The sequence below is a fragment of the Marmota flaviventris genome, chromosome 11, assembly GCF_047511675.1.
Source record: "Marmota flaviventris isolate mMarFla1 chromosome 11, mMarFla1.hap1, whole genome shotgun sequence".
Lineage (NCBI taxonomy): Eukaryota > Metazoa > Chordata > Mammalia > Rodentia > Sciuridae > Marmota > Marmota flaviventris.
The window spans coordinates 96,971,133-97,043,221 of NC_092508.1; the positions used below are offsets into that span (position 1 = coordinate 96,971,133).

Genomic DNA, 72,089 nt, shown 5'->3' on the forward strand with positions numbered 1-72,089 from the left:
ATTGTTGAATGTTTTCTTCACTTCAATTTCTCCGTTCTCCAAACCACCAGAAAAGTTAGTTATGTCAAAATTCCTCTTTTTCCTCTTGCAATTGCATTGGCTATAACCCAATCACTTTCCTGTCTTTTAGTCTTATATCTCTAGTGAAACTCAAAGGTCTTAAGGCAGAATTTGTGTTGGATTCCCTGCCACGAAGTCTCCTCTTGATCTTCTTATTTCTCCTGCTCTATTTATGTAGGTACAATCTTGCCCTCTCTTTAGAAGAGAGCTCAGAGCCTGGATCTCTTCTATCAAAGAGAAAGAGGCAAATATTTTAATTTTGTATCTCTGATTCTAGACCTTGTTAATTCTTTGCTCTTCTGATTCTCATGACAGCCTCAGAAAATGTCATTACCACAGCAGAAGGTGCAAAACTTGGATTTCAAGGCTTTTTCCCCCAGAAACAACCCTCCCCCTTTCTTCCTTTTCAAGCCTGGAACTGGGTGCTGCCAGCATACTCTGACTGGCTATCAAAGGGGTAGTATCTCTAGTAGTAAGAAAAGGCCCCATTCTGCAAGTCTACATCTTCTTGCTCATACCCACCATGGACCCTCCTCCAATCAAGAGGCAAAGTGCTCTTACTGGGCTAAGACAATAATGAACAAGATAATGGACTTTACTCAGGTTATTGCTATAAGGGGAAACCCCACATATGTATGGTCTTGGTAGGGTGTAAAAGGAAAGCAAGGAACCGGGCAAGCAAAAAATAAAAGATGGAGATCAGGCAGAAATACACACAAGAGTTTATTTGTCACAGCTGACAAAGGCTCATCTGTCCACAGAGAGAGAGAGGCAATACTGGCTTGGGTTCCGGGACTTTTATGGGCAGGCTCAGGGATTAGAGCTGGATGGGTCCTAATGCAGGGTGGGGTTGGTATGAGGGAGTGGTGAGCCTTTCACAAAAAAGGGCTTGGGTGAGAAAGAGAAATTTTTCTTAAAATGACAGATGTCACTTAAGATGGCCCATCCAGGACCTTACAGGATGGTTTAGCCTTAGACAGTTTTAATTCGGTGATGGGGGGTGGGAGGATGATGGAATAGCTGGGATTATTTGGTTATAGGGAAAAGTTTGTTGGTAGAATGAACAGAAAACGTTTTGTGTAGCTAGTTTCAGGGTACAGAGTTCAAATCTCAGCTAATCAGTCTTGAGACCATGAAAAGGAACTTAGAAGAGGGTCTGTCCCTGGCCTTATAGGGCTTGTCACAGGTGAACAGGGGATCATCTGTAGGTCTTTTTAACTAAGTCATATGGAGAAGGGTGGTTCGTTACAATGAGCTGTTTCAGGAACAAACAGATGAAGAGGACATTTCTTAACCATCCTGTTTTCAGGAGCTTAGGTGCAACATGACCCTCCTCAGGTTTCATCAGGTGATCTTTCTGCAGGCAAAGATCTGTACTTCTTATTGTTGATCAAATGGGTCCTTAAGGTGGAAATTAAATAGTTATTTTATAAAGAAAGGAAGTAAAAATGCCTCGAAGGAGGTCTTGGTCACTTCAGTTAGTAATGCATCAACACTGCCTAGACTTGGAACTACAAGTCCCAGAGAACAGTGCGCCACCCCTTCGCCACACCGAGGGCGGGAGTCTTTCGCCTAGCTGCAGGACTGAGAGTTATCTGGCCTAAAGATACAAAACGTAATTTTCGGGGTCTTCATTTTTCTCAAGAGTAATTCTGATGCTCCTCCAAGAAGAGGCCGACACACTCAAGAGAGAAACCTCGCTCCCACGCAGGACAAACCAGACTCCTCCGGAGGGGCGTATTTAACTAAAGCTCCCGCTCATTTTTCCCAGTAGTCTCCTTTCCGGCGGTGCGTTGCGTCGTTACTATTACGTCTTCTCATTGGCCGGTTTGACGCATGATAGCGCCTGCGCACTGCATTCCTTTGAGGGTCGTGGGCAGACGCCATTTTGGTCTCAGAGGTGCTTCTGGGAAGTAGAGCGCCTACCCGCACGCTTGCTGGCTTTCCCGGTACGGCCTTTTCTGCTGGGGCTCCCAGGTCGAAGCGTTCGTCTCTGCTGCTGCGGTTTTCATATTCTCCGAGCTCTCCGGTTAGGCCGGAGCCTCAGCACCGGGTAGCGCCATCGGAGGTCACACCACCAGGAAGGAGGTGACGGGGGCGGCGCGGGGCGCGGACACTCCCCGCTAAGAGCCCGCCTGCCATGGACTCGGAATATTACAGTGGCGACCAGTCAGGTGGGTTCGGGTTGGGGACCGAGCGATTCCTCGGCGGGCCTTGGCCTCGCGCTCTCGCGGGAGCGGGGAGAAAAACCCCAGAGACGAGCCTGCCGATCAGCGAGCCGCCGGCTCCAAGTTAGAACCTTGGAGAGAGGGGATCTTTGAGGGAAAGACGTCTTCCGAATAGGTGAAGGTTTTTGCTGAAATCGGGAAGTCACTACCTATATCAAGCACCTGCCGTATGCAGAGTGTTGGGAAAGAAGAGGCTTTTCCTGTTAAGGATCTTTCAGAAGTTACGGGGTTTTTTTGAGAACCCAAGGAAATTGTTCAGTAGGAGGCTGGGGACCCTTCCTAGACTTTTCATTCCAAGTTAGGGCTCATTTAATTCGCCTGCCACACTGGCTTCCCAGGATGTAAGTGCAGGACCTTTGTCTGAGTTGTAAGGAGTGCTTCTCTGGCTGTTATTGATGACTTTTTGCCTTTCCTTTACCTTAAGAGCTTTCCTTTTTCCTCACCCAAGTTTGGTCTGCTTTCCTTCTTATTCATGTACACTTATCCCCGTTGGGCAAGCCCTGGCACCCGGGATGTAAAGTTGAGTAAGGTAGGACCTAGTGGGCTCCTTTGCCATTTGTACGTTCTGTATCAAAAGTGCTTAGTTGTTAGGACATAAAGCTCTCTCCTGTTTTGGTTTCCCTTTAATTCCTTACTTGTGACAGCAAAAACAGTGATTGTAAGTGCTTTTCAGGCATGCACTTCTGTTTTGCTTAAAACGTTTTCTGATGTTTTCAAAAGAGTTTTTCAATTCATTTGTGTTTTAAAGTTGCTTTTTAAAAAAAGGTAGTTGTATGTATTATAGTAGGTAGGTTGTGTTTAAAGAGGTAACAAGTTGAGGTAATAGATAGCAGTTCCCTGACACCCCCTCCTCCTAATTTCTAAACTTTTAATATTTACCTCTCTTCCAAAAAAAAAAAATATTTACCTCTCTTCCTAACTTAGGCTGTTTCTTCTTGCATCATTTTTAGTCGTTCTGTAATGCTTTCCTATTATGCCAGGACAGTATTTTAGCCTTTTAACGCCCTCTTCTCATCTATCCTTCCACTGATGCTGTGTAATTGTTAAACTTCAAAACTATTCTTTTTTTCCCCCCAAAACTATTCTTTTTATTGTGACTTCTTAACTTTACTCTAGCTAAGTATAGTAGCTCATTTATATGAGAGTGATTTCATCACTTTTTGGATTTTTAAAATATTGCTTAAAGTTAGGTACCAATTCATAATTATGGTTGATTTTTTTTTTTTTTTTTTTTTTTTTACTATTGTAATATATGCTTTAATGAGTTTTGACTATTTTTGGACTGGAGTTCCTTGTGCTTTTCATTCATAAACAGATACTTTATATCATGTACCAGGCAGTGTTCTGGGTTCCAGGGATTCAGCAGTGAACTGAAAGCAGAATAACTTGAAAAAAATCTCATAGTACATTAGAAGTTGGTGGTAAGTGCTCTGGAGAGAAAGACAGTTTTTAACATAAATTTGAAATAAATAGCACTTTACTTACAAGTTACTGACATGGTATTTAATGATGTTTTTTAAGCTTTACATTCCTTTTATGAGTATTTTTGCTACCACGTGCGCCATATGTTAATGATGTTGGTATTTGTATGACTCTTGTATTGCTTTGCTCAAAATATTACCATCATTAGTTTTGCTTTGTCCATAGTAACTTTTGCTTTGGATAGTCTTAAATCATTGTGTTTGTTTCAGCTACAGGTGTCATCCATGTTAACTGTAAGTGGATTTTTGTTTTATTTTTAAGCAGATGATGGTGGTGCTACCCCAGTGCAGGATGAACGGGATTCTGGATCTGATGGTGAGGATGATGTAAATGAGCAACACTCTGGATCAGATACTGGAAGCATAGAACGACATTCAGAGGTATTGGCTAAATATCTTTGGGGAAGATTTTTCCTTGTACTTTTGTGAGACCTGTTTAGAAGTTGTAGAGACCCTGCCATAGGACTTGGGGTTAATCTCTGAGAGTAAAGTATGAAGTAATAGAAAACTGCTTTAAAAATAAATAGGGATGGTCTGGTTACTGATGTAATAACAGGGAAATAAGTTCTGACTGTGTTGAATTTCAAGTATTTAGGCAGTTTTAACTGAGTATATGAAATCAGATAATGAGCCAGGCCTTTAATATTTGACTTGGCTTCCCTAATCCCCAGATATCATCTTGTTGGGGCTACGAGCATTTGCAGCCTGAAAAAAAGTTTAAATAAAAAGTTAGGAAATTTTCACTTAATAAAACTTGTATCAGGAATTGACCTTTTGTTTTGAATTGTTGAGATTCATATGATTAAAAAAAACAAGTGTAGTTTTAAAAACTACTTTTGTAAAATAATACAGTATTGGATTCTCTATACATTTTAACATTCGTTCTAATACATAAATATTATTAAAACAACTTAATCTGCCTCCTTGGTTATATAGTCTGTCTTATACAGTGTTAACAAAATAAATTTGGGACATTTTTCAATGAATCAGTGTGTCTTAGACATAAACAAATAGGAATGATAAAAATGGAGAGATGTTTTTCACTAATTTGCTGAGAGGCTGGCTTTGAACTTGTGATCCTCCTGCTTCAGCTTGACAGGTGGCTGGGATTACAGGCATGTACCACCATGCTCCAGAACTCTTCTCAATCACTCCATCATTCTTATTTTTGTTTTGTTTTGTTTGTTTGCAGTGCTGGGGATTGAACCTGGGGACTTGTGCATGCTAGGAAAACACTCTACCACTTAGCCCCACATCCCAGCTCCAAGATAGACAGATTTTTCTAAGAACTTTTGTGCCATAGATTTGCTTAATTAAACACATAAAAAATTACCAAATTTTACATACAAGATATTCTTGCAAATTGTATTGACCATCATTATAGAGTCATGTCATTTTTTATATGTTTGTGTCATTAGTATATTCATACATTTCTCATTTATTGAGCACTTTATATATGTGTTAGTTGTTTGGGTTTTTTTCCTTAAGGTGTTTTGGACATATCAGTGACTAAAAGCCAGAATCCTTTTCTTGGATTTATTTTTCAGTGAGAGAAGAAAGACATTAAAACAACGTACTGTTTTTTAAAACTGTAGTTTGTTAGAAGGTGACAAATGTTGTGGATCTGGGGAAAATTAGAATGTAATGAAGGATATCAGTATGGAGGGCAAATTTCTGTGTTAAATTAAGAAATAATGCCAGGTGTGGTGTGCATGCTTACAATCCTAGCTACTCGGGAGGCTGAGGCAGGAGAATCATAAATTCAAGGCCAGCCTGGACAACTTAGCAATATCCTGTCTCAGAATAAAATTAAAAAGGAATCTGTGTATGGGGTGAAGGTGGGAGTTCATAACCCTCTTGAATCAAAGTGTGGAATATGATATGTCAAGAAATTTGTAATGTTTTGAACAACCCACAATAAAAAATTTAAAAAAAAAAGGAATGAGGATGGAGCTCAGAGGTAGCTCACTAACCTAGCATGTGGGAGGCCCAGCGTTCAACCCCCACCACCACAAAAAAAGAAAAGATAAAGTGACATTTGAGCCAAGGCAGGAAGGGAGCTGAGGGAATAGCGACACATTTATGTGTCTGAAGCAAAAAAACATTCCCATGAAGAACCCCAAAGTGAGAGTGCTTAAAGTTTTCAAGGAGCCAATGTGAGTAGTAAGGATGAGTGTAATGTAGGATGAGTGTAATGTAGGATGAGTGGAGTAGTAAGAGTCAGGGAGCTAAATACAGGTATGGGAGTGGCTCATCATTTAATTATTTCAATGTCACTCTTGTTTTTTTTTTTGTAGGCCCTTAAATATTTAGGCTAAATTCCAGTAAATTAATAGGTAGGGGCTAAGTGATAATGTCAGCATTATTATAGTACATTTAGAGTGTAGTATTTTAAGTTTCCACCTTGAAAACAATGTTAGGAGATTGACCCTAGGTGTCAGCTTTGATTATCTCAGGGCCTCTTGATTTAGTTATAAACATGATAAAGGTTCTTGTTAAGGCATTTGCAGCTACTTCTTTATAATAATATGGATTCTAAATATATAAATGGATATGTTAAAAATTTGGAAATTATATCAGTAAATTTAAAGAAGATTAAAATTAGTATACGTAATCCCATTAATAGCTATTAACTTTTTGACATTGTATTTCCTACATTTTAATTCTCTCCCATGCATATAAAGTATGTGTATATTTTAAACTACTTGAAATTTTACTATGTATATTTTGTATCTATTATCTCTTCACTTAAGATTATGCCTTAAGTATTTACTGATATTGTTAAAGAGCCCCACTAAGTGTAATTTTAATCGTTTCATAGTATTGGTGCAACATTACACTCATCCTTCCATGTCCAGGGGGATTGGTTCCAGGTGTCTTTTCCACCCTGGTGGATACCAAACCCAGAGGATGCCCAGATCCCTTATATAAAATGAAATGAAGGCTGGGAGTATAGTCCGGTAGTATATCATGTACTTATTGAACAGAAAGGTTGGGCTGGGTCTTCAGTACATGCATGTGCAAATTTTAAATGGCATGATATTTGCGTATAACCTATACACATCCTCCTGTATAAATCATCTCTAGATTATTTATAATACCTAATATAACAAAAATGCTATGTAAATAGTTATGACACTGTATTGTTAGGGAATATTGACAAGAAAAAAATGGTCTGTTCTAGGCCTAACTGCATATTTTTTTTTTTTTTGGTACCAGGGATCAAACCCTGGGTATTCAACCACTGAGCCACATCCTCAGCACCCATTTTTTTGAGACAAATTCTTGTCAAGTTGCTTAGAGCCTCGCTAAATTGCTGAGGCTGTCTTTGAATTTGCAGTCCTCCTGCCCTAGTGTCCCTAGCTGCCAAGATGATAGGCATGCACCACCATGCCTGCCCATTTCTTCAAATGTTTTCAATTGGTGGTCTGACATTGGTTGAGTGCTTATTTGGTGAGTCCCTAATTGTTGACATTTAGACGATCAGGACTGTTTCCTTTTTCTAACTGTAACTGGCTACTAAATTCCCTTGTTGCCCCTTGATTGTGCTATTGTGTTTGAACATGCCCTGGAACATCAATTGCTCTTCAGACTAATACCATCAAATTATGGCTCCTTTAAAGGATTTCTGAGAACAGTGTTTGAGAGTATTTTAACCCCAGTGTGTTTCCTCCCAGCTGTCCCTGGTTCTGTTCTGCAAACTAGATATCCTACAGTTTAGACTGTACCTTGAATCTCAGTCCCAGGTGCCTTCCAACCACAACTTTCCCAAATCATATTGCCAATGAAGTAAGTTTCTTTGGGGAATGATTGGGAGCTATCTGATTGGGAATCAGGTCTGTAGAGCTCGTCACACCCACCTCTAGAAACTGACCTGTTTAGTGGGAGGTGGGAGTGAAACAGCAGCTCTTCTCCTAGTGCAGTCTCACAAGCCAGAGCCAGGGTGAGGAGAGCACTTGTATTTTCAAAGTGCTTCACCCAAGGCGGAACCTTCTTCATTAAAATTAAGTAATGGTGGGGCAGAAAATGAGGTTCTCCACCTCACAGGTGCACTCTGCTAGGCCTTATCCTTAGCAGTGGGCATCCAAGAGAATGCCCTGCTTTAGGAAGGAATCCTCTGACTGGGAGAAAGAAGAGAGAGCCCTGTGTTATTGTCTAGAGAAGGTTCTCTGTCTTGTAGAGCTGTGAGGTTGAAAGGAAGGAATGATCTGTTTTTCAAATACCAGATACTCTTGCTGAATTTTTATGGATTTTTTTAAAATTTGCTTTTTGCTCTTAGGACTATTTCCAGAGGCTTTAAATGATTACTTTTGAAAGATTTCCTGTCGGTTTCACTGGGGAGCAGGTCAACAGAACTTCTCATGCTATTATGCCAGAAGTCCTCATTTGGCTTCATTTTTATCTCTTACTGGTTGGCCAAACCTTTCCATTTTCCCCCATTCAATTGCTTGTCTGTTACTACAGTTTTCATTGGGCCCTTTGAGCTTTCTCATCTCGTTTTGTGTGTGTGGATCAGGTTCCCAGGTCCTGTCAGTTGCCAGCCCTGCACAGAGAGCAGCCTTGGGTTGCTTTTCTGGTCAAGAGATTCTACTAAACCTGCTGTGGGCCTGTAAGCACATGCCTAGGCATTACAGGATATTTAACATCTTGGTTCCCCATGAAATACTAGTGACATATACATGATCACCCCTCAATTACCAACCTTGTACTTGACAACCAAAATGATCCCTTGAATCCCCAAATACCACTTGGATGAGGAGCTAGAACTGACCTTGGGCTGAGAACACTGAAATGGAATAATTAGGTGTGTGATCATAAGAAAGGAAACCATGAATATTTGACAGTGTAGAAAATGAGGAATTCAGTGCAATCTTAAAATTGTTTTCAAAGAATTTTGAATGATATGGGAGAATTCAACATGTTACTTGAAAGATATAGGCTATAAAATTGTAACTCTAGATCCTAATTTAATTTTTTAAATTGAAAATACATGAAAAGATTACTTGTACCAAAGTGATGGTAATCTTTGGGTGGTATGAGTCACATTTCGTTTTTTATTCTATAGTGCACATTAATCTTTAAAATTGAAGAGAAAATAAGTAGAATAACTGCCATCATTTTGACACCCTTTTCTATGAGCATGCATGCAGTGATTGAAAATGTACTAAAATTTTAGAAGAACCTTGTAACGAACCCTTTCAAAACTGGAAAGATAAACCTTTTTCTACTGGCAGTTTTTTTTTTACTTTGTTGTTTTTTCCATTTTTAATTGTCTTTAATATAATTTGGATATCAAATTATATTTTCTTAATAGATCATATGGAAGGACAGAGAGAAGAGTAGGAGAAAATGTACTAAAATTTGCACTTCCCTATTTTTTTTGAAGACTATGCATTTCCAATTGCTCTGGTATCTCTGCACCAGGAGACTGTAGGCATTTTTCTGTTCTGACTTTTGTCTTATAATTTCTAAACCAAGAATTAAACTTTTAAATTGAAATACTTTTAAAAAAAATATTTTTTTTAGTTGTCAATGGATCTTTTATTTATATGTGGTGCTGAGGATCGAACCCAGGGCCTCACACATGCCAGGCAAGTGCTCTACCACTGAGCCCTAGATTGAAATACTTTTGAAATACACTATATTTAGGTTTGTGTAATGTGTGATTTATTATCTATGTCTTTCAAGACTTGTTTTTAAAATTCTTTCAAGACTTGTTTTTAAAATGTTTGCTGTTTACTTGGCATAACAATGCAAACTTGAAACTACAGGGTTCTTACAGAACTATAGTCCTTTATAGATGAGTGTAGCAGACCTGCAAACAGGCTACTTGTACAACTCATAGCTGTATGAAGGACACATACAAAGTTCTGTGGGAGGAAGGGAGGATATCATATCATCAGTAGATATGATGTTTCAACTGAATAAGGAATAAGTATAATATTTCCAGCTGGAGAAAAAGGTTACAGGTGGCAATGGTAGTAATCCTAGCTAGAGGAGCAGCAGGTACAGTAGGCCTAGAATTTGGAAGGACTTGGTGTATTTTAGGAGTGATTGTTGTGGATGGAAAATGGAGTAGCTTAATGAGAGGTGATGCTGAAGAATTAAGTATGGACCAGATGATGTAATACCAAATCTCTCTGGAATGATGATGAAATGTTCTGTATTTGCATAACTTTTTATAGTGAAGGACAGTATGGCCAGAATTTGATTTCAAATTTTAGCTTTGCCACTTAATCATTCCCAGCCCCTGGAAAAATTATTTCATTTTTGTGAGCTACCACTTCACCGTCTTGATAGTGAACTAAAAAAAAGGTTGTAATGAAGATTAAATTAAAACTTAATGTAATAGCTTTGAAAACTATAATACCCTTCTTATTATTCTATACAATAAATAGGGTAGATATTTCTGTTAGTCGGGTTTTCATCCCTGTGACCAAAAACATGATAAGAACAACTTAGAGGAGGAAAAATTTAATATGGGCTCACAGTTTCAGAGGTCTTAGTCCAGGAGCAGCTGACCTCATTGCTTTGGGCTCAAGGCAGAGCATTATCACAGAAGGGCATAGTAGAGGAAAGCTCAGCTCATGGCAGTCAGAAAGCAGGGAGAGAGAGAGGAGCTAGGGATAAAATATATATTCCCAAAGGGCACACTCCCAGTGATCTTCCTTCCTCCAGTAATGCCCCACCTGCATATAGTTACCACCCAGTTAGCCTATTCAAATTATTAATCTATCAGGTGGATTAAAACACTGATGAGTTTATAGCTGTCATAATCTACCAGAACATTTCTGCATGAAAAAAGGAGCTTTTGGGGTGCACCCCGTATTAAACCATAACAATATTACTTCTTAGAGGGTCAGGACATAGCTGATCTTTATAAGGTTGTGACCATACTTCATAAAGCAACATAGATCTGCCATATGACATAAAATTTCAAAGTAATGTTCTTAAACTTTGCCTTGTTTTTATTAAAATCCTTGTTTTTATTAAATCAGTTGTAGAAAAGTTGGTTATGTATTTGTTTATTTTTAGACTACTAAGTCTTTTTGCTTAGGTTAAAAGGGATATAAACATCAGTAAGGTTTTTAAAAAGTATGTATTTGCTGTAGAGCATTTTGAGAACTCAGAATTTTCCTATATTTTCTGGTAGGTCAGATGAGGGGAAAAGGAAAAAACTTTATAAAAACCTTTTTGAATAGTTATCACTGGGTGTAAAACTTTTTAATAAAGCATTTTGAGCACCACATGGAGAGGTAGTCCTTTTTTGTGATCTAGTTATAACTAGTTGCCAGTTCTGATTTTCATTGTTTCACTTTAATGTTTTCTTGGACAGTGTGAAATTAGCTGTGTGGGTTTTGGGCAGGTGGTGTCTTTCCTGGGAACTATATTGAAGGAAATAACGGGTTTGTTGTTATTGTTTTGCTTTTTAATTCAAGAAGCCTGTACATTTCATCTACATAGAAAAGTAGAGCTTTCCCCTGCTGAGGATCCCACAGAAAAAAACTATGTGGGACTATTGAGGAAGAGGTTGTTTGGAAATGGAACCTGGCGTCTTACTGTTTTCTAAGAGCAAATCAAGCAACAGTGGGCCCCATCATCCATCTGCTGTTGAAGTTAGACGGCCTCCCTTAATTCCAGCCTCGCTTTGAATTGAGTAAAGATGGTAGTCTGCTTTTGTTTGGATATTTCTACCAAGCTGGGGAATAACATCAGAGTAGCTGGAAAGTTTCTTGGCCATTGCTGTCCTTGTTTACCTTATTTCTTACTAGTTCTTTTCATTCCATCTACACCTTCCGTGTGTTAGGAATTGGACATTGTTGCTTATGTGATTTCTTTTTCATTTCGTTTGAGTCTCTTTATTCTTCAGGTGAAAGATACATTTTTAAAAAATGGTTTCTTAAGGTCAGTGTATGACGAAAATAAATGTGTAAACTGTCACTTTTCAGTGAAATAGAAGTACAAGATGCTACAGGGATAGGAAGAAGGAATGGCTGACCAGCTGGGTCTTCACAGAGAATACATTTGGGTTGTCTCTGGAAGGGTGAATATTTTGTAGTTAATAATTAGTAGGATTTAGTTCTTAATTTGTTTACATGCATTTAACCCCAGAATAGCCCTCTAAGGTACAGATAATTATTCCTGAGTCCATTAAATTGAGGACATAGTGGCTTTGAGGATTAAGGACATTTCCTCATTTCAAACAATATAAAGTGGCAGAACTAAGGTTTAGACCCCAGGCCTTTTTGACCATGTTCTTAACTAATACATTATATTGTACAAAGTTCATTTTATCGAGAGAGAAAGAGATGGAAGAGACTTCAGGAGAGGAGTATTTTTGTCAAGTTTTGGGTTATGAAAAGTACAAGCAAACAAAGATAATCTAGGCAAAGGGAACCGAATTTGTAAAGGCATAGAGGTAAGTTAGTAAATAGTTCCTTGTCTGGAAAAGGATTTTTTCAATGTGATTTGTCATGTGGATCACATGTTAAAATACAAATTATTTGGCACCTTTTTTCCAGACCTGCTAGATTAATATGTGGAGGTGAGAAGTACAAAAGTCTCTATGGTTTTCAGTAAAGATCCCCAAATGATTTCCTGTGCACACTAAAGTTTGGTAACTGCTAGTGTGGCACACATGGTTGATGTTAGTGAGAGGGCAGAAATGAGTCTGGAAGTAGGCAGGAGTTAGCTTTGTTATCATAAAAACCTTGAGCTTTGTGCAGAATCTTTTTTTACCAGTACTCTTCAATGAGCTTTTATTTTTTACTCTAATATCAGCCAGACAAGGGACACTCATTAGTAGCTTCATTTTATTATGTGTGTGCTAATGGCAAAATTGGGAGTTTTCAGAGCATTGCATCTCATTAGAAATTAACTGGATTGACAGCATTGTATTGTTTTAGTAGCTGGTTCCTCAGGTCAGTGAATCCTTCCTTCCTCCCTTCCTTCCTTCCTTCCTTCCTTCCTTCCTTCCTCTCCAAGCCAGTAAGTATTTCACATGTGCTACACTCTCAGTCCCTCCAATTCTTTATATACTAATTGAAACTAATATAACATGAGGATTTAGTTATATTTTTTGGAACTGGGGTCCACTGAAATGTGTTTTTGAAAATACTCCTATAGTTTTTTCTTCATGGAATTTACAGTGTGATTACTATGGAGTGTTTTGCCAGTTTATAATGATAAATTTTTGCAAGTTTGCAAGTTCAACTGTTTTGAGTTTGACACTTCTGATGGGTTCTTTGGTTCTTTATAAGGGTTTCTGTTTGACAGTGTACTATGAAATTTACATATTAGTATTTGCTTTACAGCAGCTTACTTGCTTTTCAGTTTAAGAGAGTCAGTTACTGGGGTGTGTGTATCTGTTCCTTATGATTGAACACCAGTGTAAATGATTGTGTGAAGACATTTCTGAAGCCTCCCACTACCTCATGTGCTCAATATCTCTGATAGTTCCAACTAGGGAATTTCTTGCATTATTAAGAAAATGCCATTTCAAGAGCACTTTTTACTGTTAATTGCATTTTGAGTTTACAATTTAATTGCTAAAGTCAGTCTGAAAAATTTGAATATTGTTGTGATAGTTTTTAAGCTTAATTGCATAATTTCTAATATGATCTGGCTAAATTCTATGATATCATTGCTTATGTTTATTCTCTAGCTTGAGTCTATTGACCAGCACTTTCTTACTGCAGTGATTTCTGTCCTTTTTTTCCTATGTGGCCACATAGAATGGATACCCAAGTTTTATGAAACTCCTTTAAAATTGATGAGACTCTGTAAATTTTATAATCATTATCATATGTAATATACTTAATGGTTGCTTGTTTTGCTGTGCCTACCTAATATATCAGGAAACCCACGGTAGAGTGTAGCACATAAGTGCTGGGATGACTCCCAGTTTATGATGTCTCCCTCCTTTGGGAGTGTCTCCCAGTGTTGTGCCTCTCTTCCAGAGGATTGAGTCAAATCTGATATTGCCAATTACACAGTCTCTCCTGTGGATTTAAAATTTAGGTTCTAGACAGTGAAATATAGCATAGTTGGAGCTGAGTCATATTATTAATAGTGCTGTAGTGAAAAGATCCGAGAGTCCCTTTTTCTAAATTGAAGTGCCTTGGTTCTTACCTGTATTGGTCTGTTAGTCATTCATCTTACTGATTCTGGGATGATTCTTCTTTTTTTGAACCTAGACAGGAATTATTTCTATTTTCAGCTGAAATAAATTGAATCACACATAAACGGAATATTTGAGTTATGTGATGGGTGTGTCATAGAAAACATTTTAAACAGCCTCCTACTGGTTCCTGTTTACCCCTCCCTATCATACTAGTTAACTTCTTTACTCAGTCATCACAAACTAAGTGCACAAATACCTGTCATCTACATACCTTTTGCAGCTTGGTTTCATATAGCTGTATTTCCTGTAGAGTTTCAAAATATTGTTAGGATTTGTTTGTTTGGCTCTTCATTAGGCAACGACTTTTAGAGTTGGGCATTGAGAAACATGTTCAGCTTTGATTGCTAGTACCTTGCACATAGTAGGCATTAAATAAATGCTTGTTGAATTAATATTAAATATTATTAAAACTCCTTTTGATGTTATTCCCACTTAACTCCTTTATTATTTATTCAACAAATGCTGTGTGTGTGTGTGTGTGTGCGCGCGCGCGCGCGCTGGAGACCATTCTATGCTCTAGGGATACCTCTGTGAAGAAAAGAAACCAAAAGAGTTGGGTGCACTGGTGCTCGCCTGTAATCCCTGTGGCTCAGGAGGCTGAAATAGGAGGATCGCAAGTTAACGGTGAGGTGCTAAGCAACTCAGTGAGAGCCTGTCTCTAAATAAAATACAGAATAGGGCTGGGGATGTGACTCAGTGGTTAAGTGTCCTGAGTTCAATCCCACTCGTCCTGCCACCCCCTGCCCCCCCCCCCCCCAGAAAAAGAAACCAAAAATGCCTGCCTTCATAGAGCTTACATTCTAAATAAATATGTCATCTTTTTTTTTTTTTTTTAATTAGGAAGTATAGTTAAAGTAACTTTAAGCAGTGTGTGGAGTTTTGTACTATAATTGCAAGATTCGCCCTCCACTCTTTTTTTGGGAGGGGGGTACCAGGAATTTAACTCAGGGACACTCAACCACTGAGCCACATTTCCGTCTCTATTTTGTGTTTTATTTAGAGACAGGATCTCACTGAGTTGCTTAGCGCCTCAAAGTTGCTGAGGCTGGCTTTGAACTCAGGATCCTCCTGCCTCAGCCTCCAAAGCCACTGGGATTACATGCATGTACCACTGCGCCCAGCCTCCTTCTCGAATCTTAATGTCATATTTAATAGATAAATTCTAGTTTTAACAGGAGAATAGAGATGTGACAAGGAATGATGCTAAGTGCCCAGTAGAAATTTTGAAAGTCTATGGGTTTGGAAAGTTTCCTGAACATGATAAGCTTCAGTGAATATATTTAATAGTTAGTGTTTCTTTGGAATTCTGTGTTGTCACAATAATAAAATATGAATAACTCCTCAAACTTCTGTTATGTGTGCTTGCTTATTTTTTGTGCTCTCTTTGAAGTTGTAATCATAGCATACTTAGTCTTTAATGATCTTGGGGTAAATTGAAGAGTATGACAGTGGGCATATATGTTGTTAATATCTCTTTGGTCCTTGAAAATTGATCCAGGTAAGTTCATGTAGCCTCAATCATAATATTCTAAAGAGAAATATTTGACTTAATAGATTATTTTTAAGGGAGAACACTCAAACAGAAAGACTTACTTTTTTTTTCTTTTTTCTGTTTTATTGTTGTTCTGCTTAGTTGTACAAGACAACAGAATGCATTTCAATTCATCATATATAAATGGAGCACAACATTTCAATTCTCTTGTCATACACTATGTAGAGATTCAATCATACATGTACCTAGGGTAATGATGTCCATCTCATTCCACCATCTTTCCTATCCCTTTAACCCCTCCCGACCCTCCCCTTTGCTTAATCCAAAGTTCCTCCATTCTTCCCATGCTCCCCCACCCCCCTCCGTCCCCGTCATAGATCAGCATCCACTAATCAGAAAAAACATTCAGCCTTTTTGGGGAAGATTGGCTTACTTCGCTTAGCATAATATTCCCCAGCTCCATCCATTTACCTGCATATGTCATAATTTTATTTCTTTTAATGCTGAGTAATATTCCATTGTGTATATATACCACAGTCTTTATCCATCCATCTGTTGATGGGCATCTAGGTTGGTTCCACAGTTCAGCTATTGTGAATTCAGCTGCTATAAACATTTGTGTGGTTATGTCACTATAGTATGCTGATTTTAAATCCTTTGGGTATAGACCAAGGATTTAAAATCAGCATACTATAGTGACATAGCCACACAAATGTTTATAGCAGCTGAATTCTCAATAGCTGGGTCAAATGGTAGTTCCATTCCAAGTTTTCTGAGGAATCTCCACACTGCTTTCCAAGTGGTTGCACCAATTTGCAGTACCACCAGCAATGTATGAGTTTACCTTTTTTCTCCCGTCCTTTCCAACACTTATTATTGCTTGTATTCTTGATAACTGCCATTCTGACTGGGGTGAGATGAAATCTTAGAGTAGTTTTGATTTGCATTTCTCTAATTACTGAAGATGTTGAACATTTTTTCATATATTTGTTGGTTGTGTATATCTTCTTCTGAGAAGTATCTGTTCAGTTCCTTAGCCCATTTAGCTAATTGATTGGGTTGTTTGTTTTTTGGTATTAAGTTTTTTGAGTTCTTTATATATCCTGGAGATTAGTGCTCTATTTGATGTGTGTGTGGCAAAAATTTGCTCCCCAAATGGAAGTTCTGTCTTCACTTCATTGATTATTTCTTTTGCTGAGAAGAAGATTTTTAGTTTGAATCCATCCCATTTATTGATTCTTGATTTTATTTCTTGTGCTTTAGGAGTCTTATTAAGGAAGTCAGGGCCTAATCTGATATGATGAAGATTTGGGCCTTTTTAAACTAGAATATTATGAAAAGTGAGATTCCAGATGGTATTCTAAATCCTGAAATATTTATTAAGTTTTTTGTTTTGTTTAATTTTGTATATTTTCTCTGCATTTTTATACATGTATTATTGTTTGTACCCTAGAACAAATTTTCAAACTAGTTATTTCAAGTTACTTAATATGTATTAGTGATGTCTACCTAAATATCTAAGCTTTTGTTCTAGAGCCACTAGATTTGTGACTATGATTATACTAAGACTCAATACTGCAGTGAGAAGTAAGTGTACTAATAGAAGAGAGCTCAACATGGTATTGGTGCTTAGGAGATGTCTCCTTTCCTTGTTTGTTTAGATTCCCATGGGAGAATATATTTACATGAACCTTTAAATAAAATAAAGTTTTATAGCTTTTCCCCTAAAATAATTTCAGCCATATAAAATCTAAGACTGCTTTTTTGTAAAAGAACTTGATTACCCATGTTTGCTTGTATTTCTTTGAAAAATAGTTAGATTTTTCAGGAATTAGAATATAAAGAAGTTAGGCTTTTGTTTTCTTTCTTTCTTTTTAATTTAGCTCATCAACTCTTCAAAATTAGTTTCTCCTGTATAATAATCTAGAGGTAAGCTTTACACTTTGTTTATCCTTTCCCTTTGGGGGGTCCAAGCCATGGTAAGCTGTTTTACAGATTGACCTTTAAAGTGGAATATTTTTATATTGGAAAAGGACAAGAATTCAACATTTAAGTGCACCTATCCCCACATTTAAAGAATTGTTGAATATTTTTAAATTTCATTACTACATTTTTTTACATGTTGCTAATTTTTTCTTGCTTTTTCAGAATGAACCTAGTGATCGAGAAGATGGCCTCACCAAAAGACATCATGTGACAGACTCTGAGAATGATGAGCCCTCACATCTTAATGCTAGTGACTCTGAAAGTGAGGAGCTTCACAGGCCAAAGGACAGTGATTCCGAATCTGAAGAGCGGGCAGAACCTCCTGCAAGTGATTCTGAAAATGAGGATGTTAATCAGCATGGGAGTGACTCTGAGAGTGAGGAGACCAGGAAATTACCTGGGAGTGACTCTGAAAACGAGGAGCTGCTTAATGGACATGCAAGTGACTCTGAAAACGAAGAAATTAGAAAGCATGCTGCCAGTGATTCTGAGATTGAAGAGCTCCAAAAGAGTCCTTCCAGTGACTCTGAAACCGAGGATGCTCTGAAACCTCAAATCAGTGACTCTGAGAGTGAGGAACCACCAAGGCACCAGGCCAGTGACTCAGAAAATGAGGAGCCTCCTAAACCGCAAATGAGTGATTCGGAAAGCGAGGAGCTTCCTAAACCTCGAATCAGTGACTCAGAAAGTGAGGATCCTCCAAGGCACCAGGCCAGTGAGTCTGAAAATGAAGAGCTCCCCAAACCCCGTATCAGTGACTCTGAAAGCGAAGACCCCCCAAGACACCGGGCCAGTGACTCAGATAATGAAGAACTCCCCAAACCCCGAATTAGTGACTCAGAGAGTGAGGAACCCCCAAGACACCAGGCCAGCGACTCAGATAATGAAGAACTCCCCAAACCCCGAATTAGTGACTCAGAAAGTGAGGATCCCCCAAGGCATCAGGCCAGTGATTCTGAAAATGAGGAGCTCCCCAAACCCCGAGTCAGTGACTCTGAGAGTGAGGAGCCTCAGAAAGGACCTGCCAGTGATTCAGAAGCGGAGGATGCCTCCAGACCCAAACAGAAGCCAGAGTCTGATGATGACAGCGATGGGGAAAATAAGGGGGGGAATCCAGAAATGCAAAATGACTTTCATTCAGAGAGCCATGTTGACAGAAAAAGATTTCACAGCTCTGAGAGTGAGGAGGAAGAACCCAAAAGGCAAAAAATGGATAGTGATGAAGATGAAGAAAAAGATGGTGAGGAGGAAAAAGTAGCAAAACGGAAAGCTGCAGTGCTTTCTGATAGTGAAGATGAAGAAAAAGCATGTAAGGAATTATTTGGAGCTATAGCTTTCCTTATTACCTAACATTATAACTTTGAAACACTGTATCTTTCTGTTTTGTTAGATCTGTATTCTGTCATTGAGCTTGATACTCTAAAATATAACTAAGACACTCATTTCCCCAAGGGATCATTGACCAAACTTAATATTAAATTTCTGTTGAGTTTTTCTTGCAGCACCTGCTAATTTCTGATTACCTTTCTGATTGCCTAGACCAAGAGTCAATGGGAGTATAAAATACTTCAGTTTTCTTTACCAGAAAGGGTAATATTTCAAAGAGCTATGTTAACGTGAAAACCCCTGACTGTATCCAGAGTTAGCTGTGCGTCTCTGTGACTGCTAATTAACTAGATATATTCAGACAGTAATGGTGCTTCCACAGACAATTTGTCATATGAATTTGCAGAAGCCTTTTAGGGCTTTGTGTGTGTGTGTGTGTGTGTGTGTGTGTGTGTGTGTGTGTGTGGTGGTGCTGCTGCTGCTGCTGGGGATTGAACCCAGGTGTGTGTGTGTGTGTGTGTGTGTGTGTGGTGGTGGTGGTGGTGGTGGTGGTGGTGGTGCTGGGGATTGAACCCAGGGGCTGGGCATGCTAGCCAAGTACTCTACTACTGAGTTACACCCTAGACAAGTTTTGTTTTGTTTTTTAATTCAAAATTGTTTGTTAGGGGGCTCTTAATTTTTTGTTACGTACTGACATTTTAAAGCATATATTATGTACAACAACCATGACTAAATATGATTAATGATTTTCTTTTTCAATAGCAGCAAAGAAAAGTCGTGTTGTTTCTGATGCCGATGACTCTGACAGTGATGTTATATCAGATAAGTCAAGCAAAAGAGAGAAGACTGTAGCATCTGACAGTGAAGAAGAAGTGGGGAAAGAATTATCTGATAAGAAAAATGAAGAGAAAGATCTATTTGGGAGTGATAGTGAGTCAGGCAATGAAGAAGAGTAAGTGATAATATGTGAGTTTTCAAGGGTTTTTTTAGATAATGTAAAGGGGGTTGTCTTTCAAGTTTTTAAAACTTGTATTAGAATTTTGTGGCAAGGTATAATACACCTTACCTAAATGAGTGACTTTGGGCATTTAGGATATTAGCTCCTAAATTATTGATAGACACAGCATAATGTGGATGGATCTCAATATGTTAAGGAAGGAAAGAACATTTCATATGATGCCATTTATATGAAGTTTAGGAACAGGAAAACTATGATGATAGGAATTGGTGGTGATTGCCTCTCAGATGTTGGTGGTAGGGAGCTGACTGTAGGGATATAAGGAAACTTTGTGGGGAGACAGTATTGTTCTGTATCTTGATTAAGGTATTGGTTATGAGTGTAAACATTTGTTAAAGCCCATTGAACTGGACACTTAAAATCTGCACATTTTACAGTACATAAATGATACCCTATTTTTAAGAATGATTCTTAAACAGATAGGAAGAAAGAAAATGAATGTCTTTGTATTTTTTCTTTTCTAGAAATCTTATTGCAGATATATTTGGAGAATCTGGTGATGAAGAGGAAGAAGAATTTACAGTAAGTATAAGATGGAAACTTTTTAAAAAATTTACTTGTTTATTTTGGGGGTACCAGAGATTAAACTCAGGGGCACTCGACCACTGAGCCACATCCCCAGCCCTGTTTTGTATTTTACTTAGAGACGGGGTCTCACCAAGTTGCTTAGCACCTCACTTTTTGCTGAGGTTGGCTTTGAACTCTTAGTCTTCCTGTCTCAGCCTCCTGAGCTGCTGGGATTACAGGCATGCACTACCGCGCACGACTTGGAAACATTTCTGTTTTGACTGCACTTATTTGTTTTTATGGCAAAGATTCTCTTAACACATGATTCTGATATATAAGAATAAATAATTATGATGTATTCAAGAGAAAAATCTAGAAGAATTCAAAAAGTGAGATAAAAGTGTATTACAAAGGTATAAAAGGAAAATAAATGAATGAATGGGATGAAGGAACACATTAAGATACAATGAAAGACCCTGTGATAAAAGGTAGAGTCACAATAGTTATAGGACTTCTGCTTCTAGTAATAGCAGACTTGTTAATTTGGACTAACCCTTCTGCTATAAACAACCAAAAAAGCATTTGAAAATCTCATCTGAGGAACAAGGTAACAAGGAATTATTTGGCCAGAAGACAGAAAGCTAAAGAAGTGGTAATTCAGTGTTTAGAACTGCTTTTTCTTTGAGGGTGTTTGCCTCTAAGGCTGAGAATCTGCTCATATTTTTGACAGCCTCAAGGCTTAGGGACAAAATTTGAACTTCAGGGCCTGCTGAGGTTAGGGGCCTGAAAAATCGCATGCCCTGGATTGGGGCTCTAAAGAACAGCACTCTAGGATTTAAGTGGAACTGAAAATAAAACAACCTTTGCTCATATTTAGGCCAACTATAGATGACTCAAAGAACCTGTGTCAGAAATTTGATTATGATGATTCAGGTTTTCTATGCAGCATGGTGCACAGTTAAAGATAACATTAAAAGGGAATGGTAGTAACAAAAAACAATAAAAAAAGACCTAGGGGCTCTTGAAATTTTAGATAATGCCTTAAAAAATATATATTCAGGAAGCAATAAGATTAAAAATTTTACCAGAGCAAAACATTTTTAAAAGGACAAGACAGATCTGGAGAAGAACCATGTAGAAATTTTAGAACTATAATAATATAGTAACTATGAGGCTGCAGTTATAGCTAAGTGGCAAGGCGCTTGCCTAGCATGTGTGAGACACTGGGTTTGATCCTCAGCACCATATAAAAATAAATAAATAAAATAAAGGTATTGTGTCCAACTACAACTAAAAAATATTTTAAAAAGTAAATGAATGGACATATAAAAATAGAATAACATTTTATATATATATATATATATATATATATATATATATATATATATAATGTTAATATATATATATATATATATATTAACTAAAATGAACTATTCAGTGGTTAAATTGAACACAAATTGGGCATATTTGAAAAGAAAATGAACTGGAAAGCAGGTTAGAAGGAAATATCTAGAATGAAGCATTGAGAGACATTATTATAGAAAATGTAAAAGAAAATTATATGAGGAAGTTTAACAACACACTGGAGTACTATAGAGAAGGATAATATGATGCATTAAACTATAAATTATAGAAATCTTTGACAAGTTGCAAGCAGAATTTTAAAAGTACCTAAGTATATAATAAAACTGCAAGAAATCAGAAAATGAGAAAGTAGCTACAGGAAAAAAGTTACAAAAGCAACAACTAGACTAATAACTCATTTCTTGACAGAAACAAGAGAATTCAATAACTGTAAACTTATAATTCTGTTATATTCAGCAAAAGTACTTTCTGGGAATGAAGGTGAAATGAGGGAATTAATTGTCAATGTGCCAACTAAAGGAAATAAAGTGCAGAAAGAAAATGGTCTTAGGTAAATGGAGATGGAAAGAAGAGCAACTAAAGTATATGGATAATCTTGGATATTGAATGTACAAAACAGTTATGTCTGGTGTGGTTTAATGTATATAAAAATTAAAAGCAATACACATTTGGGAATATACATGGAATTAAAGTGTTCACAAGTCTTTGCAAATGAATGTAAATGTACATTAATGAACTTTGATAAGTTAGGATGCATGTTGCCATCTAAAATAGCTACTGACCATATTCTAATAACTTCTAAACCAATAGAGCGGAAAATTGGGGGAATAATAAAAGCTAATCAGTTTTTAAATATGTAGGAAGAGAGAAAAAGAAATATAAAAGAGCTAGAAGCAATCAGAAAGTATTACACTGTAATAAAACAGATTTAAACTTTGATAATATCAGAAATCACATTAAATGTAAATGTGCTAAATGCTCTAGTTAATTGACAGAGATGGTCAGGTTGGATTTTCATAATTGATACATGGTGGTTCTAATAAATTTATCTGAAACAAGTGGAAAATAAAAGGGTAAGGGGCTGGGGTTGTGGCTTAGTGGTAGAGTGCTTGGCTTTCACAGGTGAGGTGCTGGGTTCAACTCTCAGTATCATATTAAAAAAATATAAGGATACTGTGTCCATCTACAACTAAAAAAATATAAAGAATAAGAAAAGATAACTCTAAAAGAAAACGAACAGCCATATTAATATCAAAAAAGTAGACTAAAAAAAGTAGACTTTAAGGCAAAAAAAATGTGAGATGAAGAGGATTACTCTTATTGATATCAATAAGATTTTAAAATTGAAGGCACCTAATAAGATGGCTTTATTTATACATAATACAAATGCAACTATACCTATACACAAAACAAAAATTAACAACTACAAAGATAAATGGATGAGTTCATAATCTTAAGAAGAATGTAGCTGACAGAACAAGCAGTCGATAAAAACCAAAAAAAGTCTTTTGTATGTAATCTGTATACAAACCATTTGGCAGTTATGAAAGTTAAAAATGTCTTCTTCCATTTGATTGCTTGCCTTTTTCACTTTCTTGATGGAACCTTCTCATGAACAGAAGTTCTTAATATTGATCAGATTTATCAGCCTTTTCCTTACGGTGAAAACTTTTTGAAATCTGCCTAAGAAATTTTTGCCTGTCTCCAAGGTTATGCAGATTTTCACCAAGTTATTTTCTAGGAAGTTGACTATTTTATAAATGTTCACATTTAATTGTACAATACACCTAAAATTGGCTTTTTTATGTGTGTTATGAAGAAGTCAAACCCCTTTCCCTAATTTGGAATATATAGTAGACCCACCACCATTTATTGGAAAAAAAAAAACTCGTCCTTTCCTACTGCTGTTTGTTGCCATCAGTCATAAATCAAGTATATAGGTTTATTTTACAATCTGTTGGTCTCATTGCACCATTACTAGTGATAATTGGTTTATGTTCTCTAAGCTTGTTGTTATTCAACATTGCTTTGGCTTTTCTTGGATCTTTGCATTCTCATAAATTTTGAACCATTTTTTTCCAAAAAGCCAAAGTATAGATAATATTTTCTGTATGTAATGCAGTAAACCAAAAAATAATAACAAAATTAACAAACAAGACACCTATGTCCTGTAAAAATTTTAAAGCCTTATTAAATAGTCCTTTGGTCAAAAAAGAAATCAATATTTTTAGTAAAATAAGAGAGAATGAAAATAGATGGATATAGAATTAAAATGATAAAAAAGTAAACCTAAGGAAAATAGTAAAAGAATTCATTTAACAAGTATTTGAAAGTCTACATATCAGAGACTTTGGACACCTTCATGGAGTTTATAGTCAGTTCAACACCATATTAGTATAAGTTAAGCTTAATCTAGTTTGGAGAGTTAACATCAGCTTGTTACAGTTTTAGCTCATTAAGAAAAACAACATACTAAGGTAAAACATTGGGAAGGCATATCTAAGTAAGATACAAAAAGTTAGAAGCTGTAACAAGAAGACTGGTCATTTCATTTACATAAAAATGAAAATCATGCCTAACATTAGTATAAACAAAATTGAAATGTACAAACGTAATATTGTGCCATTTATGTCATAGTCAACTGATTTCCTTAATTTTTAGAGGTTTTTTTTTTTTTTTTTTTTTTTACCCTTATTAGGTAAATAGCCCAACAACAACTAAAAAATGGGCTTAGGATATTTAGAGTTCACAGAATAAAGAATTACAGATGACTTTTTAAACATGGGGGGAAGGGGGAGCCCAGACTTAACTCCTAATGAAAGAATGCAAACAAAGCCATTTACCTTTGGGGTTTTGGTCCAGAGATTGACAAATTAATGTTTAATAACCTGTTACAGTGGTGAGAAGGTGGGAAAGCAGGTGCAATCTGTGCTTTGCTGGAAGGAGAGAGGATTGGTATATAACCCCTGTAGAAGACTGGCAAATACTTATCAAATTTTTATATATACATAATCATGCTATTGTGCAAATGTGTGAATAATTACAGTGATAACCATATGGTAAAATAGTCAAAAGCATTACAAAGAATAAGGATACTTTATGCAGAAATGGATCATTGTCCAGATTCTATTGTTAAATTTGGAAAATGTAGAGTGTATCTTTACCCATTATGAATAATATGCTGCCATTTGTATAATAAAAGGAGGTACTAAATATAGTGCGTATGTAATTGTAGACTATTCTGGAAGGAAACATAAAAAAACAAGTAATACTAGTGGTTGGGGAGAAAACTTTTGCTGTATATCCTGTTTGGTACCTATTTATTTATTTATTTATTATTTTTGTGGTTGTAATACTTTTAAAATGTAAAAAGTTAAGAGCAGTTATACCAAAGAAAATCTGTATGGAGGATTTGATAACTAGGTGATTCATTCTACCTCCAGGGTTTTAACCAGGAGGATTTGGAAGAAGAAAAAGGTGAAACCCAGGTGAAAGAAGCAGAAGATTCAGATTCTGATGATAACATAAAAAGAGGAAAGCAGTAAGTTTTTTGTTTAAAGACATTTGTTTAAAGAGAGCTTAAAAAAAAAAAGTGGAGGTAGGGACTTAAACTTATTGTCTTTCATTTGGTTGCTAAATTTAGCAGAAAATCTATTCCTAATTTACTTGTTTTACTTTCTCTATATACAGTGCTATCAGTGAATAACTTGCTGTTATTATTTTCCTGTACTCAGATATCTTAATTTTATATTTATATGGCACCAGACTCTTAATTTATAGCTTGCTACATAAACTGTTCTAAAAATTAACCCTAATAGATTTTTAAGAGTTGATTTGGGGGACCAGGGAGAGTAAGTCTGAAGTCTTAACAAAATATTATTTGGTTGTATTTTGCTCCCTTTTGTTAATAATTGGGATCCATGTCCAGAATAGTCTGATACCTTGACAGGTACCATAGAACCATAGAATAATGTTTACAGTTGTAAAGATAATGCTTTAAAAAAGAAAGTTTTCTTTTTAATTCTAGGCCGGGTATAAGAATTAAGCTGAATGTATATTATAGTCCTTTTAGAAATTTGAATTTATAGGAATAGTGAGAGTGAGTTAACTCTCACTAATTCTAATGAAAGCTGTAAGTCTAACACTCATAATAAACCTATAGATTTCCATCTTAATCTTAGTTACATTATTTTGAATTAGGCTACTTACCACTAAAAAGCAGTTTATTTTTCTTGCTCATGCTGTGTAACATAAAAACATTCAAATAATTGGACACTGTCCAATTCCAAATAAAGGCAATGCAACTAAAGCTAAATGAGCCTCTGGATAAGAACTCGAAATGTTCTCAGGCGAATATGTGTGTGAATGCCGTTCAGGGCTATTGGTGATCAATGGGGTAGAAAAAGAGGGACAAGGCTAGGGTCAGCTGAGTTTTTGTTTGTTTGTTTGTTTTGTTTTTTAATTGTAGTTGGATACAATACCTTTATTTTATTTATTTGTTTTTAATGTGGTGCTGAGGATCAAACCCAGCACCTGGCACGTGCTAGGTAAGTGCTCTACCGCTGAGCCACAATCCCAGCCCCTCAGCTGTTGTTTTAATGGCAAGTTATAAGTACTTGCACTTTTTTCTTTTAAAAGGTAGCAATTCATTGAGTTAGAATTAGTTTGGTGCTTTTGATTGTGATAAATATATCATTAAAAGATCTTATATTTCTTTTGATTTCGTCACTGCTTAGTATGGACTTCCTGTCAGATTTTGAGATGATGTTGCAGAGGAAAAAGAGCATGAGTGGCAAGCGCAGACGTAATCGCGATGGTGGCACCTTTATTAGTGACGCAGATGATGTTGTGAGTGCCATGATTGTCAAGATGAATGAGGCTGCTGAGGTGAGATGGTCACTTCTTCCCTCCGCTGAATTCATCGTGTTGCTTTTGTTTGTTTATTTAATGCTTAACTTTGGTGTGAACTACATTGAAGACATTTTTTTGTTGTTGTATGATAAAAATTTACTATCCTAAATATTAAGCATAGAAATAAAATTTTTTATTTAGTCATATATTTAGAATAAATCAACAAGACTAAGTGTTAAACCTTTTCAGGTGAATAGCCTTCACTGGTTGTCTGAGGGAATGGTTTTGTTCTCATCTTTAGCTGATGTAAAAAGTGTTATAAAATCATGTGTCATTGTCTTGTCTTGATTAAGAGATTGCATCTAACTCGTTGAATTTTTAAAATATGTTCTATTGTAAATAGTGGTATATTTTAAAAACAAATTCTAACAGTTTTGTGGGTTTGACTAACTGGTGGAATTTGGTGTTGTGCAAGAACAAAACAAACCCTTGTCTTTCAGGCATCCTTTCTTGTATGAAAAATTGTTTTCTTTGAGAGATGGCTACTTTATTTTAAGGTTTAGAATTATAGTGTTATAATTGATTATTAGCAGTATTGCTGTTTTTAAATCTTTTTGTCTTTTTTTCTGAATAGGAAGATAGACAGTTGAACAATCAAAAAAAGCCAGCACTTAAGAAATTAACTTTGTTGCCTACTGTGGTTATGCACCTTAAGAAGTAAGTGTTTCATTTTCTTGTTGAAAATTTTCCTTTTAATGATAAGAATAAACAATTTGGGGCTGGGGTTGTGGCTCCAGCGGGTAGAGCGCTCGCCTAGCACAAGACGTTGTGTTCGATCCTCAGCACCACATAAAAATAAATAAATAAAATGAAGGTATTGTGTTCAACTAAACTAAAAAATAAATACTACAAAAAATATTAATAATTTAAAAAAAAAGAATGGACAACTTAAGAGGTAGTGGTGGTTATGAGTCATTTTGCACTTGGTCAGTTTACATTTGTGTTCAGGGTGTGTACTTGCTGTCTTTGTCTAATGAATTATGTCTTTTTCAAGGCTTTGACTTACATTTGTACTTTGATATATGAAATGAAAGTGAATATCAAATTTGTTTATACAGAAATAAGACTAGAAAAATAAGTCTGTGTTATATATAGTAAAATATATTTTGTTTATCAGATGCCTGTGCCTAACATTGTGCTTGGCTTTGAACTATATGTATGTTTATAATTTTTTTTAAATCTTTTCCTTTTAATGGAATGATATTCAAACTACTTACTGGTGTTCTAAGAATATTACATATGATAGCCTTCTGTTAGATTGCAAACATTAATGAATAAAATTTCCTAAAATATTTATTCATAAATTTTTCTTAAACCTTGTTGCCTAATGCAAACAGAACAAATAGAAAACTGACGTTGATGAAAGAAAAACTTGGAAAGTACTAATGTATTCTTTAGACAGTTTGGAGTCTGATAAAATTGCATCTGTTTTCCCAATATAATTGAAAATAGCAAATCAAGGGCAATCTACTCAAAGCATATATTATACACGTACAATATATAATATATACACACACATAAATATATACTCACACACACACATAATATATAATGTATATATTGGGTGGTCCAATACATCACAGTCATTGAGTCTTTCTATAATAATGATGCCCTTATTTTATTAAGTCCTTGTTATGAAATTCGTTTGTTTGCTCATGGTCATCAGCAGCTTAGCTTTTTCTTTGAATAACTAAAGCCAGAGCCTGCTTTGAATGGCTGAAGAAATGCATTCATACATCAATGAGCCACAAACATGCCTTAGGACACCTATAACTAGAAAACTACTTCCTCTATTCCAGCAGACAAAACTCTCTGGCAGATTTTACATATAAAATGTACATAGTTACATATATAACTATATATAATGTAGTTATACTATTAATATAACTGATTCTGTTGCATGAAATGGAATTTAAATATCACTTGTTCAGGAATATATTTAATTTTTTGGTTTGAAAAGGGTTTATTTGTGTTGCACACAATTTCTTCATGGTGAATACACACGTGATTCTCTGTACACAAGAAATGGAATTATATTCAAAACAAATAAGTTTCTTTGCAGTTACTAAAAATTATGACTACAGAAAATAAATCAATACTGTAAAACTAAGAAAGTACTATTAATTTGCCTCGTTAGTAGGTAGGTGTAAAGGAAACGGCAAAGAAATTTAAATATCAATAGTCACTGGAATAATTTTTCTGCCAGAAATACTATATTCTCCTTTATGTCCTGCAAAGAATAGCACAATTCTACGTTCTCTATCACCTGAAACTGAGAATCACTATTCTTATGGATTGAGCGTTATATTTTTAGTTGCAATAATTGCAGTTCATTGTTCCTCTTATGTGTACCATTCAGTCAACATTAATCTATCTTGTGTAATTTGAGTTTATTTTGTTTTGTTGTTAGCAAGTCATCTTTACTGTCAAGCCTGTATGTTTATGGGAAATAGAAACTAAATTTCATACAACTTTTGAAATTATATATTTAATATATATTCAATATATACCAATATATAGTATATAATAATATATGCATATAAAAGCAAGTTTTGGAAACATCACTAAATATGTAAGGAAAGTCAGAGAGATACAGTGGAACTGAGGTTTGTAGGTTTGAATTATTACTAATATTATCACTATTACCACCATCGTTATCATCATCAACATCATTATTATTTCAGGCAAGACCTTAAAGAGACGTTTATTGATAGTGGTGTGATGTCTGCCATCAAAGAATGGCTATCACCTCTGCCAGATAAGAGTTTGCCAGCACTAAAGATTCGGGAGGAGCTGTTGAAGATTTTGCAAGAGGTTAGTGGCCTGTAATTTACCAAGAGGTTAATGGCAGAAACTATTTGTTCTTCATTAATTATCTAAGGTTTGTATTGTCTTGGCTTCTTTATTTTACCATGAATTTATTTTTGCTTTGCTACAGCCTGCCAGAAAAAAGGTTGGGGAAAAAAGGAACATATATAATAAAATGAACATTAAAAAAAGACCTTATATTGAAGGAAAATATTAAGGTACCTAGGTGTATATGAGAAGAGTAGTCCATTAATGGACATGTTCTGGAGAGGCACTTGAAATAGAGCACCAAATTCAGAGTCATACGAACTTGCATTGGACTCTTAAGCTGGGTCCCCCTTATGTGGCTGTGACACCTTGGGCAAGCTACTTAACTACTGCAGAAATTCCCGAGAAACCTTCTACATGTGAAACACTGTGCCACTGTGCAAGGTGCTTTATATATGTATTGATTGGCTCATTGATTTCTCAACAATAAACTGAAAGGTAGGTATATTGTCTCCATTTTACAGATGAGGAAATTAGACTCAGAAGTTAAATGACTTGTCCAAGGTCACATACCTAGCAGGTGGCTGTGCTTGAATTCAGTCTTAGGTCTGTCTCTTGGCTTCTGAGGCCTGTGCTGACTCCTATACAAAACAGCTAACCTCTAAGTATGTTAGTTCATACTTTGTCACACTGTTAGATTTTACTTGAACTTAGTGGTAACACTAAACTCCCAACTTATGATTTGAATTCAAAGGATCTATGTTCAGTGCCTGTGGAGCCTGAAAATAGAATTTTTTATTTGTTTTAAGGAACCAGGTCTTAAAAGTCCTCTAGAATAGATTAGCAAGCCTCCTAGCTTCTGCGTGATTAATTTTTGTGTGTTTATGTTCCCCCAGCTACCTAGTGTGAGCCAGGAGACCCTGAAGCATAGTGGGATTGGACGAGCAGTGATGTATCTCTATAAACACCCCAAGGAATCAAGGTCCAACAAGGACATGGCAGGGAAATTAATCAGTACGTAAATTTTGCTTTTTATTGTTTTTATGTCTATATGTGGAGAGTCATGTATGTAACTATGTATTTTTTTACCAATATTTATTTAACATGAGTCAGTAAGGTGGAGGAATAGAAATTTTTTTAATAACTTCTTATAGGACTAGATTTTTTCTCTTATACTAAAAATCCTTCTTAGTATTTTTAAATATGCTATCCAGTATTAAATACAGCAAGTAAAAGTATACATTTTCTAGTCATGGATCAAGAGTGTGGAGAGAGGGGAGTGTTGAATGCAAGCCCTTGAGTTAGCCACACCTGGTTCATTTCATGGATCGATATCTGACTACATTTCTTTAGCTGGTGATTTCAGCTCCAAGTTTGGTCTCCTCCTCTGTAAAATTGAGATAATTATGTTTTCTTTGAATTATTGTGAAGATTAAATGGGGGATATAAATATATATGTATGTGTGTATATATATATGTATGTGTGTATGTGTATATATACATATATATGTATATATGTATGTATATATATAAAAATATAAAGCCCAGTGATTAGCACATAGTCAAGAACTACTACCCACTACATTATTGTTACTTGCATAATGGTCTCCAAAGTTGTTTCCATGTTCTTATTTTTATAATGCCAGAAAAATCCAGAGGCTAACTGAAATACACTTGTCATCAAGTGCCATATTGTGTATGAAATCCTTCAATTTTAAGTCGTGTGTTTTTGTTCTCAACTCTTCCTGTATTCCACATTGGAAAGGAATTTAAGTAATTCTGTATTTGGATATAGTATTTGTGTTTCTGTTGAATTTAAGATTATCAAAGATTATTAGATTAGAGAAATATAAATTATTTCATAAACCAGAAACATTACTCTCTTTTGTGTTAATAATAATACACAGTTTACTTCCTATTGAATAATAAGCTTTTGATTGCTCTTAAGCAGTGATCCATGACTTTTATTTCCCCTAGACAGAAGCACAATATTTCCTCTGGTGTCCATGACTTACTACAACAGTGGTTCTGTTTCTAGGATTGAGGTATCGGGGGCAGTTTCTGAAGATAATCTAAACCCCTTGAGAATTCCTGCTTCCTTCAAAGTGTGTCAACACTTATTCTGGCTGTAAAAGGTCCTTTCTGGTTTTTGTAGTGTACTAATGCAGCAATAAGCTACATTATGTTCAGAACAAAAACATCAGTTGATGCCTCTGGACATTTACTGACTGAGCAGTGAGCATATATTAGTTTTCTTATGGTCACCTACACCTGTCATATTAGAATGTAATTTTAAAATATTTAGACCATTTTGACAGGTAATAAGGGAGCCTTATTTCAAGATACTATTTTTCAGTGGAGTAAACTTTAGAAATTAGACTGCCTTTTTAAAATAAACATTTTTTAAGAAAGAAAATTGTTATCAACCCAGGTGATTAATGATAGTTCCTTTCTTTAATTTCCGTGGTTACTAAATAAACTGGTCCTGTTATACTACTTTTCTGAATTGACTAGCCTTAGTTTAAATACTAGAATCATGTAGTCTTTATCCTGAAAGTGGTCTGGGATAATGGGGTCATTAAGAAAAAGAATATTCTGGCTAAGCACATATGTCAGGAGGCTAAGGCAAGAAGAACACAAGTTGGAGGCCAGTCTGGGCAACTTAGCAAGACTGCATCAAAATAAATAAATGGGGATGTATCTTAGTATTAGAGCAATCCTGGGTTTAATTCCCATTATAGAAAGGGAAATAGAAAAAAAAGAAAATAAAAAGAATATTGTGGGCTGAGGTTATAGCTTAGTGGTCGAACATCTGCCTAGCATATACAAGGCCCTGGGTTTGATTCCCAGCACAACACACACACACACAAACTCACACACACTCACACTCTAAATACCTAGACTGTTGAATTATATGAGTGTGTGATTATTTGAAACCTACTAGAAAAAAATGTTATTTTGTGTACTAAATTTTTTTTTCTTTTTCTAGATGAATGGTCTCGTCCTATATTTGGCCTTACCTCAAACTATAAAGGAATGACAAGAGAAGAAAGGGAGCAAAGAGATCTAGAACAAATGCCTCAACGACGAAGAATGAACAGGTATGAGGGAACAGGTATGAGTAAGTGGAATAACTGTTAATGTTACCAGTACCTGGTAAATAAGATCATGAGGATCTTAGGGTCATCTGTAAGATTTTGTCTTTCAGCTTGTTGCATTTGAAAAGAAAATACATAGTTCATAATATCCTTATAGTTTAAATGTGATAGCATCTGGTAAGAGTCTCCTCCCTCACATAAGACCTTTTTTGGAATAGTCTCCAAAAGTATGGCCTGGAGATTCCAACCACTTACAGGAAACAACTTCCTGTCTCCAAAATCATGGGGGGAAATGTTATTGTTTCAGTTTGTGTAAATGTACTAAATCTAGTCCCATCCAGGAGTTACAACTATGGTAGTTATTGCACACTCAGAGTGAAACCTGTAGGTAAAAGAATACTACTAAATTGAGTAGTGTCCTTAAAATGATTCAGGTTTTTTTGTTGTTGTTTATGCTTTTTTGGGGGGGAGGGTTGTGTTTTGTGGGCCCCCACCCCATCCCAGTGTAAAGCTAATTGTGGTTTAAGTTTGATAATTTGCTCTTTTCTTAGTTAGAAGGTTTTTTGACTCTTAGTAACTTATTGTTTACCTTTTTCCCAGCACTGGTGGTCAGACACCCCGAAGAGACCTGGAAAAGGTGCTAACAGGAGAGGAGAAGTAAGAGCTTTTGTATTAATTTTTCTTAACATATTTAGAGGATTTCTGATAGCTGCTTTAAGAAAAACAGTAAATGAAATGATGTTGTGTTAACGTTGGCAGGGAGTGATTTTCAATTTGACAGTTATTGAAACTAAGAAAATAGTTGATTCAGTAAAGATTGTATTGCTATTTGCTAAGCGCTAGACTCTTTGGTAAGCTTTTGAAACAGTCCAGAAGGGCAATGGGAAAGGGAGAGCACAGGCAAGGATGTGGGGTCAGTGTGCAAGGCCTCTTTGGGAGTGGCAAATAGACTAAAGTGATTGGTCAGCATTGTGGCACCAAGGGTGGTAAAAGACAAAACTGGAAATACAGATATGGACCAATAAGGAGCTGAAATCAGAATAGAAATTTTCACTTCTTTGTGACTCCAAATGATGTGTTTGAACCTAGATATGAAGTCATAAAATTTGATTGGGAATGTTGATGCTGATGGTGTTGTATAGGACAGGCAGGGCAGTTTGACTGAAAGGTATGGTACAGATAAACAAAAACCATAATGGAGGAGCAGGAGACTGAGAAGGCACTGCAGAAGCAGAGCTGCCAGGAGTTGGTGACTTAGTAGAGGAGAATTTGGTTGGAATTGAAGGCTGTACACCAAATATTCACCAGTACGGAGACAGTGGTGTTACTATTCATTAAAGTTAAGGGAAGAGTAGATTTGAGGGCATTGGTGAGTTCTGTTTAAAGCAGTTAAATGTGAGATACCTAATAAGATACTCTTACGAATATCATGGGCCTAGAGACAGATTTGATGGTTATTTTCCGAAGGGGGGGAAAACTGTTGAATCAAGAAAGTGTAGAGTAAGACGTGAACTAACCAATTTTTAAAAGGGGTATGGCCAGGCAGAGTAGCCAACAAGAGGATGTGGACATAAGTGTTGGAACAGAACCTGGGAAGGGAATGAGACTACATGGAGGTGGGCAGTGGAGAAGGTACGGGGCCAGGGATAGTGAGGAGAGATGCTGCCAATATCTGTTCCTGCCAATATTGGCTCAAGGCTTGCAAGAGAATGAGAGATGAGATAGAGGGAGCAAAGTAAAACTTATATACAGGTGGTTTGAAGATGAGATAATATCCTTCAGAGGGAGAAGAAGAGTTAAGGAGTTTTGGGGTTTTGTTTTGGCTAGCCAATTAATCTGGTGTAGAAGGTTATAGAAACTTAATGTTTAAAAATGGGACAAACTATACAAAGGAATAAAGACAGTTTAGAATTTTTTTACTCTGCTTGCCCCACCTGCAATAGGTACATATATCCACTCTCCATTCACCACTAGAGGGAGTTACCTAAAGGTTAAGTGATTTTAAATGCCTGGACGTCTGTAATCTGTTGAATCTTTACTTTGGAAAGATGGTGATCTTTTAGTTTAACTTGCGTGCTCTCAAATTTGCACAGTACTGAACAGACATACACAATGAATATAAGTAATATTGGCGAAATGTAAATAATATGGATGGATTGTATCAATGTCAATATCCTGGTTGTGGTACTGTGCTGTATTTTTGCAAGTTGTTACCATTACAGGAGATGATGAATCTCTCTTGGCATTATTTTATTTGTTTGTTTGTTTGTTTATAGTTGTAGATGGGCACAATACCTTTTATTTATTTATTTTATGTGGTGCTGAGGATCAAACCCAGTGCCTCGCATGTGCCAGCAAGTGCTCTACCATGGAGCCACAACCCCAGCCCTCTCTTGGTATTATTTTTTATAACTGTATGTGAAACTGAAATTATTCCCAAAAGTTACTTACAGAAGTATTGAAGGAAATTACTGTGTGTTGCACATGCAAAACCATGTACATTATGGACATACTTAGAGCATGTGAGGGTCATTTTTGACTACCTGATTTTTTTCACCTCATAAGTGAACTTCTGAGTATCTCCACTAGCCTGAAGAAGTTAGGATTTGGTCAGAAAGGTGAGACCAGCCTTTGAAAGGAGAAGGCATGATTACGTTTAAAGCTGAGGAGAACAAAGGGGATTTATACAAATGCAGAGGAAGGTGGCTTTGGGGGGAAATGAGGAATTCCTATAGCAGTGTGTCTGATGATGTGGCTAGCTAAAGAGGAGAGTTTGGGTGACTGTGAGAGGACAGAGGAAATTTGAAATACTGGAGCTGAATAGGGTGGACTGGGAACAGGAATGTGAAATTGCCTGTAGTTTCTATTGTGGCTGACTACATAAGCAGTATGCTCTTCCTTTTCCTTTTCTTAGGGCTCTTAGACCTGGAGATCCTGGATTCTGTGCCCGTGCAAGGGTCCCAATGCCCTCAAACAAGGACTATGTCGTCAGGCCCAAGTGGAACGTTGAAATGGAGTCATCCAGGGTAAGCAAGGAAGAGCAAGGTGGAACTCAAACATAGATTACCACTTGATTTTTCACCTTATGTTTAATAATCCCTATAACTTTTAAGGTTTATCTTGTTCACAGAAATCTGTTTCCTGGTCTCTTGTCTAGCAAAATCACAAATCAAGGAATCAGAGAAAGGGAAAAGTATTACCCGTGATTAAAGCTGATGATTTTTTCTCCAGACTTAAAGCAACATTAAATCAAGAAGTTTCTTACTAATTCCTTCATTTCAAGTGAATTTTGAAGACTACAATGTTCTGACATAGTGACTTTTTTTTTTTTTAAAGAACCATCAGAAACTCCCTCCCTTTCTTTTCATCTATTTAAGCAATTCTGTTGTGAAATCACTAGGGTAGACACTTTTTCCATTATGGATGTGGACATTGTTTCTCGGTAATCTTTATTCTCTAATCCAACCACTCTTCTAGCCTGGTATTCTTAAAAAAGGCCTAAGCCGTTTGGAAAAGCATAAGAGGCGATTTGCAGAACAGAAACGACTCAGCAAAGTGCACCGTGCTGTCAAGTTCAGCATTGAAGGCAACAGGATGCCCTTATAGTCCTGGCCCTAACAGTGTATCCAAGAGGTATCCCTGAGGAAGCATGGGCTGTGCATGTGCTTTGAGTGTCATCAGAGTGAAAACAAGCATGTGTGTGCTTTCTTAATCAGAAAAAGCCACCTGCTCTTACTTTCTGAAATAATGACCCTGACAGGTCCCTTAGGGCATTCAAGTACTTTCCATAGTAGAGACTAATAGACCTTACTTCCATGATAAGCATTGTGTTCTTCCTGACTGGTACCCATTTTTATGAAAAAGGCTTTTTGTTAGCACCTAGAATCATAGTAGTCTGCATTACAGACATGAACTGGCAGTGATTTCTAGATGAATGGGAAATGGCTTAATTTCCTATTGTCAGTGATTCAGCAACATGCATTTGAGAACTCATTACTTAAATTCCTATACTGAATATTTAAGAGATGTATGTGGTAAAAATAAATTCAGTACATGGTCAGAAGTGGAAAAAGACTCAACAGTTCATAAGCCAGATTCACTGACCCACTGTGCTTCGAAATTAATAGTACCACTTTTGCTACAGTGTGCAGAGTCCCAGTGTGATATCTGCGTTTTGTAATTCTCCCTGACCTCTGCTTTGGCAACTGTTTCCATGGACTCCACTCACCTTCCTGTCCGCTCACTTTGCTATTAAACAACTGTCAAGACAAAACTCAGTTTCTTTTTTTTTTTTTTTTCTTTATTTTATTTATTTATTTTTATGTGGTACTGAGGATCGAACCCAGGGCCTCACACGGGCTAGGTGAGCGCTCTACTGCTGAGCCACAATCTCAGCCCTACTTTCTTATTTATTGAGAATGAATAAAGGGTAGGGGAGGATTAGTTCCATGCTAAGGACTTCTTCCTCTAGCTGGCCTTTCTTTTTTAACTTATATTATATCCGTGTCCCTTGGCCACTTCTCCTTGGTATTCCTCTTCCCCACCCCCATTTCTTTATCTTTCTCTCCTTTCTCACTGTCTCTTCCCTCTTTTAGCCATTTTTTTTTTTAACTAATATTTCCTGCCCCAGCACTTAGGTTTTTGAGAATTGAAAACTGCAGCATAGCCAAGAAAACATAATAAAAACTCTCAGAGGTCTGCCTACCTTGGAAGCATGCCTTGTGTCCCAAGGGGCTGTGTGCCTGTTAATGGTGCTGGCTCTGGTCCCTCCTCCCTGTTAAGTGGAGGGGGTGGAAGGAGAGAAACAGCACGAGGAGAAAATGTTCTAGGAGAGCTCCCTTCCTTATCCCAGACACTCCACAGGACCATAATGTGCCTGTGTTTATCGAGGTTGCAGTTTGGCCTAAAGGAGTATAGAACTCTGTCCAACAAATGTCATTTTTTTGGGTGGGGATGGTTACATGTTAACCTTCCTACTTACTGTCTTTAAACCACCTAGCCAGTTTCCCTGATCAGAAAGGTTTCTTGTACATTCACTCAAGGATCACATTGCATAGACACTAATGAGTATGTCCAAGAAGAAAACTAGAGTAAGTAAATGACTTTCAAATGAAACTTTTTGTATTCAATATAATTTTTATTTTTGAGGTTATATAGTAAATATAAAACACTACAGATTAACCTCCATTCCCAAAGTTCTGCTCTTCACTAAGTCATTACTACTATTAACAATTTGAGGTTTTAAATGTACTTCCAGTTATGCCTCAAAACTTAGTTTTTATAATTGTAGAATAATTTGAGGTAATAATAAGAAAAATCTCTCAAAGTCTAACCATTTCAAAATACTTTGATAATATTTGTTACCTTTTTTTTCATATATACTTTAATCAGAATTGTGCTGCATATAATTTTGGTCATTTTCCCTCATTTAAACCACCTTGTAGATTTATCATTTTTAATGGCTGCAGAATGGTCTGTGACCATTGTGTGAATATATGAGTTTATTCACTTCTCTAGAGCTTCTGATTTTTTTTTTCACTCTTGAGTAATTCAAAAACCTGTCCTATACTAATTTTTATGTTTGTTTTATGGGGTGCTTTTAAAAAATAACATTAAAATTGCAGAAGCAATGCATGTTTTTGTAGACTTTTAAAAATACAGAAAATAAGTAAAATTAACGTCACCTTAATCTTGCCACATCTTAATATTAACACTTTGATTATTTCTTTTGGTCATTTTTGTGTGCATGCATAAACATTATCACTGTGTTCTTTTTTTTATTTAATTCAAGCAACAATGTGATCATAATTTTTTTCTACTTTATTGACTTTGTTGGTTTGCCTTTTACTTGACATGGTAAAATTTCATTTGACTAAATATTCTTCAGTGATATAATATAGAGTTGATATACAGTTGTGCCATAATTTTTAAGCAAAACTACCTAGTTTTGTAAGCTGTGTCCTCCCCCCCCCCCCCCCCCATAAAACAGTACAGTATAGATTTATAATATCCTGAGGAAATGTGGGATAGAGGTGATGAAATCAGGAAGGGACCTCACTGAATGTGTCATGTTAGGTGCTGAGTGGTTCTTTGTGTTTTCAGGCTTAGGGTGAGGTAACTAAGCATCTGCCAGCTACATACATGTTATAACAAAGAGTCACTTGGCACTGGCTTGAGAGTGTCCCTGATGCTGAGGCTAAACAGATTAATGAAGGTACAGATGTTAAAGAACATCCTGAGAGTGGGCAAAGAGAAGTCCACCTTGAGGATTGTAGTCTCAATATTTCCCTTTCTCTCATCTTGGAGATTTTTGTGGACTGCAGCAAAATTAAGACACAGTCAACAACAATTTTAATTTTAATTGAGAGGTGTTCTAACACTGTTGTGAATACTTGATCTGTTCCTGAGGTCACCAAAGTGTTTTCTGATTATTCTAGAGCTGGGAGTCCCTTTGACTGCTAATTTTCAGATATAAGAAAATGAAAGATAAAACTAAGGGTAGGTATTACAATAATTTGCTCTTTAATTTTTCCCCCCCACTCTTAGTTTCAGGCAACTTCCAAGAAAGGTATCAGTCGACTGGATAAACAGATGAGAAAGTTCACAGATATCAGGAAAAAAAGCAGATCTGCACACGCTGTGAAAATCAGCATTGAGGGCAATAAAATGCCATTGTGACCTTGCCTGGGATGTGTCTTCCATCTCTCCTTTAAGAAATGCACAATGAACTCTTTGGAGAAAGAAGATATTTTAAAATTTTTTTAGTGTGTCTGTAAATGGTTTGGCTTGTATCAAATGTTGTCATAGGATTCACATTTCTCTCAGTTGTATTTAAAACTGTTGTGTACTTTGTACAGAAGAATACTAGTCATACTTCTAAAAATTTTAAATAATAAAATTTCATTCTGGTTTTGGGGGGCTGTTTCTTTATTGTCTTAGAAGATGCATTTTCTGTGGGAGCAAAAATTGGTCCCTGTTGAGTGAAAAAAATCTTAAGATACACCTTCAAAGTTCAGTCCTATCTGACTATGGTATGAGGAATTTGTCTGGTCTTTGTCCGTGATTCCTGACAAGGAATGTCTCAAACCCTTGGGTTTCCTGGGTGATGAAATTGTCTTATGCTGATGGAGTGATTCCTGGTGGGCCCTAGATAGTCTTAGGGGAGAGGATAGGTTCAGTTATGTGACCTATTTGATTTTTTTTTTTTTTAGAGAGAGAGAATTTTAATTTTTTTTTTTTTTTTAGTTTTTGGCGGACACAACATCTTTATTTGTACGTGGTGCTGAGGATCGAACCCAGGCCACACGCATGCCAGGCGAGCGCGCTACCGCTTGAGCCACATCCCCAGCCCACCTATTTGATTTAATCATCCATACCTGCATAGTGAGGTCCATTAAGAGCTCTGTACACCTAAGCAAGCTTAGTAGAGTTTCCTGGTGGGTGAACTCACTGATGTGCCAGAAGAATGGGACACAGAATCTCTGCATTCCCTTCTTAAACCCCCTTCTGTGGATCTACATTTGACTAACAGGTCTAACATTCTTTATAATAAAACTAACCACAAGTATAGTGCTCTATAGGATTAGTACCTTCCTTAGTTCTCTGAGACATCTTAGCAAACTCTTGACAAGAGATTCATGAGAACCCCAAATTTGTAAACATTCAATCCAAAGTATCAGTGGTCTGGAGAACTCAGTATGGCCAGCACCTATCAGAATTGAAATACAGTACCCCAGTTGGAATTGTACTATAATACCAACAATATCGTATGTCTTAGTATTAATCATTTTATATTAATTTTTTCCTTCCAAGAGTAGGGAATTACAGTAGAAAAATTTCAGGAAGTCGTTAATGATTATCTAATTATTTTAGTAGTCTCTAAAGACTTAATTATGAGAGCTCTGATGGGTCAAGCTGAGTAAATCCAATAAAATTTTAATTAGCCTTGGTTTTCATAAAGACCTTTGAGTGGTCTACATAACATGAAGTATATGCACTGAAACACAAGAATCTCTCAGAACCTATCTTCATTTAAGTTGCAACAAATTCAGAAGCACAAGATTGTAAAAAAGTATATATTAGAAGGTAATGGCTAACCACTAGATGGAGACAAAACAACCTTTCAGCTGTGTTACTTTTTATTTACCCTCAAAAATGTTTCCAGTGCCTTCCAAATGTTGACAATTAAGACAGTTGTAAACAAGAAAAACAAGTTGTTAAAGATTTTCAAGTTATTAACATTTTGGCCTTTATTATAGTAAGCTCCAGTTATCTGAAAATGTCACATGGAAGTTAAAAGTGATGGTACCAGGTAATAAAGTGATAATCACACCCTGGGAATTAAAAATGATGAGAAATTATCTTATACTAAGTTTAAAGAAAAAAAATTTAACTAGTTTCTATATAAATGATCTGGTGTATGGCTTACTTGGCGGCATCTCAAACCTAGTCCACCAGAATAACTTTTTTTCCCCTGATTTAAAAATATTTCCAATTTAGTAAAGTTAACTCCATGTACCCTTCATTGATACTTACCACTTTGCCATACTTAACTTTGTCACCTTATATGTACATACTGTTGCTTTTTGCAGGTGTGTGTGTCTAGCTTGTTGACAGCTCACCTCTGGAGCCCCAAATACTTAAGCATTTTCTTACAAAAACATGGATTTACCCAGTTAATTTTTATCACTTGGTTAGGGTGATTCAAAGTTACTTAGTCTTTCAGTTTTTTTGTGATATTTTGTAATTGTGGTAAAAGATATATAACATGAAGTTTAACCATGTTAAGTGCACATCTTTTAGGTGCACAGTTTAATGGCATTGAGTGCACTTCATTGTTGGGCATCCATCTCCAGAAATCTTTCATCTCATAAAACTATGTACCATTAAACAATCTCCTATTCTCCCTCCCACCAGCTTTGCAAACATCATTCTATTTTCTGTTTTTTACTGTATGTACATAACTTTCTTCATTCTGGTATTAATGTCTTATCAAATATATTATTTGCGAATAGTTTTTCTAATTCGGTAATTTGATTTCTCATTCTGTTGATTGTGTCCTTTGGTGTACAGTTTTAATTTTGATGTAGTTTATCTTTCTTTTATGCCCGTGCTTTTGGGGTCATCAAAAAATCATTGCCAAATGCATTATTATAAAGCTTTTGCCTTGTTCTAAGTTTGTAGCTTTACCTTTTTTGTTTACGTCTTTATCCATTTTGACACTGTTTTGTCCGTTATGTAAGATAAAGACCCAGCTTCATTTTTTTGAATGTGAATATCTACTTTTTTCAAATACTGCTAGTTGAGAAGACAGAGATGTCCTTTTGCCATTTGATGGTCTTGGCACCCTTTCCAAAAATGTTTTGACCATATATGTGAGGGGTTTACTCCTGTGCTTTGTTTCATTCATATTGTTCTGTCTTTCGTCTCCAGTAAACTATCCTGATTACTATCTTTGCAATAAGTTCTGAAGTCAAGAAATGTGAGTCCTCCACCTTTGTTGGGTTTTCCCTAACCCCAAGAATTTTTTTTAGTATTTGGGTTTCTTTGAGATTTCATGTGAACTACAGGGTGAATTTTTCTATTTCTGCAATAAGCATTGTTGGGATTTTGATTGTGTTGAGTCTGTAGATTATTTTAGGTAGGATTTCCATCTCAAAAATATTAAGTCTTGCCTGGCCCAGCGACGCATGCCTGTAATCCCGGCAGCTTGGGAGGCTGAGACAGGAAGATTAAGAGTTCAAAGCCAGCCTCAGTAATGGTGAGTCACTAAGCTACTCAGTAAGACCCTGTCTCTAAATAAAATACAAACTAGGACAGGAGATGTGGCTCAGTGGTCAAGTGCCCCTGAGTTCAATCCCTAGTACCAAAAAAAAAAAAAAAAATTAAAATCCATAAACAATACTTTCACTTATTGATGCCTTTAATTTCAAAAACATTTTCAGTATGCAAGTTTTTTGTGTCCCTGATTAAGTATTTTATTCTTTTTGATACTACAGTAAATGGAATGGTTTTCTTAATTTCCTTTTAGGGTTGCTCACTGTTCGCATGTACATATGCACCTGATTTTTGTGCATTGATTTTACGTGCTACAGTTTGGCTGAATTTGTTTATTCTGAAAGTTTTGTTGAGGCTTTGTTTTGTGGAATATCTAGGCATTTCTGCATTTGATGTGTCATCTACAGTTTTACTTCTTTGTTTCAAATGTGAGTATCTTTTATTTCTTTTTCTTTCCTATTTTATATGGCTAGACTTTAGTACTGTGTCGAATACAAGTGGTGAAAGTGGACATCTTTGCATTATTCCTGATATTGGAGAAAAACTGTCAGTCTTTCATTATGTTAATGATGGGCTTTTCATATGTCCTTTATTATGTTGACTTTCCTTCTATTCCTAATTTCTTGGGTGTTTTTATCAAGAAAGGGTGTTGAATTTTGACAAAAGCTTTTTGTTCATCAATAGAGAAGAAGGGTTTTTTTTCCTTTATTCTGTTAGTGTGGTGTCAATTGATTTGTTATATGATGAATCATTCTGGGAATAAATCCCTGTTAGTCACCATGTGCCTTTTAATGTGCTGTTGAAATTCTGTTTGCTAGCATTTTATTGAAGACTTTTGCAATGTTTATCAAGGACAGTAGTCTTTAGTTTTCTTGTAATGTCTGTAGTTTTGGTACCAGGATAATGCTGTCTTCAAGAAGAGGGAAGTCTTCTTTCCTCTTCAATTTTTTGGAGCAATATGAGGAGGATTGGCATTAGGTCTATAAGTAGTTTGATGGAGTTCACCTGTAAAGCCCTCTGGTCCTGTACTTTTTTTGTTGGAAGAATTTTGGAAACTAAATGCAGTCTCCTTACTAGTTACAAATCTATTAACGATTTATATTTGTTCATGATTCAGAGTTGAAAGGTTGTGCTTCTAGGACTTTGTCCATTTCATCTGTATAATCCCAATTTGATAGCATGTAATTGTTCATAGTATTCTATGCTCCTTTTTTATTTCTGTAAAAGTGGTCACAACTTCTCCGTGTTCAGTTTTTTGAGTCTTTTTTCCTTTCTAGTTCTAGCTCTGAATGTCCTTTTTTTTTCAAACTTTCTGAAGAACTAACTCTTGGTTCCTTTCTTTTTCTCTTGTTTTCCTGTCCTCTATTTTGTATATATCTACTCTAAATTTTGTTCTTTTTTACTCTTGTTTGTTTTGTGCTTGCTTAGTTTGTTCTTTTCCTATTTCCTTAAGGTTAGACTATTGTTTCAGTTTTTTATTTTTTTAAAACCAGGGGTGCTTAATCACTGAGCCACATCCCCAGCCCTTTTTTATGTTGTATTTAGAGATGGGGTTTTGCTGAGTTGCTTAGGGCTTTGCTAAGGTGCTGAGACTGGTTTTGAACTCATGATCCTCCTGCCTCAGCCTCCCGAGCTGCTGGGATTACAGGTGTGTGCCACCATGCCCAGCTCAAAATATTTTTTTAATGTAAGCATTTACAGTTATAAATTTCTCTCATAGCATTACTTTTGTTGCACCCCATCATATTTGATATTTTGTTTTATTTTCTCTCAAGATATTTTCTAATTTCTCTTGTGATTTCTTCTTTGACTAATTAGTTTAAGACCAATTACTGTTTAATTTCCACATATTTGTGGATTTTCTAATATCTGTCTGCTATTGATTTCTAATTTTAATATATTGCCTAGAGAGATACTTTGTATAGTTTTAACATTTTAAAATGTATTAAGACTGTTTCATGGCCTAATATATCCCAGAGAATGTTCCTTGTGTACTTGAGATATGTCTGTATTCGACTTATTAGTGGGTAGTATGTTCTGTTTATGTGTGGTAAATCCAGATGATCTGTGGTGGTGTTCAAGTCTTTTATTTCCTTATTTATATTCCATCTTACTGTTCTGTCTGTAATCGATAGTAGAGTATTGAAACCTCCAACTATTATTATACAGCTGTCTATTTCTCCCTCAATTCTGTCAATACTTGCTTTTATATACTTAGGAGCTCTGGTGTTTTGGTGTATATATGTTTATAATTGTTATGTGTACTTGATGAATTGACCTTTATTTCATTATGTAACGTTCTTGTCTTTGTGATAGATTTTGACATGAGTCTTTTTTGTCTAATATTAGCCATCCCTGCTCTCTTTTAGTTACTATTTGAATAGATTATCTTTTTTCATCCTTTTATCATCAACTAATGTGTGCTTAGGTCTTAAGTGAATCTCTTCCATTATAGGCAGTATATAGTTGGATCTTCTCGGCTTTTAATCTATTCTGCAAAGCTGTATATTTTATGTGGGAGCTAAATCCATTTGCATATAAAGGAATCACTGATAGGGAAGGACTTATTTACCTCTGCCGTTTTGTTGTTTGTTTTCTGTTAATATCACAGCTTTTTGTTGTTGTTCCTCATTTTCTCCCATACTGCCTTTGTCTTTAGTTAATTTTTCTAATAGCGCCATGTTTGATTCCCTTCTCATTTCTTTTTGTGTATTCTACATATTTTTTTTCATCATGGGGCTTGTGTAAAACAACATCCTAACATTATAATAACCTGTTTTTAAATATAATTTACTGTGTGTGTGTGTGTGTGTGTGTGTGTACTGGGGATCAAATCCAGGGCCTTACACATGCCAGACAAGAGTTCTTCCACTGAGCTGCATTCCCAGTCCTATTTTAAACTGATAACTTCCATCACATTCAAAGCTTCTACTCTACAGCTCTGCCCCCTTTTTGTTTCTGATATCACAAATTACATCTTTATATACTGTATACCCACTAGCATCAATTTATAATTTTTTATGCTTTTCTATTTTAAATCCTGTAACAGAATAAAAAGTGGAGTTATGAACAAATTATAATCATGTGGGTTTTTATGTTTATGTATTTACCTTTATTTTGTATGTCTTTGGGTTCGTCTAACATCCTTTCCTTAACCTTAAAGGACTCCCTTTAACATCTCTTATAGGACAGATCTAGTGGTAATGAAATATCTTCAATTTTTCTTTATTTATGCCTTAAGTTTCTTTCTTATTTTGTCTATTTATTAGTACTAGGGATTGAATCCAGGGGCACTCTACCCCTGCACCATATCCCCAGTCCTTATTTTTTGAGACAGGGCCTCTCTAAGTTATCCATGCTGGCCTAAAACTTGCCATTTTCCTGCCTTAGCCTCTCCAATAGATGGGACTACTGGCAAGCACCACTATGCCCAGCTTCTCCCTCATTTTTGAAGGACAGTTTTACAAGATGCAGAATTCTTGGTTGACAAGACTCCCATGCTCTATTTTTATTACTTGAAATATATCATCCAATTGCTTCTGGCCTGGAAGGTTTCTGCTGAGCTGATGTCCTTGGAGGCAGAAGGACACCCCTTTACTACTGAAATGCTATACACTTGGAGGTGGGGGTGGGGAATTGGATTAACCATTGCTTGATTTTTTTTCCTACCCACCTGCATATTATTCCTCTCAGGTAGAAACGGTTGCATCAAACCCATTACCATCTCTGTTTTATGCTTTTCTATTGTGATAGCAGAATCCTCCAACCTTAGATTCACTGTGGATCAGGTGGACTATAATGTTGCATGATGTGAATGTTCATTGCCTATATATGAAAGATTGTAGAGATGCTAGAGAAGTCCTAAGAGGAAGGATTGCCTGTTGTGGTTGCGAAAACACCTGAGCTCCTGTAGAGTCCAGGTCTCAAGTTGGCTAATTTTGGTACTATTAGCGATAGACATGTACTCCATGTTTGTCAGATTTTGAAGAAAATGGTGGAGTATGTCACAGGATTACCTGCTTTGTTTCAAGGAAGCTCAATAATAGAAGTAGAGGTTTCCCAAAACTTGGAGGTGATAATTTGTAAAAGAATTTATCAGAAGATTCTTTTAAAACATTCCTGCTGTTTTAAAGAAGGGTTTGAACTACAGAGCTTGAAGAATAGCTAGAAGAGGGTTTGGGCCTGTGCTCTTACAAAGCCTGGAGTCCTGGACCTGAAGATTTTTCTCATAGTCTAACTGAAGTTAAGAATGCAAGGATGGAGGACCCAAGGGCAGCTGGATTTCCCTGATTTGATAAGGGAGCAAGGGTGGGGCTTTAGGAGAAACATTCACGAATGTTTTATTATGATGACCTGTTTGAATGGCATTGAGTTGTCAGTAAAGAGATTGGGGTTTGGTCTCCGACGTGAGAATCTCTTGTGAGTGAGGGAATTCAAAGCTTCTTGTTTGAGAGTCGGGAGAGGAAAGAGAGGATTCCCAGCCCTTTAGATTTGCAGGAAGAGTAGTTTATTTGAAATTCTCTTTGTTTTCTGCTCTTTGAACAAGAAGTTAAGAAGTGTTTTGGCTGAGGTAGCATGGAAATTGAGTGAGTTCCCAAGATCGCGTCTGTGTGAGACCAGCAGAAGTTAGGAGGTCAGTAAGCATTGGGGGTCCTCATGGAAGTCAACCAGTGTAGTTATGTGTAGCTATTCCAAGCTGCCCTCTCTGAAGAACAAGTCAGGAGGAAATAGGTCAAAGAGGTGTGAGTTCTCGAGGCAGGGATCAGGTCCATCTAATAGTTTCTATTTAATTCATTGAGTTGAACTAGCAGTTCATGTTTTATGTATATCGTAATTCTATGAGTTGAGGAAAATGGCACAGAGAGACCAAGATGCCACCTGTCTGGTGAGTTGCAGAGCCAGAATTCCAGCTCAGATCTCCTGATCTGAGCAAGTGTCAATTTTTGTAAAAAACAAAACATGTACCCATGTGCTCCTCCGGCCACTGTACTGGCCGGATCTTTTCTACATGGAGCATCTAGTAGCTTTTAATGTTCAGAGTTTTCATTCCTTGGCTTTTATTTTCTGATCTTTCCTAATTATTGCTATTTGTTTTTATCAAGGAAGGAAGAAAACCATGAGATAGATAAAGCTAGTTAAGGGTTTCTTGAGAATATAATATTCAGAATCAAATCAGAGGATTCAAATATAAAAATTTCAGTCTAACCATATTAGAGACGAATTCAGGATGAAGTTATCTTCTAGCAACCAATTTTCCTTTTTCAAACCCTTTAAAGGAAAACCTCATAAGTCAATCCCATGGCATAAATGGCATTATAAGGAATATCATAGACTTAATTTACGGAAAGGGAGAAGAACTAGAACTGGCCTTGTGCCTATTAGGTGTTAGGTTCCTCTGTGACCTTTTTATATATTACCCTTTTTCATCTTTACAAGTAGTTGTTATCTTTTTTATAAGTGAGAAAAATAGGTCCAAATGACTGGCCACCTATAATCACACAGTAAGTAGCAAGCCATTCATGGATCTAAAGTGAATATTTTCTGTCCCCAAAGCTGTCTATTATAATATGATGATTTCTGGATGAAATACTAGGATTTTTTTTTTTTAATGAGACATTTTTTGTTGTTGTTTGACACTGTAAATTGAACCTGGGCACTTTGCCATTAAGCTACATCCATAGCACCCACCCACCCCTTGCCTTTTTTTTTTTTTTTTTTTTTTCTTTTGAGACAGCATCTCCCTGATTTGGCCAGATTGGACTCAAACTTATGAACTTCCTATCCTGCCTCAGCCTCTCAAGTCGCTGGTATTACAGGTGTGCATCACAGCACCCAATGAAATACTAGGATTGAATATATCCTAAGAGTTTTCATGTTGAACCTCAAGTTGTCCTTGGACCTTGTGAAGTTTTTACCATATGAAGTGAATATCTTATATTCATTTTTTTCAGGTTTTGCTGTTACCACTCAACATAATCACATTGAATAATAAATGGAAAATGTTAGAACATTGATAAGCTAATATCCTGATGATTAGACTCAGTGGGGCACAGCTAGGCAGGAGATGGGTTTGGCCTTACTGGTACATGGTTAGATGATTGCAGTCTTTGAACACCACCTTCATTGATTTCATTGTGCTAAGGATCCTGGGTGGAAATCTTAAACTTGTCTACCTTTGGATTTGATTATCAACAGGTCTAAAAAGGCTGGAGTGAGCCACTTGCACAGGTAATGGGAGTCCCAAGAGGAAACTTACCAAAAGAGCAGGAGCAATCTGACATCAAGCCCAGGTTCCCAAGAAGGTACAATGCTGGAGGTGAGCCATAGTTCGAGGTATATCCTGACCTAGCTACCTTGAAGGTAGGTAGACTCCCTGGGGAAGGAAGGGCTGTGGGTATGAACCAAAAGTTATGTCAAGAGACAATGGAATACTGAAGTTCAAAAAGTTTTCCTTCTTCAGAACCTAGAAAGAACTTTCTCAGCTCACCAGAGTAGGAGCTTATATTGAGGCACATATTCTTAGGATTCTTAGAAAAACCTGGGGAAGAAGGATTTTCCTTGAGGTGGGACTTACTATATTTGCATAGCCATTGAGATTTAGATATTTTTATGAAACAATTTCATTTGTCCTCATTAAGGCTGGGAAAGTTTCCTTTCTGCTACATCTTAAAATAGGCAAATGGACAGTATTTTCAAGATGACCAGGAAAGTAGAGCTGGGGATATAGCTCAGTTGGTAGAGTGCTTACCTCACATGCAAAAGGCCATGGGTTCAATCCCCAGCTCTACCACAAAAAAAAAAAAAGTGACCAAGAAAGTAATAGTTTACTTCTTTATTAAGGAAAGAATTTAGTCCCACACAGCCCATGATCTGTACCCCAGCCCTCACTGCCCCCACTGTTTCTCTGATCTCATCTCATGTCAACTCCAGCACCTTCTGGCAGCCTCACCTCACATTCATGCCTCAGGGCCTTTGCACTTTCCTTTTTTCTTGATATGAATGATGTTTCTCCCACCCAACCCCTGGCCTGTTCTCTTCAAATGTCCTTGCAGCTTGCTCCCATGCTTCCTTCAGGTATCTGTTGAAGTGTCACCTCATCTGTGAGGTCTTCCCTGACCTTATGGAAAAGAGCAACAACTGCTCCCACTAATCTGCTTCATTTTTCTCCAAAGAACTTTGTACTGTCTAACAAACCATATATTTACTTATTTATTCATAGAGTCTATCCACATTAGAATGGGAGCCTGTAAGTGCAGGAACTCTGTTCATTCACTAATATGCCCCCAGCAACCAAAATATTGTCACACCTACACATTAAATAAATTTGATTTATGAGTGGCCTTTGTTTTCCATTTTCTTTCATCACTAATTAATTGGACATTCACTGAGCCCTATTGGGTAGCAGAGAACCAAAGATAAAAACGATAGTCCCTGCCCTTGATAAGGTCACACTGTGAGGAGGAAGGCAGATAAGCAACACTCACTTTAAATGCAGTATGTGTGTGTGTTGGGCGGGGGGGGTTAGTCAGCTTTTCATCTCTGTGACCAAAACCCTGACAAGAACAACTTTGAAGAGGAAAAGTTCATTGGGCTCATGGTCAGAGATTCAGTCCATGGTCAGCTGACTCCATTGCCCTGGGCCCAAGGAGATAGACCATCATCACAGCAGAAGGACGTTGCAAAGGAAAGCTGCTCACCTCATGGTGGTCAGGAAGCAGAGAGAGAAAAGGGGAAGGGGCCTCAGGGAAGACGAATCCTTCCAGAGCACACCCCCAGCAACCCACCCCCTCTAGCCGTGCCCTACCTGCCTACAGTTACCAACTAGTCAGGCCACTTTAACTAGGATGGACTGATGAGCTTACAGTCTCACGAGCCAATCTTTTCACCTCTGAATATTCCTGCATTCGCACAGGAGCTTTGGGGGGACACCTTATACATATATATATCCTAACTATAACACTGTTAAGAGGCACAGCTGGAGGAAATGAGGGAAAGCTTCATGGAAGAGGTGGTATCAAGCTGGGTCATGACGGGCAAGCATAATTATGATTTGTTAACACTTGCTGAGTGCTCACTATTTGCTGTGTCTCTGCTAAGCACCTTAAAAATGCATCATTTAATGCAGTTTTCCAGTTTTATCACCAAGGTCCTAGAGCTACTACTTGGAGCTGAGATTCAAACCTGTTTTTTTCTGATTCTTGATCTCTTCTTTAACTATATGTTGGGCAGCCAAGAAGGGAAGACTCTGAGCAAAAGAAACAATATTCCAAGTATTAAAATTTCATGAAGTATTTGCATGGAACTGTAGGGATTCTAGGAAATATGGAAACAGAAGAGGTAGGAGGGAACACGTACCTCTTATAGGTAGTCTTATAGGCCATATGCTGTGGTCTGACATGATTTGAGTGTGTGCCCCAAGGATTTGTGTCTCAGGAGAATGATCCCCAATGTGCTAATGTAAGAGATAGTAGGACCTTAAGAGGTGGGAACTAGTGGGAAGTAATTAAGTCATGGGGGTTGGTTACTGCCCTAGAAAGGGATTCACGTATTTCTTGCAGGACCTAAGATAGGTCTTATGAAAGTAAGTTATAAAAAGAGGAAGATTTACCCAGTTTCTGGCTTCCATCTTGCCATGTGATCTCACTTTCCTTTGCTCCTGCTATGTGCCATCATGATGTGATGATACAGACAAGGAGGTCCTTTCACCTCCAAAACTATCAACTAAATAAACCTCTTTTCTTTATAAAGTACCCAGCCTCTGGTATTTTATTGTAACAAAAGAAAATGGATTAATACAGCACAAGTTTTTCGTTCCTGTGCTTCCTTCCTCCTCCCAGAGTACTTGTTCTCACTACTCTTCGATCTGAAGAAAGAATTCCATTATTCAAGCAGGTGATTCACTATTAGGTTGAAGTGGTCCATACAGGTGGGAATAGGACAATAACTGTGAGAATGAAAGAGAGATGACAGAAAAGATCTTCAGAGATAGGATTACTAGAACCTGATCCCCACATGGCTGTTGGAGAGGTAAGAGGCTTGGCCTGAGTGAGGGAACAGAAGTGCTTGTAACTAGAGCAGAACATGAAGAAAAAGCCAATGGGAGCCAGAGATGAACAGTGAGTTTGATGTGAAGGGCCTGTGGCTCATTGAGAGAGGAGATAACCAGTGCTGAGCTTGATGTCAAAGGTGAGATCTCAGGGAAGAGTCAGAGGTGACAAACAGCAGTCTCACAGAATTTAAGATATTGCCCAGGAGAATCCAGAGGTACACAGCAATAGACCAGGGTCAGACCCTTAGGAGCCCCAACATGTGAGAACACCAGCTGTGGGTTTTAGGAATCTTCTTGGCACTAACAACTGTGAACTGGCATTGTATTGTTTTCAGATGATCTGTTGTGAAATCATTATTGGATAAAAATATTATCTAAACCTTTAAGGGAATTTTTTGGAAATTTTCTTAGTTTAAAAACAAAAGTCATCTGAGGTAAGCATGGTGACATAGGCTTGTAATCTCAGCTTCTTGGGAGGATAAGACAGGAAAATTGCCAAGTTCAAGGAGTCTGGGCAATTTAGAGAGAGCCTGTCTGAAAATAAAAAATAAAAAATTCTAAGGATGTAGTTCAATTGATGATTGCCCTCGAGTTCAATCCCCAGTACCACACCCACAAAATTATCTAAAAACATGAGCTTTCCTCCTTGAAACGTTTTCTTCTATTGATGCTTGAGCAAAATGGCAGAGTTAGAAATCTCTTCAGTCGGGGCTGGGGTTGTAGCTCAGTGGTGGATCTCTTGCCTTGCATGTGTACGTCACTGAGTTTGATCCTCAGCACCATATAAAAACAAAATAAAGGCATTGTGTCCATCTACAATTAAAAAATATATATATTTGAGCTCAACCTTCTCCCAAGCACAAAGTCCCCACCAAGTACTAAGTGTCCAGGTGAAACCCAGCTAGGGACCCCACCATTGCCCCTGCAGGAGTCTTCCATGTCAGAAGGCACCCAGCACCAAGCTTTCTGTCAGTGAGGATCTGGGTTGTTGCCTTTTTCCAGATGTTCACAAATGGCAAATCTATACACAAGAGAAGGTGGGAAACAAGCCTGAGGTAAGACAGAGAGCTCCAGATACTTCCTATCATTGTCCCCCTCTTTGTTCAGCAGAGTCTCAGATTCTGTTTGGGAAGGCAGTACAGAAGAATATGTTTGTCCCAGACAAATCCTGGGGCACATTTATAACGAGAAGAGGAAAGAACATTCTTCATGGCTATCTGCTTTGCATCCTCCTACTCAGGGACTTGTCCAGATCATGTCAGTGGATGAATGGGAAAAAGAATAGAAATAGCAAGAGAGGTGCTTTGAGGGCATCATGTGACCCTGAATCCTACTCCCTTTCTGCCACTTATGGACACTATGACCTAGGGCAAGAGTCATTTCACCTCCCTAAGCCCCAGTTTCTTCCTCCCTGAGAAGGATGAAGGTCACAGGAATAAAGGTGCCCAGCAGGATGCCCTGCACACAGTAGATGCCCAATAGAGCTATCTCACTGATTATTTTCCAGTGCCATTATGTTTTCCACCTGTTTGTTTATAATGGCACTGGACTTGGTAATGTGTGACTTTGTGTTTCCTTTACTATATGTGTTAGTTAGCTTTTTATTTCTTTGACCAAAATAACTTACAAGAACAGCTTAGAGGAGGGAAAGTTTATTTTGGCTCACAGTTTCAGAGATTAGGGTCTGTGGTCTGCTAACTCTATTGCTCTGGGTCCACAGTGAGGCAGAGCATCGTGGTGGACGGATGGGGTAGAGGAATGCTGCTCAACTCAGGATGGCCAGGAAGCACAGAGAGGAAAGGGAAAAGCGGCCCCCTGGCACCCACCTCTTCGAGCCATGTCCTTACCTGTCTGTTACCCCTCAGCCTGTTCAAGCCAGGATGGACTAATTAGGCTACAACTTTCATAATCTAATCATCCCACTTCCATACATTCCTGCATGAACACAGAAGCTTTGGGAGTTCAACTCATAACTAAATCATAACACCATGGTTAGCAATAGTATATCACGTCCCCAAGCTCTGCAATTTGACTAGACCTAGCCACAATGCTGACTCTACCAGCTTAACTCTGACTTGGCATAAGCCATTTCCTGTTTAATTCCTGTGGGAATGAGGAAGGCATCCACCTTATAGAAATGTTAAAAGAAGATGTAGCTGGGTGTAGTAGCTACATCTTATTTTCTTTTTAAGATGGCTCAGCATGCTCAGGCAAGAGGATCGCAAGTTCAGGGTCAGCCTCAGAAATTTAGTGAGGCTCTAAACAATTTAGCAAGACCCTGTCTCAAAATAAAAAATAAAAAGGGGGGCTGGGTTATGGCTCAGCGGTAGAGCGCTCACCTTGCACATGCAAGGCCCTGGGTTCAATCCTCAGCACCACATAAAAATAAATAAATAAACAAAGGGGGGGAGTGGCTGGGGATATAGCTCAATGGTAAAGCACTCCTGGGTTCAATTCCTAGTACCAAAGGTGGGGCAGCAGTGAACGGACAAATAAGATGTCATGCATGGGAGCTGCCTGGCATAAGGTCAACACTTAAATAACATGTTGTTTGTCTTGGTGAACATGGCTACCCTGAAAGGGCACATTCTCATATACTTATTTCAAATTGAGCGCTCCCCATTGACTTAATAATTCTCAACATTGTCTTTAAAAAAGTCCTTTGAATGTCTCTAATGTTTTTTTTTTTTTTAAAGAGAAAGAGAGGGAGAGAGAGAGAGATTTTTTTAATACTTATTTTTTAGTTTTCGGCGGATACACATCTTTGTTTGTATGTGGTGCTGAGGATCGAACCCAGGCTGCATGCATGCCAGGCGAGCGCGCTACCGCTTGAGCCACATCCCCAGCCCTCTAATGTCTTTTTTTTTTTTTTTTAATATTTTTAGTTGTATGGACACATAGTTTTTATTTATTTATTTTTATGTGGTGCTGAGGATCAAACCCAGTGCTTCATACATGCTAGGCAAGCGCTCTACCACTGAGCTACAACCCCAGCCCCTCTAATGTTTTTTTTTTTTTTTTAAAGAGAAAGAGAGGGAGAGAGAGAGAGATTTTTTTAATACTTATTTTTTAGTTTTCGGCGGATACACATCTTTGTTTGTATGTGGTGCTGAGGATCGAACCCAGGCTGCATGCATGCCAGGCGAGCGCGCTACCGCTTGAGCCACATCCCCAGCCCTCTAATGTCTTTTTTTTTTTTTTTAATATTTTTCGTTGTATGGACACATAGTTTTTATTTATTTATTTTTATGTGGTGCTGAGGATCAAACCCAGTGCTTCATACATGCTAGGCAAGCGCTCTACCACTGAGCTACAACCCCAGCCCCTCTAATGTTTTTTTTTTTTTTTTAAAGAGAAAGAGAGGGAGAGAGAGAGAGATTTTTTTAATACTTATTTTTTAGTTTTCGGCGGATACACATCTTTGTTTGTATGTGGTGCTGAGGATCGAACCCAGGCTGCATGCATGCCAGGCGAGCGCGCTACCGCTTGAGCCACATCCCCAGCCCTCTAATGTCTTTTTTTTTTTTTTTTTAATATTTTTCGTTGTATGGACACATAGTTTTTATTTATTTATTTTTATGTGGTGCTGAGGATCAAACCCAGTGCTTCATACATGCTAGGCAAGCGCTCTACCACTGAGCTACAACCCCAGCCCCTCTAATGTTTTTTTTTTTTTAAAGCAAAAATAAAAACCACCAACTTTATTTTTTCTTCTTCTTCAACTTCTTTTTTCTTATTTTTTGGTGGAGGGGGGTACCCGGAATTGAACTCAGGGGCACTCAACCACTGAGCCACATCCCTAGCCCTATTTTGTATTATATTAGAGACAGGATCTCTCCGAGTTGCTTAGCGCCTCGCTAAATTGCTGAGGTTGGCTTTGAACTCTGAGATCCTCCTGCCTCCGCCTCCCGAGCAGCTGGGATTACAGGCATGCCCCACCATACCTGGTCTTATTTTTTCAAGAAAGAGAAAGTTTGGTGGGGAATAACTTATCCAGAGTCAAATCTGCTGATTCAAGAAGGCAGTGAATCAAGATAATTACCTGTGGGGTCAAAACCAATGTTCCTTGTAACCCATGAAGATATAGTTGGAAAATAGAACCTGCTCATGGTTAAAACAGTTTAAAAAAGTAAAGTGGAAAAATATCCCTACCACATAGTGGAATTCAGGTTTCCACTCACGTTTCCATACACGTAGCTCTGTAGGGCTCCTTTTAAAAGCAAGTGGCTGCTGGGGAAGTAGCTCAGTGGCTGAATACTTGCCTAGCATGCATGAGGCCCTGGGTTCCATCCCCAGCACCTGCAAAAAAAACAGGGAGAAGCCTGGTGTGCACACTGCTCTGCACTTCCCACTCAAAGTCCTGAGGGTATGAAGCCCTCTTGAAGGTTCGCCCCCTGCAGAGAGGTACAGGGTACCCAAGGCAGGTTTTGGGACTTCCCAGATTCTTAAACACTATGGTAGCATTGCCTCAGCTCCAGACTATAAAATTTCTATTTTCTGCCTCTCTTTTAAACCACTTTGTACTCACTTCTACTGCTAGCTCTAATAATTGGGCTTCCTTTGGAGAGAAAAGAAAAGGGCAAAAAAAAGAATGAACTTTTCACAGTACAAGGGTAACTGCAAAAATGACAACTCAGTGCAAACAACAAAACCAAGCTAAGCCTGCCTGGATGCCTGTGGTCAAGTGGGTTTGCTCAGGAGCTCTGGGACTCATGACCTGGCCTTGGCCTCGGAGCTCAGGCAATCAGATCTGGACACAGATAACATGGACAGAAATGTGACATCTGACAGGACCAAGGGCTCTGCTGGATTGAATTCTGGAATATTTGCAAAGTTAAGCCATACTTTTAAAAAAGTTCAAATCTCTACTTTATTTTAGCTGTCATATTTCAGTTACTCATGAGTCTCCGGGATGTACATTATAACATCAAGTGATTTCCATCATTTTAAAGATTCTGACTCCTTTCTCCCAAATACTATGGCACTTTGAGGAATTTAGCATCTAAGCTATATCATACCAAAGAATACCACAAGCATTTCCTGACTGTCAGATCATTTCCCCCTGGTATTTGCTTTAAATATATATATATATATATATATATATATTTTTTTTTTTTTTTTCAGAGTTTGAAAGTGAATACATTTACTTTCCCCAGACCTGTGGCATGCCCTGGGGATCAGAGTGAGACAGCATGGTTCTGCAGCTTGCAGAGATCTCTGGCTGGGAAACCATACAACAATTGGGCATCTTAACAACAACAACAACCAAAAAAAAAAAAAAAAAAAAAAACCAGACAACTTATCCAAGACCCAGAATTCAAGGAACTGAGGGGTCCTCCAGAGCAGCTGCCAAATGCATTTGAAAGGATATGTTTAGAAGAAGGGGTGTTGGCTCCAAAGGAAAGTGACAATCACTCTTTTTTTCCTGCATGATTTATTACATTAGAACTCAATCACCTTAAGATATATAGAACCCCACCCTCATGTCTCAACTACTTCAAAATTAGATGGCACACTTATAAATATCTCACAGATCAAAGAAAGCACAAGAAAAGTAAATAAAAGGGCTTTGAACTTAAGTGATAATAAAAGCTCAAAATATCAGAATCTCTGGACAAAAGTACTCAGATGAACACTTATGACTTAAAATATTTGTATGAGAAAAAAGCTAGATTAATAAAGTATTTTCAAATTAGGTAGTAGGAAGGAAAAAAAATAAGACTAGGAACATAAATATGTGAAATAGAAAAGAAGTAATACAGCTAAATGTTGATAAAAATCTAACAAATCTAATCAAGGGGAAAAAAACAAGAAAAAATATTAATGGAAAGGGATCTATTAAAACTACCCTACAGATACTAAAAATGTATTAAGGTAATATTACAACTATATAATTACAATTATATAGCTTATATAACTTGTCTATTTTAGAAGATAGAAACCTTTGCTTGTTTACATGATCCATGTGAGTGATATGTTTTTTCCCATCCAGTCACCTTCAGTCTGGATGGTTTTGCCTATAGGGTGAGTCTCTTGGATGCCGCAGTCTGGCTGGGCACAAATCACGAGCCACTGAAGCAGGAACAAACTTTATTTTTAAACTGCAGGAAAACACTTCACACAGCTCCCGGGGAATCCTCCCGAAGGCCACGAGGCTTGTCCAGGAACCCCCAGCTGGAAATATCTCTCCCGGAAAGCCCTCCTCCTGCACTTCCCCAACCAATGGGAACTCTCGGGGAATCCCCGGAAATCCCCACGAGAACTCCAAAATAGTGCGAGAACTCAAAAGTTGCGGCAGAGGCGGATAGTAATGCCTCGCCTGTCAATCAATACTGTTGGCAAAATGCCAGGGGCCATACAGACTCGGCCGTGGCTCTCAGCATCTCCCCCTTTTTGTTTAATTAAACAACAAGCAATGTGGCTTAGGGACCGTGCCTGTTAGGCAGTCCAATTCAACATATGGTCCTTACCCGTCATCGGATGAACTGATCTCTAGGCGTCAGCCTCCTGTCTTAGGTTGGTACCACTGCAATTGGATCATACCCGTCACTGACTACCGGTCCAGCATACAGCCATACTTGTGGATAGGCCTTTGCACCAGTGGGGGGGGTGAGGTTCTTTGCCTCACCTCTGTTGGCCCCCAATTTTAGACCATCACTAGTAGAAGGGAGGAGGATGCAAAATGCCATGACACTAAGCCAATTGAGGGCTCCTTTGAAAAATTGTACCACCGGTGACACCATCAGCAAAAATACTCCAGCACTACCACAATTCGCTGTACCAACAGATAGTTCACAATGCATACAAGTGATACATAGTCCAGGCAAGGTCTGCAAGCAATTCAAAGCAGAGGAATCTGTCAATATGTCCATTTCCTCCCAAAGTAAATCGACTCCTTAATTGAGCATTACTTGTTGAGTTATTATTCATTGATGCATCAGTTTTTACAGTTTGTTGTGATAACTATCGAAGAAGCTGTAGTTTGGTTTTATCTTTGTCTTCACCGGCACTGGGATGAAGATAGGAATTTTGGCAATGATGCTAAGAAAAAAATTATGTAACATTCCAACAGGCACTAAGAAAACAATTTTTTGAACAATTTACATTATCCTGAACAGAATTATTAAATATAATGAGAAGGAAAGGTGAAAGTAAACAAACAGATCTGTTAACCTCCTTATTTGTTCACATATTAAAACAATTTTCAACAGCTGTTTAACCAATCTAAATTAAACCATTAAAATCACGTGAATAAAAAAATTCGGATCCATTTATTCATGAGCGCTCCTCATATATGATATATGGACATACGCACATACAGACATACAACACAAAACAGAAGTGTGCACACATAACATACAACACTTAAGACAATAGTAAAGGCCTTGTAGCTTTACCTAGGTGAAATCTCCATTGCAATGCTTAAAAACTCCACAGTCAAAAAATAAAACTGATCAGAAAAACATTAACCTAGGTCTGTATGAGCTCAAAAATAAAATAGAACTTTATGATGTGGGAAAAGGCAAATAATAAAATAAATATTGAAAAAAGCATCCTGGTTAATCACTGTCGTAGATGTAAGAATAGCCAAACTGGAGTTCTGGATATCAGCTGTTATGGATTTGAGTCAAATCATCTTCCTTTTGGCCTGTAGAAATTGTTTTAGTTAATCTCTCTGGAATCCAAATCGGCTGCTGTTCTCCCTGTGGAAAAACACAAACAGAACCCCGACTCCAGACAATCACTGGGTCAGGACTTTTCCATTGTCCTGTTAGAATATCCTTCCAAAGTACCTTAGGCTTATGTACATTTTTTGGACACATATGCCTTTCCGCAGCACTAAGCCCTGAGGAATCCAAATTTAAAAAGTTTAGAGTAAAAAGGGTTATTTTAAGTTTATCTTTGGGTGACATATACCCCTTTCCAATTCCCTCTTTTTGCTTTAGTAAGTACATTTTAATAGTTTGATGAGCTCTTTCAACTATGCCTTGTCCCTGTGGATTGTATGGAATTCCTGTTATATGAGTAATGCCAAATGATGAGCAAAATTGTTTAAAAGAGGTAGAAGTATAACCAGGACCATTATCTGTTTTTAACTGTTTTGGAACGCCCACAGTGGCAAAATTTTGTAAGCAATGAGCTATAACATCTTTAGTTTTTTCTCTGGAATGAAGGGAGCCCATCAAAAATCCAGAAGAAGTATCAACTGCAACATGCAAATATTTTAATTTTCCAAATTGTGGCAAGTGTGTGACGTCCATCTGCCAAATATGGTTAGGTATCAGTCCTCTAGGATTGACTCCAAGATTAACTTGTGGTAAAAAGGTCACACAATTTTGACATTGTTTTATTATTTGTCTAGCTTGTTCCTTAGTTATTTTAAAACGCTTTTGTAAAGTATTAGCATTGACATGGAACCTATTATGAAAATGTGTAGCTTCTTCTTGTGTAGAGAAAATATGTATGTCATGTGTAGTTTTATCTGCTAAATCGTTGCCCAAACTAAGGGCTCCAGGCAATCCTGTATGTGCTCTGATATGTCCTATAAAGAATGGATCTTTTCTGTCCCAGATTAGACTTTGTATAGCAGAAAACAAAGAGAAAACAGTAGAGGAAGGGGAAATCCTGCCAGCATCTTCAAGGGATACTATAGCATTAACTACATACTGACTATCAGAGAATAAATTAAATACAGAATCTTTAAACATCACAAAAGCTTGTAAAACTGCATTAAGCTCTACCTTTTGAGCTGATTGTTTGGGTACTAAAAATGTAAAAGTTTGATCAGGGGTAACTACTGCTGCTGTACCATTATTTGACCCATCAGTGAATACATTTGGATCATTCATGATAGGGGTTTTTCTTGTCATTTTTGGAAAAACTACAGGATGCGAAGACCAAAAAGACAACAAAGGATTAGATGGTAAGTGATTATCAAATGAAACATTAGATTTACACATGATTATTGCCCAAGTATTTAACTCATTAGCTAACTCATCAATTTGATCCATAGTATATGGAGTAATAATTTTATTGGGAGAAATTCCAAACACTCCCTTTGCTGCTTTTATTCCTTTGAGTATTAATTGTCCTACAGCCTCAGGATACCTAGTAAGAATAGTGTTAGGAGAATAAGATAAATGTATCCACAATAATGGACCTTCTTGCCAAAATACTCCTGTAGGAATATTTTTTGTTGGTATTACAATAAATAATAAAGGCAAAGTTATATCAATTCTATCCAAATGCATATTTTCCATGTATGTTTCAATAATTTTTAATGCCTTTCTTGCTTCAGGCGTTAACATGCGGGGTGAATTTGGATCTGATGGACCTTTTAGGATATCAAATAAAGGTCCCAACTCTCCTGTTGGTATGCCTAGATAAGGCCTTATCCAATTTATGTCTCCTAATAACTTTTGAAAGTCGTTAAGTGATTTGAGTTGATCTACTCGTATTTGAATTTTTGGTGGACGGACCATGGTTGAGGATAATAGAACTCCTAAATAATTAAATGGAAAATTTAATTGTACTTTATCTATTGCTATCTCTAGATTATAATTTTTTAATAAATTTGTAAGTGTGGCATAACATTCTAGCAATGTGTTTTTATCTTTGTGTGCTAACAATACATCATCCATATAGTGAAATATTTGTAGTTTAGGATTTTGATTTCTAAGTGGCTGGATTACTTTGTTAACATAAATTTGACACATAGTTGGGCTGTTAGCCATCCCTTGAGGGAGTACTTTCCATTCATATCTCTGATCAGGACCTTCATGATTCAGTGCAGGGACAGTAAATGCAAAATGTGGACTATCCTCAGGATGAATTGGAATTGAAAAAAAAAAACAATCTTTAATATCTATAGCTAAAACGTACCAGGTTTTTGGCAAAGCAGACAATTGAGGAATCCCCAATTGAGCAGGTCCCATAATAACCATCTCATTATTAATGGCTCTTAAATCTTGCAATAATCTCCATTTACCAGACTTCTTTTTAATGACAAAAATGGGAGTATTGTAAGGAGATACGGAAGGTTGTATATGTCCCTCCGCTAATTGTTGTTTGACCAGGTCATGGGCTGCTTGTATCTTTTCTTTAGTCAGGGGCCACTGAGGAACCCATACTGGTCTATCTGATTTCCAAGTAATTTTTATTGCCTCAGTGACCCCTTCTGAAAACCCAGTCCATGTCTATTTATTCCCTGATCTATTTGAATTGGTGCTGCTATGCCTTGTTCTCCTAATCCTTTTTCTTTCCTGAAACCTTGTCTAGCCCTAATAGTGGGCGCATTTGGATTGATGTTATTTGTTAATGTCAAACCTAATTGATCTAGGACATCTCGTCCCCATAAATTTATAGGAAGATGATCCAATACACATGGCTGTATAGTTCCTTCACATCCTTCAGGATCCTTCCAATCTAATACCATTGCACTTCTATGGGGATTAGTTGCCACTCCTAGGCCTCGAAGCGTTTGAGTGGCTTGTTGTAATGGCCAATGTTTTGGCCATTCTTGACGAGATATGATGCTAAGGTCTGCACCTGTATCCAGTAGCCCATTAAATTCATGTCCTTGAATATTTAGTTTTAGCATGGGGCGAGAATCTAAATTTAAAGACAGCATAGCCCAATCTACACCTGTGGAGCCTAATCCCCTGGAACCTCTTTCTATAGTACTACTGGAAAATTTATCATGTAGGCTGGGTATTATTAATAACTGTGCTATTCTATCTCCTGGTGAAATTACTGATATACCCTTTGGAGAACTAGCTATAATTTTTATTTCACCTTCATAATCGGGATCAATTACCCCGGGACTTATCATAAGTCCTTTTAGCGTAGAAGAACTGCGTCCTAACAATAAGCCTACTGTTCCTTGGGGAAGAGGTCCTTTTACTCCTGTGGGAATGATTTGAACTCCCATCTCTGGAGTTAGTACTGCTCTGGCGGAGGCGCAGATGTCCAACCCTGCGCTCCCTCTGGTTCGTCTGATGAGAGATCTGATGGATAATGTGTCCTGGGCACTACCCTGATGGTGTTGCTGGGTTCCTCCATGGTGTTTCTGGGTTCCTCCAGTGCCCCGTACATTTGTGGTCGTGGGCCCCGGAGCATTGGGCCCCCCTGTCCGTTTTTTGGCAATGGAGCTCGATGCCTTTCTCCACGATATCGTGGGTAAACACTTGGTCCTTGTCTGTTTTTTGATAACGGAATACCCTCTATGGTGGTTTGAGAACGGCATTCATTAGCCCAATGTTTCCCTCTATGGCATTGTGGGCAAATACCCGGTATTCTATTCGTTTGATATCTAGCTTTGTTAAACCCTCCTCCTATGGGGCAACTCCTTTTAAAATGTCCTGTTTGATCACAATTATAGCATGTTTTTGCCCTGGCATCTAAAGCCTGTTGTACTGCTGCTAAGACTTGCCCTTGTTCATTAATGTCTCTACATAATTTAATATATGTGTTTAAATCTTCATGTCTCCATGGTCTAATGACCTCTCTGCAACAACGATTTGCTTGGTCATAAGCCAGTTGTTTTATAAATGGCATTGCCTGTTCTGTATCCCCAAAAATTCTAGAAGCTGCTTGAATAAGCCTATCTACAAATTCAGCGTAAGGTTCATTAGTTCCTTGTATTACCTTAGATAATTGACCTTGTAAACCTCCATGCCCCTGTAAAGTTTTCCATGCCCTAACCGCATCTACAGCAATTTGTGCGTACACGCCAGGATCATATTCAATTTGTTGCCGTTGACCCTCATAAGGTCCTTTTCCTAACAACATATCTAGATTTCTTTGAGGGTAACCGGCTGCTGCATTTCGCCTAGCTGTCTCCCTGCAAAATTCCTCATTGGCAACCTTCCATAACAAATATTGTCCTCCATTTAGCACAGATTTACACATACTAGCCCAATCTGCTGGCGTCATGTCCAAGTTGGTAATGGATTCGACCATGCTTACAGTGAACGGTGCTTGAGGACCATAGGTTGTTACAGCCTCCTTTAACTGCTTCACTGTTTTGAAATCTAAAGCACGGTGAATTCGCTGCCCTCCTGCCTGCTCAAGTACAGGGCATGCTAATCTTTGAGGTCCTGTATCAGGATCCCATCTATCAACTACGGGGTTTGAGGGCCACTCAGCTATCTCCATAGGGGGTGCTGTTGGTTGAATTACGCCCTCTGGTGATAGAACGGTGTTGGTAGCGGCCTCCTGTTGTAGCTTTTTCCCTAATAGCTGTTTCTCCTCTAAGCTTTCTTCCTTTAAATTTTCTTCCTCTGTCTGACTAGCTTGAGAGACCTTCTCTTTTGCTTGATCTAAAATGTCTTTCTCCATGGTCTGAACCTCTAACAATTTACTTAACACTCTTTCAGTTTGTTTTTTACTAATTTCTAATCTGTTATAAAGATAACGCAACCCAATAAGATAACACAAAACAAAACCGAAACAGAATGAAACAAAAACGGAACAAAAAATCGTATCAATTTTCCTATTTTCTTGACATGTGCATTTGTGGTCTATTTCTATCTCTTCCTCAGGGGCAAACAACATCAAACCTTGAGCCAACCATTTTTCCCAATCTGCCTGAGAAAATTCTAGGGATAGGCAGCTTGAAACAAACACAAAACAAATCAAAACAAGAACACATTGTTTTTTAAAATGGTCACCCATTCTCTCGCCTTCCCTTAGGGGCAAGCAATTTCACTTACCCCCAAGCTTCAGACGTTCCCCGCACGGGCCGCCAAATGCCGCAGTCTGGCTGGGCACAAATCACGAGCCACTGAAGCAGGAACAAACTTTATTTTTAAACTGCAGGAAAACACTTCACACAGCTCCTGGGGAATCCTCCTGAAGGCCACGAGGCTTGTCCAGGAACCCCCAGCCGGAAATATCTCTCCCGGAAATCCCTCCTCCTGCACTTCCCCAACCAATGGGAACTCTTGGGGAATCCCCGGAAATCCCCACGAGAACTCCAAAATAGTGAGAGAACTCAAAAGTTGCGGCAGAGGCGGATAGTAATGCCTCGCCTGTCAATCAATACTGTTGGCAAAATGCCAGGGGCCATACAGACTCAGCCATGGCTCTCAGCACTTGGAGACAGCATATTGTTGGGTCTTGTTTTTTAATCCAATCTGCCAGTTTAAGTCTTTTGATTGATTAGTTTAGGTCACTAACATTCAGGGTTATTATTGAGGAAAAAGAGGCAGAATCAAAAAAATCAGAGCCTACTGAATAGAAGCCCAGGGGTAGAAAACTCCCGGGGAACACTACTGGGGTAGAAGCCCCTAAACTGTAATTGACAATTTGCTGTAGGGGACTTGTGGACAAGTTTGAGAGTTAAAAGCACCCAGGGAAGCTACTTTTATGGAGTCCCACACACTTTTTGTTTTATCTCTAGAAACCCTACCAAGTTCTCACTGTAAGGATCAGAGAAAAATCCCTCTTGTGGGGAGAGGAGAATAACCCAGAGAATTCTGGTGTTTTTTGTTGTTGTTTATTTGTTCCTGAGATTGAACCCAGGAGTACTTTACAACTGAGCTACATCCCTAGTCCTTTCTATTTTTTTTTTTTTTTATTTTGAAACAGGGCCTTGCTAAGTTGCTGAGAGTCTTCAAAGTTTTAACAAGGCTGGCCTTGAACAACTTCTAGCCACAGCCTCATGGGTTGCTGGGAATTATAGGCTTGTTCCCCCAAGTGAGGTTCAGAGCATTCTGTTCTTAACAAGCCGTACCCACACAGGAAATGTTTTGCCAGAGCCTAACTGACCAGGGGAGGAAAGTCCCCAACTCCACACTCGTCTACACTTTCCTGCCCACCTAAGGAAGGAAAAACCAGGTGAGAAATACTTGTGATGGTCACAGCCCAGGAGTTCATTAAAAGACTGAAACTCAATCACAGGACTGTAGACTGCTATCCCACCTTCCACCTCATCAATAAGGGCTTCTGTACAATAATGGGAATACAAATGAAAGAATGGAACATCTCAGGCCTAATTTAACAAGTTTCTAGGTGGGTGTGGTGGTGCACGCCTGCAATCCCAAGAACTAGGGAAGTTGAGGCAAGAGGATTGCAAGTTCAAGATCAGCCTCAGCAATTTAGCAAGCCCCCATCTCAACATAAAATAAAAAGGGCTGGGGATGTAGCTTACTGGTAGCACACCCTTAACTCCTCCTGGGGATTTAAAATGCACGCACGCACACACGCACGTGCACGCAAGAGCACGCACAAAGTTTCTATGGAAACCCAAAGACAACAGGGGAGACAAAAAATAAAAAAGTCATAAAAATAAATTTTACCTTCTGACACCTACAGCCATAGTAAATAGAAAATAGTCTAATTCTTAGTGAGACAAGCATAAAGCCTCACATAAAGGTCTATTTACTTCAATCTCTTTTACTTGGGTTTAAACAAATAAAAAAGAAATTATAAGGCCTACTTAGAGCAAACACTTGAAATTTCAACAGACCAAGCAAGCATCAGAAAAAGACTCAGATATGGAAGAGATATTTGAAATAACAGAGAATTCAAAACAACCATGACTAATACACTGATTTTAAAAGCTATCATTTTTAAAAGTGTATAACATGCAAGAACAGATATGTAATAAAAGCAGAGAGATGGAAACGAGGAAAAAAAACAAAATGAAGTTTGAGAAATTAAAAGATACTTATTGTCTTTCATTCAATATAGAAATAAAGAATACCTTTAATGGTCTCAACAATAGATGGGACATAGCCAAGGAAAGAATTAGTCAGCTTAAAGAAATGTTAATAAAATTTACAAAACTGAGATAGAAAGAGAAAAAAGGATTTAAAAAAACAGAAAATTCAAGAACTGTGGGACAAGTACAAAAGGTAAAACATGTATAATGAAACTCAAAGAGAAAAAAAGATGAAGAAAGAAAAGAAATACTTGAAGAAATAACTGAAAATTTTTCAAAATTAATGACAGACACTAAACCACAGATCCAGAAAGCTCAGGGACCACCAAGGAGTATAAATATCCTAAAATCTACACCAAACTGCAGAAATCAAAGACAAAGGGAAAATCTTAAAAGAGATTAAAATCGAAACAAAACAAACCACCTTGCTATCTATAGAGGAATAGGAATAGGAGTTATATCAAACTTCTCTGCAGAAACTGCAAACAAGAACAGAGTGGAGTGAAACATCTAACATGTTAAAAGAAAAATATCATCAACTTAGAATTCTGTAGCCAGCAAATTGTCCTTCAAAAGTGAAGGAGATGCTGGTATATCTGTGTTCCCAGCTTGTTTGGAAGGCTGAGGCAGGTGGATTGTAAGTTTGAAGCCAGCCATGGTAACTTGGGTAGATCTTGTCTCAAAATAGGGGCATCCAGGGTATGGCAGGGGGATGTTGTAGTTCAGTGGTAGAGTGACCCTAGATTAAAACCTCAGTATTGAGAGAAAAAAATTAAAAAGGCAAAATAAAAACTTCCTTGGACAATCAAAAAAATTGAAAGTATTTGTCATTACTATATCTTCCTTGCAAGAAATTTGTCAGAAGTAAAAACAAAACAAAAAATTCTGATATAAGTCAGAAACTAAGCTCTATGAAAAGAAAGAGTGTGTATACTAGAGAAGCAATATGTGAAAGTAAAATAAAATTTTAACTTTGCGGGGAGGAGTACTGGGGATTGAACCCAGTGTACTGTATCACTAAGCCACATTCCCAGCCTTTTTATTTTTATTTCTTTAGTTTAAGACAGGGTCTCCATAAGTTGCTTCGGGTATGGTCTTAAACTTTTAGTCCTCCTGCCTAAGCCTCCTGAGTTACTGGGATTATAGACATGTGCCACCACACTTATCTTAAATTTTTTATTCTTCACTGAAGTAACAGGTAACAGATTGTTCCTATTAATAGTGATTAAAGCTTATGGATACATAAAATGAGTGACAGAATATAATATGTACGAGGGAGGAATTGAGAATACCTTCTTATAGGTTACCCTGAATCGATCTAGTATTATTTGCTTTAACACCACACTTATAAATAACACATGGGACAAAGAAGATGTCTCAAGTGACCTCTTAAAATATTTTCAATTAAACTACAATGAGAATCCAACTTAACAAACTGTGTGGGATCCAGCAAAAGCAATATTGGAAGGAAATTTAAAGCATTGAATGTGTATGTAAGGCAATAAAGAATATCTAAAATCAGTAATCTAAGCTTCCACGTTAGAGAGCTAGAGAAAGAAAAGTAAATTAAATCCAAAGTAAGCAGAAAAAATACAGGAAAAAAATTAAAACTAAAACTGAAATTGAAAATAGGCCATCAAGAGAAAAAAATCAATAAAACTAAAAACTAGTTCTTAGGAAGATTAATAAATTGATAAACTTCTAGCTAAATTAAGAAAAAGAAAGAGAAGACACTGATAATTAATATTAAAAGTGAAAGAGGGACTGAAGGATATCAAATTGATAACTCCCCCCAAGACAATATGTAGCCTGGGAGGAGAGAGGGAGAGAGAAGCCAGAACTTTGATCCTTCCAACTAATTATCTCCCAATGACAGAACAAGTCCTGAAAGGGAGACAGCCATCAATCCAAGCTAGCAGTCCCCAGGAGAAGCAATCTTTCCCAAATAAATTCACTTCTAGTGACAGTGAAACTACACATCAGTCTGTCCCTGTGTCAATATAATGACCCCAGAAGGCCAGATGAGCACTGGACTCTGAACCCTGAACTCTCCATCCCTGCCCTGTTAAAAAACACTTGTCTAATTGATATATTCAGTAATCACTGTGTCTAGTAGAAATAAGTTCCAGATGTTTGCAACCTGTTGCCCACATCCTGTTAAAATCTTCAAGGACTAAGACACCCATCAATGTAACCTATATAAACCTATTCCTCTCCTGTATTCAGGGCCATTTTCTACCCAGAAAGTATGCCCCTGTGATGCCTGACTCTGCTGATGAATAAAAGGCATAGCTGATCCATGAAGTCTGCTCCCGTCCCAGTTATTTATACTTTCATTATGGTGCCAAAACCATTTTGGTTATTTTTGTTTACAGGGACCATCATTTCTAATTCCAGACATTAAAAGGATGATAAAGGAATATTCTGAACAACTCTATGCCCACAAGTGTTACAACCTAGATGAAATAGGACAATTCCTTAAAAAGACACAATCTATCAAAACTCACACAGGAGAATTATGTAATCCAAATAGCCTCTACCTAAAGGAAACTAAAGCAATAGTTGATAACCCTCCAAAATGGAGAACACTAAGACTCAGATAAGTTCACTGGTGAATTCTGCCAGGTGTTAAGGATAAATTACACCAATTCTCTTACAACCTCTTCCAGGAAGTGGAAGCAGAAAGAATACGTCCTAACTCATTTTATGAGAATGACATTTACCCTAATACCAAAATCAAAAACAAGAATGGAAAACTACACACTCATATCTCTAATGCACAAAGATGCAAAAGTCCTCAACAAAACATTAACAAATTAAATTCAACAATGTATAAAAACAATTATATACCATAACCAAGTAGGACTGATTCCAGATAGGCAAGGCTGGTTCAACACTTGAAAATCAGTGAATGCAATCATCACAGAGGCTAAAAATGAGAAATGTGATCATATCAGTAGTTGCAGAAAGAAGCATTTGACAAAAATCTACGATCCATTCATGATCAAACAAAACTCTCAGAAAGCCAGGTAGAGGGGGAGTTCTTCAATTTCAATAGAAAACATTACAAAATCCCTGCAGCTAACATTATACATAATGGTGAGACATTAGATGCTTTTCCCCTAAGATCAGGAACAAGGTAAGAAGGTTCCTTCTTATCACTACTATTTGACATTGTATTGGAAATTCTAGTCTACACAATCAGACAAGAAAAAGAAACAACTCTTTGGACAGGGCTCATAGGGTTGGGACACAGGAGAAGGAAATTTGTGAATCTGAAGAAATATCAATGAAAAGAAAAAAGAAAGGAGGATGACCAACTACAAAGTACCTGTGATATTCTGTGATTACTTATGAAGTCCTTAGTTCTAATTTGATTTCTTTTCCATGTGTAACTTTGATTTGTTTTTAACATGTTGTTTTAACATGTGATTCTTTTTGAATGAATATACTGGGAACATTTACAAAAATATTCTGGGCCATGAAGGCAGCCTCAATAAAATCTAAGGGCTCCATGTAAAACATGTTCTCTGCCTAAAAGTGTTGAAAATAAAAACTAATAACAAAAATACTTTAAAATTTTCATATTCTCAGGGCTGGGGTTGTGGCTCTGTGGTAGAGCGCTTGCCTACCATGTGTAAGGCACTGGGATTGAACCCAGTGCCTTACATAAAAATAAATAAAGGTATGGATTTTTCTTTTCATGTTTGCACACTAGTTAGCATATTAGTAAAAAATTATAAGAGAAACTAAGAAATAGTAAGAATTAAATATTAATTTGTGGTTTACAGTTAAAATAACACATGGAGGGAAGTTATATTTAAAAAATATATTTATCAAGAAACAAAATTAAAAACAAATGTTCATTAGTCAGGGTTCTCCAGAGATGCAGAATCAGCAGAATGTGAAGAAAGAGAAAGAGAGAGAGAGGTTTTGAGGACTTGACTCAGCAATTTTGGAGGCTGACAAGTCCAAAATCTGCAGAATAATTCAGCTGGAGACTTAAGGGAAGAACTGCAGGTCAAGTCTGAAGGCAGTTTTCTGGCAGAATTCCTTCTTGCTTGGGGAAAGTCAATCTCTGTTCTAATTAAGTCCTTTATCTCATTGGACAAGGCCCACCTGGCATTATGGAGAGTAATCTATTATACTGAGAGTTCACAGATTTAAATGTTAATCTCATGCAAAAAAAAAAAATTGCACAGAAAACACTCAGAATAATGTATGACCAAACATCTTGGCAGCAAATTGACACATAAAATTAATCATCATAAAGTGTTATGAAGGGCTGGGGTTGTGGATCAGTGGTAGAGCGCTTGCCTAGCATGTGTGAGGCACTGGGTTTGATTCTCAGCACCGCATATAAATAATTAAAATAAAGTCCATTGACCACTGAAAAATATTTTAAAAATAAATTTTTATAAGCTGAATCATGTCCTCAAAACGTTCACATTTCAGTCCTAACCCCAGATATTCCAAATGTGACCGTATTTGGAAATCAGGCTATCGAAGACATAATTAATAAAAACAAGATTATATTGGAAAAGATGGGCCCCTAGAGGGATGTTGTTATACAAAGGGAAAGTTTGGAAGATGATGTGAAACATAAGGAGAAGGCCATGGTAAGGCCATGGTAGCCCGGGTGATACATCTACAAGCCAAGAAATGCCAGAGTTTACCAGCAAACTACCAGAAGCTGGGAGGTAGGCATAGACCAGATTCTCCCTCACACCCCCAAGAAGGAACCAACTTTGCTGACCTCTTGATCTTGGACTTTCTGTCCCCCAAACTGTGAAACAACAAATTTCTCTTGTTAGCTGAGTGCAGTGGTGCACGCCTATAATTCTAGTGACTTGGGAGGTTGAAGCAAGAGGATTCAAGTTAGAGGGCATTCTGAACAACTTAGCTAACCCTGTCTCAAAATAAAAAATAAAAAGGACGGGGGATGTAGCTCAGTGGTAGAGCACCCTGGGTTCATCCCCATTAGTGGAAAAAAAAATTTTGAAGTCTGAAAAGGCCGTGAAGGGGGTGGAGAACTGGAATTATTTTATCATAAGCCAATAAATTTGAAAACTTGAATGAAATAGATGCATTCTTGAACAAATACAAAATACCATTGCAAAGGTAGTAAAATTCATTCTATTCCTCTGAAATGTCTTTGCCTTCTCTGATTTTGTGTGTGTGAGTTTTAACAAACTTTTAAAGAACAGTTGATTTCCATCTTAAACGAGTTCTACTTAAAAAGGAAAAAGAAAAGCCAAACTTTGTGGCACATGCCTGTAATCCCAGAAATTCTGCAGGCTGAGGCAGAAGGATCCCTAGTTGGAGGGACCCTGTCTCAAAATAAAAATAAAACCAAAAAAAGGTTAAGGAAGGGCTAGGGTTGTGACTTAGTGGTAGAGCATTTGCCTAGCACATGGGAGGCACTGGGTTCAATCCTCAGCACCCCATAAAAATAAATAAGTAAAATAAAGGTATTGTGTGTCCAACTACAACTAAAAAAAAAAAATTAAAAAAGGATTGGGAGTGTAGCTCAATGGTAGAGCACTTGCCTAGCATTTCAAGACCCTGGGTTCAATCACAAAATCCACCCAGCTCATTTTATGTTTGGTGCCACATAGCCATGTGGCTACTCAGCCAGCCTGTCAGGCTGAAAGTTCTGCCTCTGGTGTCCTTGTCCCTCAGTTCCCTGCAGTGTGGACTGCTCTGCCCTCTAGCCCAGGAGATAAAAGATGCTGGTGTCAGATTCCACCTTGGGGTGTGGACAGGTCCTCCAGAAGGTCAGCACAGACAGTGAGTGACAGCAGATTACTTCCCCATTGTGTCCCATCTGCCCCTGCCTGACAAAGCTTGCATCCTTGGAGCACACAGTTGAGGTCACAGCCCAGGAGGAGACATTATCCCACAGCAAGCAGCTACAGGGTTTTCTGGGAACAGATGCACAGTTCTGCAGGCGTGGTATGTGTGTGAGAGTAGGTATCATATAGGAGGCGAGCAATATGGAGACAGGTCACTGATCCCAGAAGAGGGAGTAGCTGGTGAAAGCACACATCCATGGCCTGTATGTGTAGAGTGCCACATCTGGGCCCCAAGCTGAGCCCAGAAAAGCACCCAGGTCAGACAAGGCCCAGGGTAAGAGCAAACGTCATG

At 37.5% G+C, this 72,089-nt stretch overlaps 1 protein-coding gene across 3 annotated transcripts; it reads left to right on the forward strand.

Moving 5' to 3' along the window:
* The first annotated feature begins 1,933 nt into the window (after window positions 1-1,933).
* Iws1 (interacts with SUPT6H, CTD assembly factor 1) lies at window positions 1,934-39,361 on the forward strand. 3 transcript variants are annotated; one of them, XM_027936846.2, is made up of 14 exons: window positions 1,934-2,234; window positions 4,035-4,150; window positions 17,593-18,739; window positions 19,519-19,708; window positions 20,239-20,296; window positions 25,090-25,187; window positions 26,383-26,533; window positions 27,132-27,214; window positions 29,242-29,371; window positions 30,250-30,367; window positions 32,343-32,454; window positions 33,052-33,108; window positions 35,366-35,477; window positions 38,998-39,361. In XM_027936846.2, the coding sequence occupies exons 1-14, from the start codon at window positions 2,201-2,203 to the stop codon at window positions 39,127-39,129; spliced, it is 2,538 nt and encodes an 845-aa protein (XP_027792647.2). In that variant the 5' UTR covers window positions 1,934-2,200; the 3' UTR covers window positions 39,130-39,361. The 3 variants fall into 3 exon arrangements, with proteins under 3 accessions (XP_027792647.2, XP_027792648.2, XP_071475361.1); XM_027936847.2 differs by having other exon boundaries at window positions 19,522-19,708; XM_071619260.1 differs by lacking the exon at window positions 38,998-39,361 and adding an exon at window positions 35,929-38,983.
* Window positions 39,362-72,089: the final 32,728 nt, after the last annotated feature.

Coding starts and splice junctions, on each gene's coding strand:
- Iws1 (XM_027936846.2), top strand. CDS start 2,201: ATGGACTCGGAATATTACAGTGGCGACCAGTCAG. Junction 18,740..19,518: donor TGAAGATGAAGAAAAAGCAT/GTAAGGAATTAT, acceptor CTTTTTCAATAG/CAGCAAAGAAAAGTCGTGTT. Junction 32,455..33,051: donor CAACGACGAAGAATGAACAG/GTATGAGGGAAC, acceptor CCTTTTTCCCAG/CACTGGTGGTCAGACACCCC.